At 37.5% G+C, this 72,089-nt stretch overlaps 1 protein-coding gene and 1 long non-coding RNA gene across 6 annotated transcripts; both read right to left on the bottom strand.

Moving 5' to 3' along the window:
• Positions 1-39,632: 39,632 nt before the first annotated feature.
• Positions 39,633-60,724, bottom strand: MGST1 (microsomal glutathione S-transferase 1). 5 transcript variants are annotated; one of them, XM_057492610.1, is made up of 4 exons: positions 59,477-59,672; positions 56,478-56,618; positions 54,560-54,654; positions 39,633-40,449 (listed from the first exon to the last, which is right to left on the bottom strand). In XM_057492610.1, exons 1-4 carry the CDS (start codon positions 59,477-59,479, stop codon positions 40,437-40,439), a joined length of 252 nt encoding a protein of 83 aa, XP_057348593.1. In that variant the 5' UTR covers positions 59,480-59,672; the 3' UTR covers positions 39,633-40,436. The 5 variants fall into 5 exon arrangements, with proteins under 5 accessions (XP_057348593.1, XP_036764708.2, XP_057348592.1 ...); XM_036908813.2 differs by lacking the exons at positions 39,633-40,449; positions 59,477-59,672 and adding exons at positions 45,545-46,150; positions 60,541-60,724; XM_057492609.1 differs by lacking the exons at positions 39,633-40,449; positions 59,477-59,672 and adding exons at positions 45,545-46,150; positions 60,315-60,510.
• Positions 40,456-42,853, bottom strand: LOC130680886 (uncharacterized). The gene is made up of 3 exons (XR_008993913.1): positions 42,607-42,853; positions 40,815-42,511; positions 40,456-40,783 (listed from the first exon to the last, which is right to left on the bottom strand). It is a non-coding gene; the product is annotated as an uncharacterized LOC130680886 (long non-coding RNA).
• Positions 60,725-72,089: the final 11,365 nt, after the last annotated feature.

Genomic DNA, 72,089 nt, shown 5'->3' with positions numbered 1-72,089 from the left:
CTGTTATGCCAAGACTAGAGCCCTTTCTGGGGAAGATCCTGACATATAATGGTCATCTGCATACATGTGCCTAGAGATGTAGGCTTCCCAGACTTCTCCAAAGCCTCAGATTCTGCAGAGGGAGCCCTTTTAAGAGCTTCCCTTCCTGCATGTGGGGAAACACTGTACTGTTCTTGGTCCCCCCAGGCAACAGGGTCACCTTCAGGATCTGCATCTCTTCTTCTGGATTTCAGGCCAAAGTTCTTATTTAAGTCACAGCAAAAGCAAGTCAAGGATACAGGGGGCCTGATAACGAGCAAGGGGACTATACTTCCAAAAAGCTGCAATAATTAGCCAGCACAGAATAGGAAGCACCTGAGGCGAGTTCTCAGACAACTGGCTTTGAGAGTTCTTGATCCAGAGGACAGGACACAGAGCAAGATAAAGGAGAGTTTATTGACTTAGAAGCATTCCCTCAGGACATGAATTTAACATTTGGCAAGGACTCCAGAGATGGACCATATATGGTGGCTTTTAGACGTTTAGAGGAAGATGATGGTTCCTGCTGAGTGAAACTACAATGCTTGACTTGCCATGACAGACTATGGGGAAGGGACAAAACGTGTCTAGGAAGTGAGCATGTTAGAATGGCTTTATTTTATGACAGCAGAAGACCAGCCAGAGGATTATGTTCACGGGAACAACGGTGCATTCCAGAGGACACCCCATTCAGCAGGGCCATCAGGAAGGCACTGGTGAGAGGGGTGCCAGAATCAGTCATGAGTTCAGTGGCCGCTCTGTCCTCCAGGCTGCAGTGGATACTAGGAAAGGCTGTCACAGAGCTTGGTTTGTAAGTGATAAGGTTTGGTAGAGCACATGAGAGCCAGAGGGTAGAAGATAAATTCTATGGAGATTCGGGGATCGCCAGTTCAGCAGTTTCTGGTGCCCAAAATATGGGATATCCCAGGACCACCCAACAAAGTAATGGCTATTTGCTATATCTTACATCCTCTGCCACAAAGAAGAAGCCACAATATCTGCTCGGCCTGTTTGGGTTCTGGGGTTCACATTTGGGTTCACATTCCATACCTAAGAATACTCTCCAGCCCACGTAGTAAGTGGCATAGTGAGCGGATGTCTGCAAATGGAGCCTGGAGCAGAAAAGGGCTCTACAGCAAGTCAAAGCGGCAGCACAGTAAACACTGCAGTTTGAGACTTAAAATCCAGCAGACATAATGACTGTGGAGGTTTCAGCAGTGTAAAAATATGCCGTATGGATTTTATGACAACTTCCAGTGGGAAAATCACAATTCAAGCCACTAGAGAAGGCATGCCATCTGCAGCAGAAAGCAAAACAAAACAATATTCTCTTAGAAAAAATAGCTTCTGGTATGCTACTGTACTCAGAGTTCAGCCATGAATCCATCTGAAACTTCCCATGAGTTAGATTCTGTCATATAATCAGGAGGTCCAAGCAGCATTCCATCATAAGTTAGAATTATATATCCTATGTAGGACCAGAGGGCATAAGTAGGCTGTGTGAACTTGCCCAGTTCCACCTTTCAGTTACCATGATTGCATCAGCATCTCTCCCTCAGTTTATACCTATAGCCACATGAAAGATTCGTGAGCTGAAAGGGGAAAGAAATGCTCAATAGATAGATTGACTTGGTTAATGAATGGATTGGCTTGATATGTGGATACAAGCTGAAGATGATGATGCTTGCATTACAGTTACACTTAGAGGTGGCTTTGAAAAATATTGGTGAGACAGTCTTTTGGAATGGTCAAAATCCAGTGCACTGATACCAAATGCTGGCAAGGATATGGAAAAACAGAAACTCTCATTCTTTGTTGGTGGAAATGAAAAAAGTGATACAGATTCTTAAACAATTTGGCAATTTCTTGCAAAACTAATCATACTCTTACCATACATCCTAGCGTGCTTCTTGGTTTTTACGTAAAGGAGCTGAAAGCTAATGTCCACACAAAAACCTGCCTGGGGATGTTTATAACAGTTTGATTCATGATTGTCACAATTCGAAAGCAATCAAGATACCCTTCAGTAGGTGAATGGATAAACTATGGTTTAAACTATCCAAATACTGGAATATTAATCAGTGCTAAAAATAAACAAGCTCTCAAGCCATGAAAAGACAGGGAGGAAGTTTAAATGCATTTTACTAAGTGAAAGAAGTCATTCTGAAAAAAACTACACACTGTATGACTTGTGTTATATAACATTCTGGAAAAGGTAAAACTGCAGAGACAACAAAAGATCAGTGGCTTCCAGGACTTGGGGGATAAAGAAAGCTGAGTACAGAGGATTTTTAGGGCAGTGAAACTATTCTGTATGACACTACAATGGTGGATATATATCATTATACATTTGTCTAAACCCATACAATGTACAACACCAAGTGAACCTCAATGTAAACTGTAGACTTTGGGTGATGATGATGTGTCCACACAGGTTCATCAATTGGAACAAATGTAGCACTCTGGTGTGGAATATTGATAGAGTGGGAGGATGTGCATGTGTAGGGCTAGAAGGCTGTAATTTCTACTCAATTTCTCTCTGAACCTAAAATTGCTCTAAAAAATAAAGGATAAAAATGTTAGTTGCCCAAACCTCCAAAAAAATCAGTAACATTTCAAGAATTGAAAAACCAAATATATCTAATTAACATATATAAACTATTATATGCCCTTATATATATAGTATTATATCATATATATGTTACATTAAAAAAAATACAAATGAAAAAAAAACAAAACAAAAAATGCACATATTTACCAAAATGGAACACATTCTGTCCTTAAAAGAGGCCTTTATAAATTCCTAAGGATTTAAATTATATTCTGATCATTGAAGTACTAAATTAGAACTGAATAACAGATGACTAGAAAATCCATAAATATTTAGAAATTAAGCCACACACTCCTAAACAAGCCTTGATTCAGAGAATAAATCACAAAGGAAGTTAGAAAATATTTTGAGCTAAATGATAATAAAACTACAACAAGTCAAAATTTATGGGCTACAGCTAAAGTAAGCTTAGCAAGAATTTCATGGTTTCATATAAATGTATTAGAAAAGAAGTATGATCTAGAAGCAATAATTTAAGTTTCTACATCAAAAATTGAGAAAAAAACAGCAAACTAAATTCCAAGAAAGTAGAAGGAAGAAAATAATTAAGGTAAGAGCAGAAACAGACATACAATAGAGACAGTCAACAAAGCCAAAAGTCAGTACTTTGAAAAGATTAATTAAATTCATAAATTCCTAGTGAGATAATCAAAAAAAACAGTGGGGGGTGGAGAGAGAAAAACATAAATTATCATTATCCAAAGTGAAAAAAGGGAACATAACTATATATTATAAAGACCCTTAAAAGGTAATAAAGTGATATTTAAAGAAACTTACAATCACTAAATTTTTAAAAATCAGTGAAATGGAAAATATCCTTGAAAAACACAGGTCACCAAAACAAACACGAAAAGAAAGAGAGAATCTAAATAGTCATCACTTAAAGTACTTTCATCCCAATTAAAATTTGTTGATTTATTATTTTTCCAGTCAAACTCAGAACAGTTTTTTTGTGGGGAGGGAGGGTGGGAATTGGTAAGCTGATTATAAAATTTATGTGAAGAAGTGGGGACCTATAATATTCAAGATGATCTTAATAAAGTTGAAAGTTAGAAGACTTACACTACCAGATTTCAAGATATAGTAATTAAGACAAATCTACTAATAATATAGAATAGACACTCCAAAAGTAAACCTACACATTCATGGTAGGTTTATTATGACATTTATTTATGACAAAAGTCCCAGTGCAAGCTAGTGAGAGTAAAGAGGATCTTTTCAGTAAATGTTTCTGGAGCAATTGTGTATCTCCATGGAATATGAAAACCTTCAAGCTTTATGCACATCATATAGAAAAATTAATTTGAGTTGGAACAGACCTAAATCTCAAAGTAAAATAATCAAATTTCTGGAAGAACACAGAACAGTCTCTTCATGAACTTGGATGAAGTAAAGATTACTTAAAAGGACATAGACAGAGTATATATAGAAAAAAAAAATGATAAATTGGACTCAATTAAGAACTTCTTTTCATCCAAAGAAAGACAAACCACATCTGAGAAAATATCTTTGCAATCTGACACAGGAATTGTTTCCAGATATATAGAGAACCCCAACAAATCAACAGGAAAAAGACAACCCAATAAAAAATATGCAAAAGAACTGAAAAAGCAGTACAAAAGATGATATCCAAATGGCCAATAAATATATAAAAATTTATTCAACATTATTGCTTATTAAGGAAATGTAAATTCAATTTACAAAAAGATACCATTATAAAACCACTAAAATGGCTAATATCAGTGGCTGACAGTATCAATTGTTGGCAAAGATATGAGACAACTGGGACCCTCATATTGAGCTTCTGAGTGTATAAATTAGCCCTGCCATTTTTAGGAAATAATAATATGTTGAAAAGGTAATCGTGTACTTACGCTATGATCCACCAATCCAATGCCTATGTATCTGCTCAAGAAAAATAGTATGAATGTTCACAAAAAAAGAGGTACAAAAATATTAATAGTAATGTTATTCAAAAGAATTAAAACCTATAAATAGTCTCCGTATGCTCATAAAGAAGTGAATGGATAAATAAATCATGACATATTTATGCAACAAAATTCTATGCCACAATACAAAAGAATGAACATATAATAGCATGGATGAATATCAAAAACATTATGCCAAATAAAAGAAGTCAGACACAAAAAATAAATACTGTCTAATTCTATTTATAGGGTCTGTATGTAGTTCAGAACCAATAAAATTAATTTATTGAATAAAAATTAGAGTAGAAATTAACCCTGATGGGAGGAAGACGATGCTGACTAGGAAGGTGCCATGAAGGAATCTTCTAGGAAGATGGAATTGTTCTCTGCTTCCAGCTAAGTGGTAGTTACAGGGAGGTATACAAAGGCAAACAGTACTGAGCTCTATACTTAGGATTTATATGTATTACTATCATATACACACATACATGATTTCTCTATAAAAAATAAAAAGTATATTCATACACAATCATATATTTATCACTTATAATGTGGTTGCCATTTTATTTGCAATTAGGATTTACATAGATGGATTAACAGCCTGGCCCAAGTCTGGTGGTGATTCTGGGAAAACAGTTATTTAAACAAACAAGTTAAAATTTCACAACATAAATTCATTTTCAAGATAATTATTATGTTGCTGTGGAAATATCTACGATGAGAACAGGTAAGTCTTTGGTAGCTGATGGAAATGTCTCCACTCAAGAACCAGTTTTGAGCTTGGCATTTTATTTCATTTTATTTTATTTTATTTTGCTTGGCATTTTAAATGAAATTGAATGCAGAGGAGAGAAAATAGGGTAGGTCGAGTTTGATATTCCAGACAGATGAAATAATATGTAAAAAAGTGAGATTCAGAACATATAGGTCGGGTTCATAATTGTTGTAATAAATGAAATGGATTATAGCCAGACTACAAAGGGCTAAATAACATCAATGTTAGGAATCAGTTAGAAAAATGTGGGTATGTCAGAATCACCTTGAAGTTTTCTTTAAAACACGTAAGTTACTCCAGAGATTCTTATGAATCTCCTGTACTTTCCATCCCTCCACCTTGAGAAAGTCTGTCGTAGGGGCCACGTAACTGATAGGAGTATATCAAGTACCACCCATGTTTGGAGACAAAAAGAAAGACTGAGAATCATTATATTAGGGCAGGACTATGGTGAGCCATGCAAGGAAGGATGGGGGTCTTATCGAGGAGAGAGGCAGAATTTTCAAGCTATTCTGAGTTAAACATAATACGTGTTACAGTTTGATTGGAGGTGCAGGATAAAGTTACTCTTCCAATCATGGAGAATATTATCCCTGTTTTTTTCCTTCTGGGTTCCTACCTTATTACCAAATAGGAATAGATACTTCCTGAAACACCCAGTTCTTAATAAAACCATTTTACAGGAATTACAAATGTAATGAGACTCTTTCTCAAAGTGTGTAATCTTAATATTCACCATGTCCCTCTTTGTATCAGATAAACGCAGCTCTGAAATAGTTCCCTGGTTTTGTGGTAGGGTTTCAGGCAATCACAACAGAACACAGATAGTTTTCTATCTGGCTTTTTTAATGTCTTACTTTTTCCATACAATTTATGGTACCCTGAGAAGTTGGAGATTCCTCACCTTTCATCTATAAAAACATCCTGTGTTGTCAGACTCTTTGAGCAGTACATTTCACAGGCTTTCATGTTCCATCTGTCCATTAAAAATCTGCACCATGAATAAATACTACCCCCCAGTAGTTAGTTAAAATAGTATCCTGCCACCTTTTACCTCTTTTGCTCACAAAGTAATCTAAACCTAGCACATTAAGGGAGAGATCAAAGTGACGTTGCTGTCGTATGTACAGGAGGTGAAGCTGGCTCATTTGTGAGGAACCACTCTCTAGGGCAGAGATAAGGCACACAAACAGTTTGTTGTGGCCTTTTACCTGCAAAATCGAGTTCGTACTGAAATGCATGTGATGCACAAGAGAGATAAATAGGAAGAGGTTTAGAAACCAACATAAAAAGGGAAAAGAGGCAGAAACTAGACAAGATTTAAACATTTTCTAGATACTGAAATGTCACAAGTTTGATAGTGAATAATTATGACAGAATTTTTTTCTTTGTTTGTGTTACCATGGGGAATAGGCCCTATTATCTTTGTCCGTAAGAAAACATAGGACACACAGACAAAGCATAACATAAATCTCCATTCATCTGTTTACCCTTAAAATTACCCTGCTAGAAGCTTCTGAAAACTCTTTTCTAAATTTGAACCTGATTTATCTCCCAAGCTAGGAACTTCATCACCAGAGAGTCCCACATCAAACATTGTTCTTCCAAGGGAGAGAACTCTCCCACTGTCAAGGTAATTTTAACCCAGTGGTTGAGGATCACATTTTCCATTCTAGAGCACATTTTGCTTTTCTTTTTGTGCTCCTTTTATTTTACAGAAAAATTACATGAATGCCAGCTGGAATGTGGGATGCAGATGACCGACCACTTCGGTGAGATTCTGTGAGTTAAAGGACAGGTCCGACTAAAGTAGGCGAGGCACTTTTCTTGCCATATTTCTTTTGAGGATGTCTCTGGGTTTGTGCAATTGATTTTTACAAACTGTGGAGCATTGCACTGTATTTAATATCATATTGTTTTCCAGGAGCAGGCAAAAGCTGTTCAAAAATGTTTTCTGCACCACACAGGTAAGTCTAAGTATGCCATATAGTTTGAGAACAAATCTGAGACCTGTGAGGCCAACTTGGGTCCTATAGAAAAGGCAGTCCAGAATACTTTAAAATATTTGATCTAGGTTTTTCACTTTTTATGTGACAAACCAGCAACAAGTCACCTTCCTATAAAACTTGCAGCAGAATATATCTGAGAAGAGTTCATTTCTGTTTATTCTGTGTTTTACTGTCTCTCATTTCTGCACTCCAAAGAGATTCGTGCCTTGCCTCAGAGCATGTTTGCAAAAGAATGGAAAGGTGTCTTCCTCTCTTCTGAAAATGCCTGAACTTTTGGAAGTGATAGTGCCAAGTGACAGGAACAGGGAGAAAAAAAGAGTGGCTTGCCTTTCAGGGTGGCCAGAAATAAGAGGAAGCTTTTTTCTCAGGCTGAGAAGTCTGAGGTTTCCAGAGTATCAAGAATTTGGAAGCCAACTTCTGTCAGCCAGCCACGGAGATGGTGAGACTGCAGAGTTGGAATTTATTCTGGGAAAAATTTCTAGAAGTCACTGAATTATGGGCACAGTTTCTCCTTGTTTTGCCAAAGATTCAAGTGTCATCAGATTTGAAGGATCAAAAAGAGCCAAACTTCCAGCCTGCCATTCAGGTTCTACCACAATATGCTTCAGACCACCATCCACCACCATCAAACAGAGAATCCGCATTCCAGACACTCTGGCCTACAGATTTTTCCCAGAGCATAGCCTTTTGTTGCTCAGAATCACCCTACTTTGATTCACAACATGTCCTCTTTCTGGGATATGCTCCATCCCTATCTTCACTGTGTAATCTTACTCCTCCTCCCAGGATTTATCTAAGTTCCTCTTCCTCCAGGAAGACTTCCTGGAGTACTCCAGCTTTCAGTAACTTCCCTTTTCTTAAATTGAATCATTTATACCCTTGCTCCCCATTTAAGATTAATTGTAACAGCTTTCATTTTAATGTGTTTATGGAAATTTAGGTGTTTAAGTGGCCCAAATTCACACAATTTTCCGTTAGATTTTCAGCTGTTTGAAAACAGCGATTATATCATACCATTCTTTTCATGACCCACAGGGCTTTCAGAAATATTTGTGTGGTGGCTATAAGCATAGATGCTAAAACCACACTTGCTGGGATTAAGTCCTGACTCAACCACTATCTGCATGATCTTGGGCAAGTTATTTAACTTTTGGGCCTCAGTTTTCTCTTTTGTACCACACAGGCAAAATGATAGCAATTATTTCAATGGAGTTGTGAAAAGTAAATGGGTTAATGCATTTAAACAGTTAAAGCAGAACATTGTAAATATTAGCTGTAAGACCAATTATAATTATTGCAGTTCTTTGTTCACATTTTCCCTGGAATACCTTCTGTTACTGTTTTCTTCTACATTTAATTAGAAAATATTCCTTTAGTTTCTTTTGATTGCAAAGCACCATTCTATACAACATGGAAATAGAAAAAAATTTTCAACATATATCCTTCTCTTAATGAACTTGGGATGTGGAAAGTACCTAGCCTTTAAGGCAAACTTACTCCATCTCCTTGATCAGGTCTCTCAGGAAGCTTCCTCTGAATGTGGCACATCACGTGCCGTAGCTCACCTAGACTATAAAATGCTTGAGGACGGGGTCTGCCTTATTGCCCATTTGATCACTCATGCTATCTACCAGAACGGTTTTCACACTGTAACTAAATGCTTACTGATTGACTTGGCTGTATTGATCATTTTCTTTATTTTTTTTCTGTCAAATCTCAAGCAAATACTATTTCTTCTGGAAATATCTTGTTGCTAGGAGAGGCTGAGTTTCTACATTGTTCACCTTTGAAAGAAAACTAATTAGAAGTTCTGATAACTTTAGTGGGGCCAAGAAATTATAAAGTCAAGTTTTCCTAATAATTATAAATTTACCCATGCTATTTCAATGCACATTCATTTCTTCTCTCTCATTACTCATATTTGTACATTTAATTGGGGCAAGAAATAAAATAAGAATAAAATTAAGATAAATGACAAGACTGTGCTGTGAAAAATTATTATGTTAACAGTATCTCCACATCCAAGAATAGTGCCTGGCACATCGGCCTATTGTAGGTGCTCAATAAATATGAGGTTGAATTTTTTTTAAAAACGAACTTCTTGGCAAAGAGATGTACTTGTTTTGTTAAGATATATTTAAAAGGGGATCTCAGATACATTTAAAAATAAACAATGAAAGAGTTATTACAAGCCTGCCAGGTTAAGCTAACAAAATATTGTCAGTTCTCCTCTAACTTTCATTGCTTATGTTCTTCCAATTTCATAAGAAAATTGTTTTCTAAACCAAACTAATATCAAATGTGATCTCTGCTTATGAGAAAACCATGCAGTGGAAGCTATCAAAGTAGGGTTAAATTTACATCCTGTCAAATCATTTTACTCTAAGAGTTCTTGGAAGTCAAGCATGCTGGCTAATCCCCCAAAGAGGACTGAATGCAGCAAAAACAATTCAGAACTCCCACTCTTCCATACTAAAAGAAAAAAGAAAAGAAAAAGAGTAGAAGGAGAGCATAGGGGAGAAGGAAAAAACAGTGAAAAAGAATGGCTGTTTAATTAAGGTGACAATGATCTTTGAATCATCTAAGGACTTAAGAAGTCATGGAAGAATTCCCTAATAATTCACTAAGCATCCAGCATACAGACACAAGCCAAATCTAGTCAAAGCATGTTAAAAATTCCACAGAATTAAACACACACACACAACTGAAATAAAATAAATGAGAATTACTCGCAACTATAATGAGACATAGCAAGTGATCACAAGAACTAGCGATTTCCATTGTTTAATCTTGTGTTTTAAAACTAGAAAGTATTTTATAATGCTTCACAGCTCAACTGTATGACTTCCTACCACCATTCATAAAATGTGTTTCATTCTCATTTGCACTTCATGATTTCTACATTAAAGACTTGTGTGCAGTGATCATTTCATTCATCCATTCATTATTCATTCATTTATCTGTTTATTCAATAAGCATTTGTGATGTGCCAACATAAGGAATAATCTTATTGGGTCCAGATTGGGTAGAAATAAATACATGCTCATATATAATACTTACAAGGTATAGTTTCTTAATGGATCAGTGTAATAGACAATATAATAGAGACTGGGAAAAGATATGGATACAGTAGAGGTTAATTTTGGAAAAAAGAAATCTTTTTCTTAGGGTAAAAAAGATTGGTGAGGATACAAATAATCTAGGAATTGTGAATAGGTTTTTCCTGACAGGATGGAAAATTAACAGGAGCTAGTGGCTTTCTTTACCAAAATCAACCCTTCAGGTATCAAAAGTAGGAGCACAAATAGAAGAAACCAACATTAAAACTAACTGAAAGCTTTGGGGACATTGAAACATGAAGGAGGGAAAAACTGTGACATTAAATATTAAAAGAAGAAAAAAACTGTAACTACATGTGGTGATGAATGTTAACTAGACTTATGGTGGTGATCATTTTGCAATATATACAAATTTTTAATCATTCTGTTGTACATCTGAAAGTAATATAATGGTGTATGTCAATACATCTCAGTGAACAAGAATGTCGAAAGAAAAATGATAAGAACAAAACATCAACTGCAAAATGAGTTTCAAACCTCCAACCATAACACGAGAATGATTATAGGAGCCATAGAAAGATCCAATAGATGTATGAGCTCATGAAGAAAAACAAATATAAAAAAATTTATTTAAATGTGAAATTAAAATAAGACTGAAAATGAGATACACAAAAGGTATCATGCTAAAGTGGAAAAACTTAACCCTGAAGAGCCAATTACCAAGTCATATTCTCATGTGTTGGCCTTTAAAGAAAAAAGGGTGAGCTGAGTACATAAAAATGCCAAGTAACTTAGAAGGGAAACAGAATCACACTGTCATCAGACTTTTTGATAGCATGTGCATAACACCCCGAAACTGTGGACAAGCATATTTTAGATAATGAAGAAAATTAAAATGTTAGCCAAGGACTTGATATCCAGCCAAAGTGACCTTCAAATATAAAGGCCACACAACTGTTACAAATATTTAGGAATTCAGGAAATATTTTTCTATGAGCTCTTCCTGAGGAATCTCCTACAGAACAAATTTCAGATAAATCACTAGCCTGATGATCAATAATACATACATACATACATATGTGTGTATGTGTGTGTTTAAATGCGTGTTAATTTAAATGAAAATTTAAACTTAAATGCTTATATGGGAAATGGCATTATATGCTAACTATCTGCTATGACTGTATCAGTATAAGACAATTATTTTTAAAGGATGGAATGTCAATGATGAGAGATTGGAAGTCAAAGAAAAAGAGGAATCAATTCACTGTTTCAGTAGTAAGGAAGGAGTAACAGTACCCCAAAAAAAGAGGAAAAAAGGAAAAAAAGAGGAAATTGCAGGTATTATATAAAGACACTAATACAAAGGTAAGTATTAAAACAAAAAATACAAACTTCCTTAAATGCTAATAGATAAACAAACAAGAAAAAGGGATACCAGGAACAGATGTCTTTACTGAAAAAATATTTAAGTAAAACACACATATATGTAAATATGTACATATTTATAGTTAAACTGAATGACAGAACTGTCAATCAACAATAAAAGTGCTTAACCTACATTATCAGAAATAACATTTCAGAGCTGGTAACAGAATAAGTCCAAGACTACTCTCTATATGAAAGTCTTCACTAATTAAAAAAAGATCCAAAAAGTTTAAAGATAAAGGATGGCTAAAGATATTCTGGGCAAATATAGTTAAAAATAAAGCAAAGAATGTTCACATAGGTATCTGACAAGGTAAGATACAGTGCAAAAACAATGAGGGGAAGTAAGAAAAACCCTTTACTTTGCTAAGAACAATACGCAGGAAGATAGAATAATTATTCATATTTACGCATCTAGTAACACAGCAGTAATTTACTACCTGGAAACTGTAGCATCAGAAACACTCCCTACATTTGTGTTTTACTTCATCTTTACCAGCAGGTAGTGTAGGATTTATTATTCAGCTGAAGAATGGCTGGACAAGGTGCTCAAAGCCATACAGTAAGATAGCAGAGCAAGCACTCCAAGACCTTGTGGTTCTCGTCTAGCATTCTTTCAGTTACACCACATGATGCTTGTGCTTGTTTATTCATGTCCTCACTCATCTAACCAATATTAAATGAGTGCTCAGTCTATGACTTCTTGACAATATTCAGCTCAATTACATTACATGAATATGTTGGATGCTAAATTTGCCGAACACACAAGCTTGGTCCTATTGTAGTCATATAAGTGTCCACAACAGAATTACTTTCATTCATCCATTGAATAAAAATTCATTGAATTCTTGTTATGTGCCAAACATCATGCTGATGACTGCAGTAAAGTAGATAACTTAGAACCTGGCAGTGGAGACTTTAAACAATTAATTGTATACAGCATGCTATTAAGAAGTTCATATTACTGTACATGTTTTTAGAAGGTCAACATATCCTTGAGTCTTCCCAAGTGGGAAGAGCCACATTGACTTCGATCTAGGAGATGAGCAGGAAATTACCTAAACGGAATTAGGACAGAGGGAGACAGATGAACTAACCTGTCTTTGACCTGGCTATGTTTATATCAATATATAGAAGAATCATCAATAGACATTTAAATAATTATTAAACTTTGCTATAAGAGGGAAAAACACAATTAAAAGAACATAGAGGGAAGAATTGTCTAATGACAGCTGGGGCAATTTAAAAAAGAACTCTCTTTTGAAATTTGGCCAGAAGAATACATAGAATTCTTGACATAGAAAAGTAGAATGAATGAGCATTCCAATAAAAATTAAAAGGTGTTACAAAGCCGTATGCAGGGAAGCACAGTGCCTGTTTGGGAAATAACTAGTATAGCTGAAGCATAAAGACAGTGGTACCAATCATGTGTAGTAAGAGATACAGGGTAAAAAGCAAACATATGATAGAATCTTGATAGCTTAACACTTAACTAATCACTGACTACAGATCACAGCCATGACTACATGCTATGAAATGTGAATTTTGGCATAATGACAACGAGGCATCAAAGTTCTTTTGATCAGAGACTAAAGTGTCCTGATCTCTTTAGAAAGGCAAATCTGTTGGTAGTGTGGAGTGTTACCAGCCAAGAGAAAAGGCTAGAATCAAGGAGCCCATGAGGAGTTTATTGCAATAATCAAGCCAAATGTATTATGGGACCAGAACGTGTTATGAATGAATGAATGGAAGTGGGTTTTCAAAAATAAGATGGATATGAATTCACTTATTGGACTGAGGGGAAAGGATTTGAAAATATGTGCATACTTTCACACTTGAGTGACTAAAAACAGGGAATCAAGAATGAGCTTGGGGAAAATAAGGAATTAGACTCTGAGTATATGCAGAAGGAAATGCCCCATGAGTGGTTAGACATGAGGACCAGTGTGTTCTCAGGCAACTGCCTTTCCTCTTGACTGTGCTTTATATCTAGCTGTCATCAGATACTTAGAAGTGACTTTACTGGTGTGATATTCTCTAGTTTAAAAATTAATGATAATTTTAGACCAAAGGAATACTCCATTTAATAATCAACAGTGCTGATACAAAAATAAATAATTATAACAAATGAAATCAAAAGGTTAATTCATGTGTAAATATCGAATAATAAACCACACAAAATGCAGCAAACAAAAAACATGCAGAGACAAATCGAGGTTTCTAAAATGTATCCTCTCTTCTTAGTATTTTTACCTGTAGGACCTTGTGGTTTTCTTATTAGCATGAGCTGAATCCAACCACCTAATAATGCTTACGTAGGTAAAATACAAAGCAAATCAAAACTAAACTAAACTAAAAGACCATAATGGCCATAGACAGGCGAATATTCATTCTAATCCTGAGTTTCTCCTACCTGAATCAAAATTAATTCATGGTTATGATAAGAAAAGACCAACAGAAAGACAAATATGAAAGTGGTGTGTTAAACAGATTTTATTCCTTCCTACAAATTTACTATCTAACTCCAAACACGTTTGTTTTGTTCCTTTGCTTGGCATACACACAGGTAAAGAAAAGCAAAGCAGCAGCTTTACTTTTGGGAACTGTGACTCATGTAGGTGCGATCTGTATGAGTAGGGTAATAAAATCAAGAATACATCCACCTTCCAACTCTGGGGGCTGATGGTAGTTTTAATGATGGTGGGAAAAATGACAAGGTGACAGTTTAAAAGGTGAGAAGTTCAATTTGTGCCAGATTTAGCTTTGATGGGTGGCAGTATATCTATATGCCTATGTCACTCAGGCAGGAGCAGATGTAAAACCGGAGCATAGCTGATAAATTATGCCTTAGGATGAGGATTTGAAAACCTTCCTTATACACATGGTGGGAGCAAGTAAGTAGAGAAAGTAACTAGCAGAGCACAGATTTCAGTCCTGAGCCTTAGAAGAAGAAACAATTAAGTAGAAGAGAAGATTAAAAATCACAACTCAAATGCAAAGGTATGAAAAGGTGTCCAGGAAAGAGGAGAGTTAGATGTTATCAAAGGCAACTTACACATTTATGAGATTTTAGACCATTAGATTTTGCAGAGAAGTTCAGAGATTTTTGCAAGGTGATACATGAAGGGTTTTACTCCATTCTCATATACTTTTGGATAGGAAGTGCTATTTCTTTCAAAAATTCTCTCAGGAAGGCTTAGGTCAAGGTGAAGTTGATTCTGTGCCTGCACTGTTAAACTTAGAGACTGTGGCATGTTCCTGTACATAAACAGTATATCCTTCACAAGGAAGGGCCTAAACACATTTGATGATTGCTTACATTTAATGCAGTGCTTATTTAAGATCTACACTTCTTCCTGCTCTTGCAGAAGACAAGATGAATATGGTTCTTGCTCTCTGCTGGCTCCCAATCTAGTTGCAAAGAGAAATATACATAACCTTAACACAAAGCCGGGTAGGTTGACCTATTGTATGCAAATAGAGAATTGTTATTTGGTTAGATTATGGAAGGAAATATGTTGGATGGATTAAGGAGACTTTCAGGGTGAATGGAAGGCCAGAGAACCAGACTGGAGCACTAGCAGCCACCAGGACCTGCAGAAAGCTAAGTTGCAGGAACCACTGCAGAGGAGTTATAGCCGGAAACATCTGGTGAGACCATGCCCGACTGGGTGGAGTGACCATTTTCTGTCTTGGGAGGGAGCACAGGATTGGTCTACCACAGAATAAGCACCCTTGAATAGAGGAGTGAAACAGAGAAGCCATCATCCCAATAACAGAACTCAGGGGACCATTAAGAAAGGGGCAGTTGGTGAGCAGCAAAATAACAAGTCCCTAGGCAATTAGAATCATGATGAATGTACAAACAAAATGCTATTAGAGGGAAGAAGATGGATAAAATAATTCTAGGGATAAATATGTACAACATGGAATTTCTGTACATAGGCTCTAGACATAAAATATGATCAAAATACCTGAGAATTATTCTGTTTCACATTAAAGTAAAAAATGTTTGCTGTGGCATATCCTTATGCCCAATCCCATAGATGGAGAAAGGAAATACCCAAATGCTTATAGGGCTCTTAAACACCAAGTCTGAGTTGACATTAATACTCAAAGACATGAGGCAGATTTGTGTCCCCACATGAAACAAGTAAGTTAATGGAAGAAATACATTAAACAATAGTTTTCAATATATTAGACATTAGGCAGTGAAAGACAGTGATCCCTCAGAGGATGAGAAGAGCGAAGTGATTGCTTCAGGTTACTGTCTGGAGAGCTTACAAGATGTGGCTCCAAAGGGGGGAGCTTGAGCAGAGCTCAGCAGACCTTCTTAGCTGAGAAAACAAGGTGAGAGTGTGGGGAAAACAAGGCAGCTGCAGTCTGCCGTGCAGAGTGATGTAGGTCAGCGTGCACAGGGAGGAAGTTCCAGAGACCTGCAGAGGCTCTCCCAGAGCCTTCGCTGAGCGCTGAGTCCACGCATGTGAGAGAACTACCTGAGACCTAGGGAAGACCCACCCGAAAGGATTAGAGGAAACAGTATCTCGAGCTTACACACGGGAGAGGGGTTAGTTCCCTCTAGCAGCTGGAGAACACTCAGGAAGCATTGGGCAGGGGACTCAGAAGAATTTTGTCTCATTAACTAGCCCCAGGCTAAACTTTATTCCTGGGATTACAAACAAATCTTGAAAGCAAGAACCAAAAGGATGAGGCTTCTTCTAGGAACTTAAGTAGGATATCGTATGACTGCATCCCCAGAAATCCAAAGGAAGAGGTGCATTTGGGATCAGGCACATGCACGTCCAGAGGCAAAAGCGAAAGTAGGTTAGAAGCAAGGAGACAAGACCTTCATGTTGGCTACCACTGTGGGGTCAGGTGTGTTCCCTTATGACTTGATAATGCTGAAGGAAAAGGTTCGCTTGGGCATGTACTGGCCAGACTGAAAATGGACTATACTTTGGGGTGGCCCTGAATAACAACAGTGAAGCAGAGTAGGCTGGCATACCTAATGATCTATATTGTAGAAAAAGAAATGGTCCAAAATGAAAAATACATATGGTTCCATATATAAAGTGGAGAATGCATTGGCCAGTTGTTCAGAGGCCTGGGAGAGTGAACCTGTCCCACAGATGAAGGACTCAATAGCCATTGAGACAGAATGACCACCCTCAGCCAATGGCCACTCAAGTATCAACACACTGTGTAAGAGAGTAAAACCCAAGTAGTGAAAATGGTGGAATGAAGGCTATTCATGAGCCCAGCATGGACACTCAATGTTGATCTAGCCATTGCTCCTGCTGCCAAATGTCCATCCAGCCAGGCATAGAAAATTAAAGTGATGGTAAGAAATGAATGCTGACTCCAGATATGGTACCATCCTTCAAGGAGACCAAAGCAGCCTCCTGGTGTCAAGTTGATCACATGGGACCCTTCTAAGCTAGACAGGATACATATTCCAAGTAAGGGTTTGCTTTATTTATTAGGCTAGGGCTTAGAGTGTGTTTGGTCCAACAGCATGAAATTCCATTTAACAATTCTCTGGACCAAGAAACCCTCTTTACAGAAAAAGAGGCATGGTAGTGAGTATATGACCATGGATCAAATACCATACCAGCCAGAAACTGTTGATATGATAGAGCAATGGAAGAGCCTTTGGAGGCACAAATGAGATAACAGGACATGATTTTATATGTGGATAGGAAAATATTCTTCACATGCATTAGGTAGCCTAAATGTACAGCCCCTATATTGTGCTGTGCCCTCAAAAAATGTAATGTAATGCATGGATCTAGAAACCATGAATTAGAAGTGGTCCTACTTAGGGAATTTGTGCTTCTTGTTCTTGAACCTCTGTGTATCATAAGTTTAGTGGTCTAAATCCTCAAATGAGAATGCTTTCACCAGAGAAAAAAACAAGATTCTCATTAAATTTCAAACTATAGCTATTATCTGGTCACATCAGAATCCTCAGGCCAAGAGACTAGCAGAGAGAGAAAGGAGTAGCCATATTGTTATAAGCAATGGACCCTGATCAATAAGGAGTGATGAGGCTACTCTCAAACAATGTGGGCATATGTTTGGCACTCAGATAATCCACCAGAGTGTTTCTTGTTATTCTTTTGTCCAATTTTATTGATAAATGTACATTTGCAGCACCTGTAGTTATAGTGACCAGGTACTCAGACTCCTCAGGACTGAAGCCTGGATCATTTCATCAGGTCAAGAAATCTAGACCAAAAGAGATGGAAGCCAGGAGTGGAGGAAAGGGGTAGTAGAGAGAATAGAAGGAGACAATAAGCATCTATTATAGTCTGGAGACAAGTTGTAGAGATAAGCCAGTAATTCATCCCACTAATCTTCCTCGGGCAAGCTTTCCCCCAAAAGGAAACCAATAAAAATCCTAAAGGAATTGGTCCCAGAACTGATCATGCAAAACAAATGGATCTAAAAAGCTCAGTGGGTGGACTGTAACGGATGCCGAGGCACTCATTCTCTCATCTTCTGGGAGAAGGTCCTCAGATGAGTCTTTGGTCACTGCCCGCAGCAGAAGAGGGCAGTCCCACCCCAGCTCAGCTTCCCTTCCCCTGGACAACCCAAATCCAATCACCATTTGATGCTTAGGCACACAGGTCCAACTCTGTAGAATCATCCCAGTTACAGAGATGCCTTCCAGATGCAAGAAGGCTTTGTTGGGATTCATCACAATCCAACCCCTCCTCCTGCCATTCTCCTTTACTCACTCCTTCATAAGTGTTGATCCGGAGAGTACTGCTCAATAACCATCCTGCATGGAAACCTCCTGCTCAAATCCTATTTCCCAGCAAACTTGACTTAAGATGGTTTTCTAATTAGACTTTAAAAGATGTAAAAAAAAAAAAAAAAGACAGATATATTCTGGAAAATTTCACTAGGAGAGTTAAGTTCAGTGCCTTCTAATGACAAGTGATATAAATTTTTCTTAGATTATGAATGTGCTCAAATTTGGCCAATCATGATACAAATGGCTTCCTCAATCAGATGACCTGAATCTTCACTCAGGGTATTTTGCCCCCAGAGGGTAGTGGGCATCTTGATGAGGTGATCTGAAATACTGAAATGCTCATAAGGGTGATTATTTTAAAAGACCCATATTTTTAAATCGCTCATGAAAGAGATAAGAAAAATTATTATTTTGCATAATTTTTAAAGCTAAAGCATAATGACAAATTTTAAAGAAAATAAAATTAAAATAGAAATGAACTGTTAACATAAACATTTCCTTCTAAATCACCCTTAGTCCTTACACTGGAAACAAACTACTTTCAGCATTAATATACTTTGGTTTTTCACTAAAATCTCTCTAGACAGCATTCATCAGCTGCCAATATGTCTCCATCACAGACCCAAGTAGTCTGTTCACTCTGATTAGGTTGTTGGAGCTAATTTAAAGTATAGCCTTTGTTATGTCTAAAGCAGCCTAATCAGCTCTATGAAGATTCTCTGACACCCTGGCATCCAATTCGTTTCCATGTCATTGAAGCAGAAAGACAAAGATTATGGCCATCAAAGTATATCTTCAGGCAGAGTGCTCTGCAAACCAGTGCTTAGTTAAAATTGTCATGTTTTAAAATCACTGCTAGGATATTCAGATGTTTGATAGAAATTCAGGGAAGCTCAGAAGTATCTCAGTTCTTTTATCTTGACTAGGTCTCATTTCCCTAACTAGTGGGTAAGCTCCTTGAAGGAACAGATCATATTCTTCTCAGTATTCCTCATAGATAGAATGCTTTTATACAAATGTATGTAACAAGGTAATTTTTTAGAAAGGTCTCTGTTCCTTTGAGTTTTTTTTTCTGATGCAGTCTCACCAGAGCCCTTATTTGGGACTAACATACTGGGTTAATTTCTTTATATGAATCATCTTATTTATTACCCACAAGCTTAGGAGTGAGGCCTTATTATTATCACCATTGAGACAACCAAGTCACAAAAAGGTTAAATAATTGTCTACATATACGTAGTTGATGGGAAACATGGTATTTAAACATAGACTCTGCCTCCAGAGCCCATAATTTTATCTTCCTACTTCTCAATGGAGGCAGAACCTCCCAGAAGATTCTCTCTGAGTATTGGGGTGTGCTCCTCAACACAGCAGAGTAAGTGAAGGGCCTGAGCTTGGTTCCTGGCACCATGTGTTGAAAAGTGGTTTTTCCATTGGAGAATTAAGAGGATTATAAAACCTAGCCCTTCTGCTGATGTATTTGTTAATTGAACACAAGTCTAAATAGCAGCCTTTCCTGATTTCCCTGTTCCTGACTGTAACTTCAGGTGTTTTTTCTCTCATTTAAACCTTGCTCTAATCCTTGGAAGTGGCATGGTATTGATGGAGGGCAGTGAAAGGAGATGAACATCATGATTAATTTTCCTAAAAATGCTGACATGTAAATAGCATAGTAAAAACAGGAGGGATGCCACCTTAAGCCAAGACTCCATTCTCAAAGCAGAGAGTTGAGGAGTGAGATGCCTAACATATTCTTCAGTAATCAAACAATAATCCATCATATCCTAAGGCAGGGCAAGCAGTCCGAACTGCTTTGTTCCCAGTGCTTGAGGGGAGCCACTATCTTGGAGAGGAACATTATCAATAAATTCCTTCTGATAAGTTTATCTTGCAGAATTATCTGGAAGACTGACTGTGGATAAGGACAGAGAGTCCTTCACTGGAGATAAACATCATGAGACCACATGACAAGGTGACAGCCCCTTAGTCCTTTGCCCCATTCCTGGAACACTTTAAAAGAATCCTAAGCCTGTGAGGGCACCTCCTCTCTGAGGTTGCCCATAGTCCCATTGAGTGTGCACCCCTAAATAAAGCCTTCTCAGTGCTCAACTTACTGCGTCTTGTCTCTGTGCTCTTCCAGTGGTAAGCATCATTGTTGCATCTTTGCTATTTCATTTTATTTTCAAGTCTTCACTCTCTCTGTTCTACTTCACCTTCCTTTCCCTCTGCTGCCTGCAAGGCAGCTGCCATTCCCTGCTGCTCTCACTTTAATACATTCTTCCCTTACCTACACTCTCCAACCTGCTCGAGAATTCCTTCTCGTTCAGAGTCAAGAACTCTCCCCCATCCAGGTTGAGGTTTCACCTGGTGGGCAAGGAGAGCCCTCCCCAGACGCAGCTGCCCGGCAGCAGTATGATGCAAAGAACTTGAACCTGGGAATTAAACCAGCCTTGTTCCATTTCTGACTCTACCGTTTACTAGCTGTATCCTTGGGCATAGAATTTAAAATATATAAATTTAGTTTTCAGTAAAATGAAGACAATAATCCCCAGCATAGACGGTTGTTGTGATGGTTAAATGACATGACATGTATAAAACTCAGGGGCCATGGATAATGCTCAGTCACTGTGAGTCCCTTTGCCCTGCTCTGACTGCTGAATTTTCCTGATGAAGGGATATAAGTGCAATCAGCCACTAGGTCCTAAAAGTTGCTCCCTACAGCAAGGAGCAAGGAAGAGTTGCTCAAGCTGGAAATTGAAGATTTTTTATCTCCCATATATAAAATTGCTTTAATGGAATAGTTAAGAAAGGACCTCAGTTACATTTGAATACTTGTCTTGATACTTTAAATACTTACTTTAGTGCTTTCATATTTTAAAATCAACACCTTTGCTTTTTAGTACTTGTATTTGGGGGATAGTCTTAAGTGGAGAATTTGATCCCTATTGTAGGGACCTCAGGGCCCACTGCAGCAGATTCTGTAGGTTTGTTTTTAATAGTCCCCAAACCTAGGTCTTTATTAATTTATGAAGAGTTGGAGGTACTGATTTGCTTACATCACTGTTGAGCATTCTGTTTTGGGTACTGGTCAGACTTTAATCTTCAGAAGCAATGTGACCTTGTAGAAAAAGCACTAAACCAGGAATCGTGGCACCTGGATTCTCAACTCGGTTCAGCAACTCTTTATCAAAAAGACCCTGGACAAATAACTCTCCGAGTTCCTCCAGCAAGGAACCATTTCTCATTCATTCTTATACTCAGAGCCCAGCAGAGTATCTACACCAAAGTAAAAACTACAAAAATACTTTTGTTAAATCCAGAAATACTTTAGTCAATAGGACAATCAATCGATACAGGCATTACAGGCTGAAGAACTTGGTGCATTGTCAGCTGGCTACCTTGTGGTTATGCTTTTGATCTGCACATATTGTAGCAGATGAGATGAGGAATGCTAATTCTGAAAATATCTAACTTCAGTTTTTCTGATTTTCAAGTTTTCAACTACTTCGCTCTAGTCTTTGGTAATTTTCTCTCAGAGGTTTCTCGTCACCCAAATCTCTCCAGACTATAATAATTCTTCCTACAGCTGCACCCACACCCTCATCCATTTCATTTATTTTTCTATGAGAGAGAGTTCTCTAGGTTTCCACTTCTGAACAACAGCACTTTTCATCTAGTTCCATAGTTAGTTCTACATTTTTGTATTTCTTTTCTAGGCTGAGTTTGACCTTTATTCATTTCCAACTTTTGTGGACTATCTTCATTTACATCATTAGAACCACAAGCTTATAACAGAACATTTATAAACAATAGTTTTAAGCAGTATATGTAACAGTTTTTAAAATAGAGGTGTAAATTGGCTTTATAATCAATGAAATCTGCAACTGCAGAGTTCTTGCTTTTCCAGATGGTTTCATTTTATATCTTGTTCTCAGATTGAAAATTTAAATATTTAAATGAAAATGAACAGGCTCAACTGACCCTATGTTAAAGGCATCTATTCAGTTACTATATACAAACACACATGGACTATTTATCATGTATTATTATTCTTGTTAAAATGAATTTAAAAATTACTTCTGGAATACAACTACAAAGATTTATAAAAGAAACTGTAAAGAATTTTATCTGTGAATTTTCATTATGAACGCTTGATGGTAATAAGCAAGCCATTCCCACCCCTGAGAATTTCAGCTTCCCTAGGTATAGTTCACACATGGCCAAGGAAATCTGGTCAGTAAGTAAGGGGATGTCCTCAATCTGGATAATTCACAATATGCCCTCCCTCGTTATGGAAATTAATAAACTGGCATTGTGAAATAACAGTATAAGCTACAAATGTTAGTAAGCTAATTTCTTGCATTTGTAGTCCATCTGGAAAAATGGAAAGAAATATGTGGAGGGTAGAATATCTGTAATCTTATTGTATATGAAGGGTAGCAAAGATGCCACCCCAAAATGTGGCATATTCATTATTTGGAGCTTTTGGAAAATTGCAAATGCAGGAACAGACTTTCTCTGACTCCCCTTACATGCCTAAAGATAGGTCCAGAAAAGAACTGAATTGTCCTAAGTCCCCTCCCACAGAGTTTCATCAACTGGGGAAAACTTATTCATCACAGGAGAGACTAGAAGTGGACACCACACTTGGACAAACTTTGACACAAATGAACACACCTTCCATCTATTATTCTAAGGGCCCATTCATCCTTCCTAATAATCATTTACGCTCTCCAAAGAGGCCTACATCCTACTTCCCCATAGTAAGATGGTATTTAATCCTGAATTCTAAGCCATCTCAGAGTTACACATTTTCCCCCAGGTATCTCCTATATATATATATGGAGTATACGTGTTGATAGACTCCTGTTTTTCTATTGTTAATTGGTCTTTTATTATAGGGGCTCCATATGGGAACTCAGAAGTGCAGAAGGAAAATTATTTTTCCTCCCCTACATGAAATTCCAGAAAATGTATATATACCAACTATAACATGAAACTTTGCCTTTTAATGTTCAATTACTTATATAAATGTCTTAACCTACCATAAAGGCTAAATCATATAGTAATTACCAGAAAAATTTTTTAAATAACTATCTTGAGACTTACAGAAATCAGTTCATATTGAGGAAGACATGAATCTTTCACTTCTGGTCAATAGTTTGACCCTGATAAATAGTTTAACAATTGATTGTGAGTCTCTGACCTGTGGAGCCTGCATTTTTTAGTATAAAAAGTCATAAATCCAGGTACAAAAAAAGTGAAAGATAGTAGCTAGAATAATTGGCATCCCAAAGTGATAGAGAGGGTACAAAAGCTTAGGAGACTAATGGCCTTTTCGTGCACTAATATTGTTTCTCCTGATAGAGTTACAGCCCATGTTCTCCTTGCAAATTATTGCCAAGATAACCGGGATGTTATTTTTGATTTATTTATTATTTGGATAAGAGAAGTACAACACCCAGTAATTTCCAGAGACTTTGAAATCTAAACAGAGAAGAGAGAAGAAATATAACAGCAAACAATACAAGATAGAGTAATAAATAGAACATTTGAATCATAGTTTGCAACTACAAAGAATTCTCAGTATTTCATTTAATAAAGACATATCCTTAAACTTTAAGTTGCATGCTTTAGGCTTTATTGATGGAGGAGTTTGGAGAAGGGAAGTACAGTTTGAGTGGCACTAGTTTAGAAACTCTTCATTCAGGGCTGATTTTTAAGTGGGCCCTGAAAAATGGCAAGAGGATGATGTTGACCTAGAATGTTTGCAGCCTCTGAAATGGCTTAACACTGGCAGAGACATCTTTCAAAACATTTATTTAGGCACCAAAGTTACAGTGTCTGCAATTGGAAGGACTTTTGTTTCCCCTCCATTGGTCCACTGGTTGTGCAGAGAGAACATCTTCTGTGAAATGAGAGATAAAATATGCACATGTTATCTGAGTATTAAATTTGAGTCTGGATAGAATACCAGAACCACTTTTGGTGACTTTAAAAAAAAAATCAAGAGAATTTCTTAGGCCTCCTGAAACAAAATGTACAAAGGGGTGAAGAATTTACATATTTTTACAAGCCCGATGTAAATCTGGTGGATCGGATTGGAGAATTACTAGATCTTAAGCTAAAATGTATCATTATACTATTTGTTAAGAAGGTTTTGTTAAAACTGACGGCAAACGATGCCGCGCTGGACAACGGTTCTAACAGGGCTTGTTGGACATGGTAGAAGAAGAATCAGAAACTCACCCCCGGTGTCTCCTCTTCGCCAAGCTCCCCGCCGTCCTTTCCAAGGCTCCTTGAACCCTTCCTAGTCCCTCGGGAGCGCCCCAGTGTCAAGCCGAATCCCAGCATTCACCGGATAGAGAGGCTGGAGAGTAAAGTATGTCAAACTGTGTTAAAGAGGGCCATCGGGAAAGCGATACGGGTTCTGGGAGGCAAGACACAAATCATCCGAGTAATAGAGTAATAAACAAGACCGGAATGACAAAATGGAAACATGTGAAAAGAATCATCCTCTTTTAACTACTTTTGCTCCAAACAAATTACTACTATACAATTAGCCTGAATTTAAAACTCATTCAAAAGTCTCCTTCTCTGATATCTTGACTGGGTGGTGGCTGCATGGGTGGACACATAGATCAAAATTCATCAAGCTGTACACTGAGATATGTGAACTTTATTGCATGTTCCTCAATAGAAAAACTAAACATAAGTAAAATAACCAGTACAACCATTAAAATAAGGTACAATAAATTAATGCTTAAAGTTGTTTTTTTTTTAATTTACATTGAAACATGTGGCTCTCTTCCCACTTCTCTACCATCTCCCTAACACCAAAGCTACCAACTGTAATCCTCACAAATTTGATTCTTGGAAGGCAGTCCAGCACAGAGAAGACAAGTAGTGACTCTATAGCATCATACTATGCTGATGGACAGTGACTGTAATGGGGTATTAGGGGGATAATGGGGGAAATCTAGTAATCACAATGTTGCTCATGTAATTGCATATTAATGATACCAAAAAAAAAAAAAAAAGATGCAGGCCCAAGGAATAAAGTCTGCAAAAGCAAAAAAAAAATTTGAATCTCGGCATTCTTTAATATTTCAAATGTTGGTATAAAAGAATTTCAAGTATCCTGGAAGCTGGAATGAAGAGTATTTGGCCAAAAAGAGGCTTGAGAGGCACAACAAAAATTGCACCAAGTAGGCAATACATTATATTGCTTAAATAAGACCCTACAGGCATGACTCTTACCAGGCAAATACCGTAACACTTAACTACTGATCCTACATACACTTTACAGAAAACAAAAATGTTGCAAAGAGTGAACCCTAATACTGTGTTACAAGAAGGAAATACTATACACATTGATTCATTCATTCATGTGACAATTGCTGAGAGTCTTCCTTGTGCCAGGAATTATACGCTGGAGATTGTGCCAAGATTAAATAACACTATTAATTGCATAGTCTGTAAGTGGAAATAAATGTAAACAAATATTGGCAACATCCTATGACAAGTGCTAGAATAATAAGATATAGTGGTTTACCCAAAAGGAGAGGGTAATCAACACTTCCTTGGGAATGTGTAGAAAGAATTAAGAGTAGATAAGATATTCAAAATATATCTAGAAGAGTAAGTAAAGTGTGTTTACATGACCTGGGGAGGGAATAAAAGAGGATTCTAGCCTAATGGATGTTTCACCACCATCCTTCTCATCTAGATATTAATGCTGGAACATTACTCTCTCATCAAGTGCTGCAAAACCACTTAACTTGCTGTTCCCAGGGTTCATAAAATTACCAAGCCATTAGAAATTGGGTGATCTGTTCATAATGGGGTTGCTTTGTATGAGAGTCAGCAAAATCTTGGAAAATGGACAGATGTCTTTTCTGCTGAAGAACCAATAAACAACATGCAGGCATCTATGGATGCAAAACTCCCCCTTGACAGCTACAGGAGCAATAGCTAACAAGGAGCCTCAGCACAAGAGATGTGGTCACCAAAACGGCAACAGAGCCTCAGCAGACATCAGCTTAGCTCCTTCGCGACAAACTGGGTTTGAAAAACGACAGTGATAGTGGTTCACTTGATGTTAATTTGCTGGCCTCATCTACTGTCCTTTCCTTCTAAGTGGACCTCTTTGAGTAACCACATGATTCATCCTCAAATTAATGACTGCTACCACCACCACCAAGGATGGATAGACTGAGGAGTTTGATACTCTATTTCCAGCTTACTGTTATGGTACATAGTCTATGTTCTACTTCCTTCAAAGTACTTTACTTGAATCGTAAGAGTCTTTGGTTCTCTCCGTAGACCGCTGACTCTTCAAATAAAAAATACTGTTTTCAAAATTAGTGCTTTTGTTGATGGGTCTAAAAGCCTATTCTAGAATTCAAAAGTGAAATGTTGGCTGTTTCTTTCTCCAAATGCTTGTAGTCTACAATTCTAATTCTCTTCAGAGCAGTGAAAGCCTCTGACCAGTTTCTAACTGGGCAGAGATTAGAATGAAATTAACACTTCTAAATAGTATCTCACTACATTTGTCCATGTACAAAGGGAACCAGGGAGATCTGGGTGGAGCCCTTAGACTATCCACTGTATTTGGTGTGCTTAAAACAACCTCTTAGGTAGGTGTTATCCCCCTCATATCATAAATGTACTTTTTAAGATTTAGGTTTACCCATGGTCACAGTTAGTGAGTTGGATTAAATCCAAGTCCTCTGACTTCACGTCTGGTGCATTTCAAGTTTGCTCTACACATGAAACTAACTAGGAATAATGTGGCTCCATTTTCCGCATTGCCTGTGTATGACTCCTTAACACAAAAATTCAGATTTATCACAGGCCAAATAATAATAATGGCTAACATTTATTAATAGGTTACTATTTATCAGTTACTATGCTATGCACTTTATGTGAGTTAATTCTTGTTATCCTTACAACAACCTTATGAAGTTGTTGTTATTATTAATTCCATTTGAAACCTGAGTCAAGTGGGGCTTATAGAGCTTAACTCTCCCCAAACCACAAAGGTAGTAAGTGTTGGAGTCTGAACATGAAGTTAGGCCTGATTCCAAAGTCCATGCTTTTAATGATTTTCCTATACTACCTTTATAGCTAAAGAGAGTAAAATTCTAACATACATCATCAAGAAATAAACATCACTAGAAAAGGCATTTTTCTTTTCTAGTTCTGTTCTCTGCCACAAGTATTGGAAAACAACTTTGTTATAACAGCATTCATACTAGGAATTACATTATCTGAAGCACCGCTATTTGTACATACTTTTATGATGTCACATTAGCTCTTACTAAACCTAATTTCCCAAGATAAGTCATCCTAAAGCATCATGAATTATCAATGAAAACTAACTTTATGGAAAAATGTGGACTTTTGACAGGTAGCCTTTTCCTGTCGCAATAGTCTGTTACATTTAATCAAAAAATATCCAAGTTAATGTCCACTATATATTTTAAATCTTCCGTTGGATGTCTCACTAAACAGGATTTCATCATTATACTATATGAGATATATTCAGTATTTGATGTAAAATACTTTATTTATTCAGTGAGTATTTTTGCATACCTACAGTGATGCAGGCTGCAGTGTTGCATTAGATATTGAGGACTAGACATCATGGTGAGCCAAACAGGTACAGTCCTGCCCTCATGAAACTTGAGCCTCGAATGAAGATAGCCAATAAATAAAAATAAACAAATATAAAGTTACAACTTTGATAAGTGCCCCAAAGAGAAAGTATGTGATGCCTTGAGGGTCTCTAACAGAAGGATTTAATAGGGGAGAAGGGTCTGAGAAAGCTTTCCTAAGGAAGTCACAGTTGAACAGAGTCCAAGCTAAGTAAGTGGGGGTGGGGCAGAAGGAAGAGCATCACAGTCCGAGGGAAAAGCACAGGGAATCTATGCTGGGGAGAGAATGGAGTACAAGGCCTACAGGAAACTGGAAATTGGACAGCTTGACTGGTACCAAAGAAGAGAGAGAGAGAAAGGATGGTTCTGGGGTGGTTTGAGAGAAAACAGAACCGAGCCAAATAGGGCTGGTCTTCATCCTGTGGATAAGGAGAAGCTGATAAAGGGTTTAGGGAGTTGGGGACACTCGTAAAATGGTTAGAGGATGACTGAATACCAAACATGCTTTAGAAGCAGTAGATAAGGTATTTTTCTAGAAAATGGTAGAGACTTAATCACCCAGGCGCCATTTCCTTCTTACCAGGGAAGGAGAAGCCTAAGGGTCTTCCTTTCCTCTCCCTTCCCCAGAGAGGATTTCTTTATATTTTAAAATGACAATTCCTCTCTCTCTCACTTTCTCTCTCTCTCTCTCTCTCTCTCTCTCTCTCTCTCTCTCTCTCTCTAATGGGGAGAAGGGGTAGATGCGTCAGCCACCCTATATAAGCTCCAGTTTTCTCATTTTCAGAGATCTTCTCCTGGGTACCCTACAGCATGCACAGGTGTACACTGAGCCCGCATCACCTCAGCCTATTGGGAATTTGGCCACTGGTAACACATACTAAGACATTCTGTAAGTAATAAATGGTCTGTTTTCTGATCCAGAGATTTTGCCAGAATATACATAGGAGTATATGTACATATATACATCACCTAAACTCCAGGCCTCAAATAAATCCTACAAATACATTTCTAATAAAAGAAGTTCACAAAAAAGCAGTTCACAAAGAAATATGTGAACTAGGCATCATAAACATGAACTCTGAAAGAAAAATCATATCCACAAAGACTTCAGATATTTAAATTACAGTCACAGAACATAAAATACTAATGCCTTGGTGATTTTAAAAATTAGAGATAAACACAAAAGCGTATGTTCAGAGAACAGAAAGCTTTCAAGAATGACCAAGTAAATTTGCATACAAAAAAAACTGAACTTCCAAAAATAAGAAATACAGTAACCAAAATTTAAAAGTGAATCTAAGGATTTTAGAATGGATAAGACTCAATTAAAAAGAAAATTTATGACTTAGAGAGAGGTCAAAAGAAATCCAGAATGCAGGACAAACTTACAAAAAAACTAGAAAATATGAAAAATAGATGAGAAAAACAGGAAAGTGAGATACCTAGCATATTAAATCAGAGCTCCAGAAGTAGTGAGAAGAGAGAATTACATATATAAGTATATATGGATAAAATTTTATATCTGTAATTTAATATATTTATAATGAATTTGATTATTTAATAATAGATCAGCTAAGAATTTTCCATAACTGATGAAAGATACTAAAACACAAATACAAGAATCTCAACAAATCCAAAGCAGAATAAAAAATTCATAGTAAGACTGCCAATTGTCAAAATAGAGGAGACTTTGGAAGGAAATGGAAACTTGAAGAGACAGATCGGAATATTTTTATGCTAGGCTTGATGAAGAGTGGGCAGTCACGTAGGAATGTGATAGGTAAAGGAGTAAATGTGGTAAAGTGAAGGAATTTAGCAAGGACTATTTGGATTCAGGAGAGAAGGGCTAGGAGAGGCCAGAGTAACCTTCCTGTTGCTGCTGTTCTCAAACTTCTTCACCTTAAAATACTCATGCCATTGTCTTGCCAATGGGTTTCAGCTCCAGGCAAGTTCACTATGGATTCAGTGAGTCTGAGGAATGACAATGGAACATTCTTGGGGTGAAGGGTTTGTTCCCCGGCTTGTTCCCCGCTGATAGGTCGAGCCCTAGAATTACGTCTGTAATCCAGCAGTCTGCAGGTCTGCAATCCACCTCTGTCTCTGCCTTCGCCCAGAGCACTGGGCAGAGCTCTTTATATAGTGACTCAGTCAACAATAGCTCATGGCCTACAGGTGCGGAAGCAGTAGCCTAGCAGCAGGCCAGGAACATCATAAAGTAGTTTAGGTTCAGGTGAGGATCTTGGCCATGGGAACTTCCATTTTCCCCAAGAAAAATACGTAGAAAAAAGTTATAGAGATGTGCCTGACAATTTAAAATGCTGTTATTTTTATGTATAGTTTAGTATGTTAGCTTTTAAAAAGGATATTTTTTCACTATTTTCTTATCTTGATAAACGTTTATTTTCATATCTGATTTTATATTTTTATGTTTTCCTTTTTTTCCTGAGATAACCACAAATTGCAAAAGCTGCAGGCTCCGTTAAAAAACCTGGATCTGCCCTTGCCTCCGTTAAATTTCCCAAGGGAGACTCTACAGATGTCAGCCCTCGTCGAGTCACAGTCCTGGGAGGACATCGTCGGGGGCCTCTCCTTTGGGGCCCTTGCCACACAAATATGAACATACAGAAATGAGCCTTCACCCTGACAATTTCAATCCCTGACTGATAAAGCTGCGGATATTGCCCTTCAACTTCCTCCTCACAGGAACATTTTTCTCTTTCTTTTTCACTTGTGACTTGAAACCCACTTTCATAATCACTTCCACTTTGCAACACCTGACCCAGTGCTTCTGGCCCCCACACTAATTTTCCTTCTTCAAAAGGAGAATTACTCATGACTTACTCCCAGCCATTCCTCAAAACCTTCACCCCAAAAACCACACCCTGCTCACCAAACATGTCTTTATACTCCAAACCCCAAAGAAACAGCTAATGAAACCCTTATTCCACATCCCCCTGCCTCTTGAATCCTGCCTCTCTGCTGGTTACTGCTGTGAGGAACTCATGTCCCATTGCTGTCCCTCCCAGAGCAAGCAAGTGCAGAGAAATCCCATTTCTCGACTGGCTCTCCTGAGAAAGAGAAGCAAAACTCCTTCCACCAAACCTTGGAACTTGGCTTTCAAGGGTTAGTAACACAGAAAGCAATGTTGTTTGCAGCTGGACTTGGCCTGACCCATGGAATCATAAAAATGAAAAAAATATTGCTTAATTACGTTATTCAATTACTGCCTGGCTTAAGTGGGTTTTTTTGTTTGTTCATTTGTTTTTGAGCAAACAGGAAACTTAACCACCATTCTCAACATTGCTTTTAAGGCAAATTGTGCTCTAGGTTTACAAATACCTGGCTTAATAAATGATTGTTGAGCCGCAAACTGTTGACACTTTGAGTAAATGAACTATCACTTTTCAGTTTGTGAGGCTAAAACTCTTCTGCTATTTCTGTAACTGGAGCTGGTTGCTCGGTAAGCCAACACAGGATCTATCACCTAGGTGTCACTGTGGCTAATTATTAAAATGAATCCAAGTACATGGTATTTACCATCCCTATGCCACCGTTATTTCTCTTTTTTGAAAGTGCCAAGTGGAACTTTACGAGATGCATTTAATTTCTGTAAGAAGATTGAGAAGCTGCAAGAATTCTCATCCCCTCTTCCATTGCTGCTCCTTGCAGGGGTCACCCCTTGTGTTCTGTTTCAAGTAGCCTACATCTGAGATCCAGGCCTGACAGAGCAGGAACCCTGGAGGCACAGAGCCTCCGTGTCTTCTAACGCTGCCTTGAGCCACTGCACTTCCTTATGGTCCTTTCGTTTTGATATAAGGATGTAGAACTAAGCTTTAAGATAATGCTGAGACCTATGCCACTCAAGGTGTGGTCTTCAGACCAGTGCTGGTGTACAAAACTATTGCCGGTCAATGATAAAGTAAATACAGAAATTCAGAATGTGCATTAAAAATATTCATAATCAGCTGGTATTGCTGTATCATGTCACATCTGAGCACACAGTCCCTGGACTTATTTTGTTAAACAAGGAATTCCCAGGCTGGGTGTTATTAAACTCCCTTAGTTATATGTGATGTAAGCTGCAAATGGGGCATGCACAGTAAGACCGCATACTGGTCTGCATCGGAGGCAGGGAAAGCTTAATGAATGCAAGTTGGTAAGAGCTCATGACCTCTGTAGAGCTGGCTCTGATTTCTGCGCAGTCTGAGTACCTGTCGGTTTTGCCGTGCCCTCAGACTTCAAATCAGTGTAGCAGGGCTAAGGTGGGTCGGGTGCCAGCTGGGGTCCTATGCCACTGTAAACTGCCTCCTCGGAGTCTGCGGAGCCCGTGCCTTCCATCCAGCAGAGCAGAAATAACTTGCCACGTGTGCAGCACTGATGTCCAAAAGAAAAGCCACACAGGGACATCTAGTGGCAATGGGAAATCACCAAACTGCTCCAGAGGAGTCAAGGAATTTCCAAACCACAAGCTGCTTGGGAGCTTGAGATTCATTTATGGACCTTTACCTCACACCCTAGCAAGTTAGTCACTGCATTTGAAGGCCAGCCAAGGTCAGAGTGATCTGTAGCACGTGAAATGGCAGTGGACCCCCTGGCCACTTGGTAGGCCACCAAACAAGGCACCGTATAGCCAAGTGCAGCAAAGAGGGACGGCAATAGACGGGCTCATCAGGCCAGTGTGCCGAGGAGAGAATGCAGATAGGAGACCCTCATTTCATGGGCAACTGCTTCAGTGTTCTCTTTCTGCCTGGCTATAAAATAGACCTGACCCTTGAGAAGTAGAAAATATGCAAAGCTCCCAAATAAACTGAATACATTAAAAACAGTCCTCCAAACTTGCTGATCTGCAAATTAGCATCAGCAGAACCCTTAATGAGAGTTACTTGTGAGTTTCACAGCAAGATGACAAAGCCAGATCAAAGCCACCCACCCAGACTGATAAAACACAGCCCTTGGAAGAGGCAGGCTTCTCCTAGCCTTGGATGGTGGGACTGAAGCTAAAATAGATACAGTTGCATTAGATTTTCATTGCCAAAAACTGACTCTTTTCACAGGCAGACAGATGCACAAATAAATTAAATTAGGTCTAAATTTGCTAGTAAAAATCATGATGGTTTTTATTATGAGGAAAATATTGGAAATCTATAACCACTGACTTTTGCCTCTTCCACACATAGCAAGGTCAAATTTTACTTACTACAGTTCATGGCCCCTCAGGTAGTGTTTAAAAACTATCTAATTGATGTAATCTTGAAGTCCTTCCTTCCACCCACCTACCTCACCCATCTAACGACAAGAAAACTCTTTGAGTTGCCCATTTCTGCTCACTAAAGCTCTTCTGATTACAGTTATCCATTGCAGTCAGACTCATATTGCAGCCTAAACTACTTACCAGAACAATTTCTCACTTCAAGGTCTTCCTTCCCCAGATGAACTTGGGGCACAAGAAGAGCTGTGTATAGGGAGGTGAGCTCCAGTCCTTTGATGTAGTTCTGTCCTGGCTTCTGCTTCTTGGTGGTTTCTCCAGCTCTCTGTCCTGTCCAGATCCACTCTAACTAGTCCACACTGGTGACATCCAAAGTTTGTTCTCTCAGTGCATTTAGCTCCTGGTATTAACTCCACCTTCTCGTCCAACCCCCACTCCTTCTTAGGTCTCTAGCTCTACCATCCACCTACCATCCACCTGCACCCTCAGCCTCTACTGTAGCCCCCCCTCAAGGCCATCTCACTCTAAGGATCTCTGTGACAGGTCTGCCAGCTCTCAGCCATCCCACCAGGAACTTACCAGAACTCCCGGAAACAGTCTGTGAAAGTGAGACAAGAGGGGCTTAGGCACCTAATTCTGGACCTCCCCCTTCCAAGTCACATGACACGGAGATGCCATTCTTCTGCATCTCATATTGCACTGAGCGACCTGTGACATGCTCTCCTCCCAGAATCCACTATGGGAAGCAGGGTGTATTAGCTTCCTAGGGCCACTGAGGCAAATTAGCACAAACTCAGTGGCTTCAGACAAGAGAAATGTATTCTTTTCCAGGAGGCCAGAAATCAAGTTGCTGACAGGTGGGTTCCCACTGGAGGCTCTGAGGGAGAATCTGCTCTGTGAGTATCTCCTACCGTCCACGGGCTCCAGCAACCTGGGACGCTCCTTGGCCTGGGTCTGCATTACTCCGTCTTCTCGTTACCTTCCTCTCTATCTCTGGAGCTATTTCCCCTTCTCTCCTATGGATTTACCATTGGCATTAGAGGCCATTCTAATGCAGAATGATGCTGTCTCCAACTCTTAAATTTAATTACATCTGCAAGATGATTTGTACACTGAAGGTCACATTATAGGTTCTGGGGGTTTGGACTTGTACCTATCTTTTTATGGGAAGGGCACTATTAAACCAACTATATGGGGCACACCCTCTCTGAGGCCTCTATCTTCTCACAAAGGCCGGCGGTGTGTAGGACCCCTCTGGGCATCCCCATAGCATTCCAACCCTAGATCTGAACTCCCTCCTTTTTGCACCAGAAGCATTGCTGCTTCTTGCCCCTCTTCAGAAAGGAATTCACCTGTGCCACACCGGCTCTTGATGCTACTTCTGGGGCTCTTGGTTCTAAAAGGTACCTATTTTCCTCTTCTCTAGGATGATAAAGTCTCAGCGCAGGCACTACCGGCAAAAAACTGTGTGGTTCAAGAGAGATATTATGTTATTTGTGAAGACATTTTAAAAATACTGTCTCCATTGTATATTTACAGACCCCTAAGAGTCACTTATATTAAGATATTGGTCCCACATGACATCTTAACAAAAACTTTAAAGGAGAAAGCCAAGCTTGGAACATAATATTTTACTATGAATAAGCATGCTAATAATAAGCACTCATTAATACATCTCAGCTTATATAAGTATTTTTAAATACTGTTTCTACAAAGTATTTTTAAAATATTAGTTCAACAGGCAGCATCTAATTCATTTAGGATTTAATAAACTGTAGTTCTAGATCTAGAAGAATTTGCTCACCTTTACCTTTCATGTTTTAACATTTTATTTTAGAGCATTTCAAACAAATAAAAATAGAACAATCTAATATTCGTCATGTTCTCTACTCAGAGCAGTATAATAATTCTCCAATTCTCACTCAGCTTCGACAGCTCACAACTCATGACCAACCTTGCTTTTTTATACACATACTCTCTTGACTCTCTCTAGACCATCCCTGAATTTTGAAGCTATCTCAGACATCACACCCTCTGTAAATATTTCAGAGATGTTTCTAAAAGAGACTCTTTTCTGCATATTGAATACCATTATCACACATGAAAATGTGAAAACAAATCTTCATAGCAAAGAGTTAATCATGTTCACATTTCCCCAGTTACTTACATTTTCCACTTTGGTTTTAGAATTAGAATCCAAATGCCAGCCATACGTGAGAGATGATAAATCTCTCAAATTTCTTTTAATCAGTAGATTCTCACTTTGTGTCTCTTTTTCTATTTCTTTCACTCTTTCTCTTCAGATTTTGTAACAGAAATGGGTTGTCTGTCCTATAAAGTTTTCCTCCATCTGTATTTTGCTGACTTCATCCTTGTGGTGATTTTTGTCCTTTATATTCCCTATAAATTTGTATTCAAAATTAGGGATTTGAGGAGCCCCATGCCGGCTGTTTTGTCCAGGCACCTTCACGGGTGGTGCTGTATGCTATCCTCATGATTGAATAATCCCAGTTGTCTTCTTTTTGCAAGGTTAGCAGCCATGAATAATCATTGCTTAAATCCAATAATTCATAAGTTGTTGAAAAAATAATTTCCTCAATTATTAGGTGCTAGGTTTCTACAAGGATATGTTCCCCCCTTAGCAGCAATTGGCTATGCTGAGGTACAGTTTGTACAAGAGAAGCAAGATAAATGTTTGGTTCTTTTTTTGTTAATGATTTTCAAAAAGAATAAGAACCCTAACATCTCCAAAGAAGACAATATATATAAAATATGTGTATATATACATATATGTATGTGTGTGTTTGTATATATATGTATTTTATGAGCTCATGAATTTAAAGATCTTTGATGTCTTACAATTTACTGCAATTACTATACTTAACGATACTCAAATTATCCTTTGACATGGAAGTCTATTCATCTAGGTTCCTGAATTCTTTTGAGATGACCCTAGTAGTCTTGAATAGCATCCTTATTTCCTAACAGGACAACATATATATTTCTGTTTCCGGCATTCGGCTTCTGGTTCTTGTCAGTGGCTACAGATAGAAAATACGGCTATCTTTTTTTTTTTGTTTTGGATAAAACACATCAAAGTTCAAACTAATACTTCCTATTCAAATTCGAGTACAGGGTTTTTACTTCACCTAACTGGTTTCATATCTCTGTCTCTTTTCTGTCAAGCTCCAAATCTGGGTTTTCAATGGCACAAATACAGTTCCTCATTTGTTTTATCCCACACCACCTACACAAGGGTCTCAAAATTATATTGACACTTCTACTGATTATATGATTATAGGAAGAGGTTTTTTTTTTTTTAAGTACTTTTGTCTCACTCAATGTACCGTCAAACTGTAATGCCCGAACTTAAAATCACTTGGGATAGTTCCTCTGTGGGAGGTTATGCCATCAGCAGGATACACTTTTAGGTTTCTTTTTCCTTTTCCTTTCAATGTTTAGGAATTGCTCTTTGTGTTTAATTTTATTATACTATTATGCAAAATATTTGCACTTTCAAAGTCACATCCTCATAACAAGGTAAATAAGAAAAACAAAGAAGAGTCTCTCCCCCTTCCCTTTCCCCTCTGTTCCCTCCTGCCCTTACTGTTAAGTATTTTTTTTAACGTTATGCTTTGTCACTTCTCTGATTTGTAAAATCTAAGAAAGCAAATGCACTCATGCACATCCATGCACACATTTTTATATCATGAAGATTATTCCACAGTAACAGAGTTTTTTTTTCATTCTTTTGTATGGCTGCATAATAATCCATGATGTGAATACATCATAGTCTATTCAACCTATTCCTTATGGGAGAATATTTGAATTAACTGCAGTATTTTGCCATTATAAATGGTGCTTCAAAGAACAGCATTGTTCCTGAGTACTTTCATTTTTCTCTGAATGGTGTATCTTTTAGATCGATTCCTAAAAATGGGAAACTAATTTTTCTAGTTCATATTTTGAAATATATTTAAAAACTCTAACTCAGAATTCTAAACATAATCGCTATTGCTTTTGTTTTGAGGAAAGGGTTTCGGATGAGTTTTGAATTAGTGGCGTTAAAATTTGTTTGTGTGGCTGAGCAATGAGAAATCATGATTTTCCTAGTGGAATGATATACTATTTCTCCATAAAATAGTAATAAATTTAAATCCATCAAAGAAACTAGGAGCAATTTTAAAAGCAATAACCATGACTATATTATATGTATGCAATATAAAATCACCACCATGAGCCTAAATGTCCCAGGAAAAAAACAAAGATGTTTGAATTCGACCTCATCAGCTGTTTCTGAGTTTTACATTCAGTTTCATTTGGCCATAGCTTAGGCTGCTCTGTATTAGTGTAAACTACTTGGCATTGGGTATGAAGCGATTAAACATTAATGATTTTAACTACCATTTCTGAGAAGTGAGTGATTTAATAGTGTTATAGTGGAAGTGTCATGATTTCTATATATCTACTCCAAGCAGAAAGAGATTTCTTTTCCAGTCAAAAGGCCTTTAAAACTTCAAAGCCCATCATGGTGACATCAAGAGTACTGACCTCAGGGAGAAAACTCTGATTTGCAGGAAGAGCACATAGAAACTCAAAACACATTGGAAAGAAACTGTAGTGGTCAATTAACACTATCTCAACACCTTAACATTTGAGCATGTGTTTAAAAGATTACCAAATATTTGAGCATATGTCATACTATAGAGAACACAGTAATTTGTAACAAAAATAGATAATTTGGGTTAAATGATAGAGGACTAATGTTTAAACAAAGTTTTCCTCATCACTTTGATTAAATTCTGGCACCAGTTATTTAATGAAAAAGAGCTACAGAAATTTCTGTATTCATTTATGTCCTTTATATTCAATTCTATAGATCAGGAATTGACAAACATTTTCTGTAAAAGACCAGATACATTTACACTTAGTGAGCTATAGGCAAAATCAAGTATGTTTTGTAGTTACTTACATAAGAAGAGAAAAAGCAAATTTCCACATTTTTATTGGTGAAATTCAAAGGATAACAATAATAGTCAGCCAAATTTGGTTTTTGGGATTCAGACCTACTAGTGAAAAGAACAGAATTTTATTCAAAGGATAACATTTTGCTTAACTGGGTTCCAAGGTTAGTGTTCCTAATCAACAAAATTATCGCTAATGTTCACAAGTAACAACCATTTTTAGCCCATGGGCCAAACAAAAACAGGTGGTGGGCCAGATATGGCCCACAGACCATCATGCACTCACCTCTGGCATGGATATTTCCCAGTATAGTATGGATTCAGTCAGTTCAGCAAATTCTTTTTCTTTACAAGCCCTAAATTAAATAATCCCCGGGAGAATGCAAACCCTCTGAGGCAGGAGGCTTCATCTGTCCTACTCACTGATGGATATGTAGCAAGAACCTAACAGTGCCTGACACTCAGGAGGCCTTCAGGAAATACCTCTTCCATGAAGCAATGAAAAAGACATTTTCTGCTATTTTATGTATAGATATTTGGCCTGGAAGGAACCTAACCAACTCTTAGAGTCAAGATTCTGGAAATCCAGAATGAACAACACCAAGGAACCCTACTTCCCCTACTTCTCATCCCATTTGTCCCACAGTCATTACTAACTGTGACTCAAGTAACAGTATGTTCAATGTCTACAGAATATTCAACAGAAGGAAACCTCAAAATGGTGATAAATTACTAATTTTTTTCTGAAAATTAGCAAATGATCATTTGGTTTTGGTGACATCATGTCAGTGATTCAGAGAAAAATTAATTTAATTATTATTCTAAGACATTAAGCCACAAAATGCTATTTAACTCACAAATTTAGTTTTGACCTCATTAATAGAGTCTACAAGCAGTCTACTCTAATTATTCCCACATCTTGCTGTTCACATTTTATCAGTGGAACAAGAGGAGACCCACACCTGCTTCCAGAACAAATAGAATTTTTTAGAATTGTAGGATTTTTCAAATATTTTTCTAATTTAGTCTTTTTATTTTAAATGTGAAAAAATGGAGAGAGCAAGAATAGGTGATTTGCTTATGTGTCTCATGCAAATTAGTGGCAAAACTATGGTCAGAACCAATTCTTGGTTCTGAGCTCTATATGGTCATGAAAGATGAGTTATAAAGAAAAAGTAAATTACATTCCAGTAGTTATCAAATTTATAGATTAGTAGCTCAGACAAGGATTTAGCATAACTTTTATTTTCATGATTAGTACAACCCATAGAAAGACAATATACAATTATTTCAGCAAATACTAATACAATAATTTCATATTTGAGCAAGTAATATTGTCTGTTCTACATTCAATACACCAATAGTCAGAAATTAATTTTGGTGAAACACTTCGTTGGGAGCAGAGTGCAGATTATAATTTCAAGAGAACAGGCTGGGCACAGTTTGGGAACCAACTTGATGACAGAGGCAATAAGGGTATCCAAATATTTGTTCCCTGTCCCATCTGTCTCCCAATGTGGCACATTGCAAATGAGAGAGATAAGACCAAGTTCACATACCCAGTGTTGCATTTTTTATGTAGTTATAACCACTGCTATTCATACTGAGTACATAGCAGATTACTACTAACCTGATAAAATGATGACACATTGGAATGAATGCTGTTGTAATTGCATAATGTTGTAGGGTTTATAAGATCCTTTACATGTATCTAACTGAACCTCATAACATCATAAAGTGGGCAGGTGCAGTAGACTGATTGCATAAATGGCCCAAATTTCTCGACTTTCCATGTATCCATGCTCCTGTGCCATGTGACTTTGTGTGTTTTCTCACAAAGAGGTTGAGGCTATTTTATCACTTTACTTCTTCAGTCATACATACATCTTTCTTCGGCCAATAGCATGCTGGCATCTGTGAGTCATGCAGAATTCTGAAAAGGCACTTACACATTTCCATTTCCTCTCTTGCTCTTTGCCATGGACATGATAACACACTCCGGCTACCACACTGGAGCAAGAGTCAGCAAACTTTTCTGTAAAAGAGCAGGTAGTAACTATTTTTGGTGTGTGGGCCACATGGTCTCTATTGCAACTACTCAACTCCGAAGTGTGACATGAGAATAGCCATAGAAAATATGAAAGTAAATAAGCACAACTGTGTTCCAGTAAAACAAACACTATTTATAAAACAGCCCATGGTCTGGATTTGGTCCATGAGCCATAGTTTGCAGAGCCTTGTCCTAGAGCATGAGATACAATGGGATAGAGTTGAGTTGCTCCAGTAATCTTGGTTGAGATCATTTGGAATCATCCAAGCTCCAGCCAATCCCCAAACACATGAGACAGCCAGACATTAGTCTGGCAAAACTGCCTGGCCAACCTGTAGCTTACAGCAGACACTTGAGCAAACCCAGACAATATCAGCTCAACCCTCCAGAACCCACTGCAACGCCACTGAGTCATGCATGATTACTACAAAGAATTATTGTGGTGAAAGATTATTCATACAACAGGTAAAGTACTAATTAAGCCATATTAGAATTAAAGATGGGGCTTGAGGAGGTTAAATATCTGAGGCAGATAGAGTGTCAAAGCTAAGCCTCAGGTAGAGTTTACAAATCCTGTGTTCTATGCACAATACAAAACTGCTTCAATTCTTTGCTTTTCTCTTTATTTTAGGTGGTTTTGTGTACACAGAGAAATACAGATATGTATAATTTAGGCTAAAAGACAAAGAATTTTAGACAGCTTCTAACTTTCCACTGCTTCTCCTCTTAGCTTTCAGTTATTAAGAATCATGTCACTCTGGCTTAAAGTTTGCATTATTTTCTTTAAATTGCTAAGGCAGATCTCCTTGTGGTGTATACTGTCCTGGTTCATATTTTTGAAAATTCCAGTAAAAGGAAATAACTTAAATGGCCTACTCTTGCACACATCTCCTATCTCTCCATTTTACTGCTCCCATTTTATACAGGGCTGTCATGGCTTTCTGAATTACATGTGACTTAGGGCCTGCGCCTGCTGATGGAGGAGGCTCATAGGTCCTATAGCTCATCCACAATCTTGTACTTGAGCTGTCAAGTATGAAAGATTGGTGCCAAATTCCATCCAACACGGCCCTTTCCCAGTAGTCTGCCTTCAACAACTCCTCCTTGTCGAATCCACCAGTTTACATAGGATATATAGTGAATAAAGTACTCTGAAGGATATGAATGTAGAGGGGCTGCTTCCAGCAATAGCAGGAACACACATCAGCTTCCCACAGGGCAGACATTTCAAGCTAGCAGGGGGGAGATGATCATAGGATGTCTGTGCTGCTGTTTCTAAATAGACTGTAGAGACTCCCAAGGCAAATTGCCTCCCTTCTCACCAACCACCTCCAAGAATAATCCGTGTGATGTAGCTGTGTAACTCAATAAAACCTTCTATTTTATGTCTCAGTATTTATAAAGTAGAAGCCTCAGGTGAATGGTTTATGAAACCCATTCAGGATCCCCTAGATGTGAGTCTCTATGCACAAAAGTTTAATGCTTTGGGCACCAGAAGCTCCAAGACCCTTCCTTTCACTGCCTGGAGAAATGTCTGGCATTAGGATCACTGGATGTCAGAGTGGACGGTGGCTGTTAGGTGGTGCCTGGGCATTCCTTGAGGTCCCCCAGTGACTAGGAGCCAGAGGTTGTGCAATTTCCTTGCTAGTCCGTGTCAGAGCTGAATGCAGCATAGACAAGCCAAGTTTCTAGTTTCCAGGTTAATAAGACCCAAGGGTAGACTCTTTGTGTTCAATGTGGTGAAAGGAAGGATGCTTCTGTCAGGAGAGAGATCACACAGCAAAAGAAGATGAGAAAATGAGAAATACAAAGATAAGCACTGACTGTGCCTCTCTGAGCACCTGGATTGGGGGGAGCGGGGCTCACGCCATCGCACTTGGTCTTGCTAGACCCACTTCCAAGGCTGTTCCAAGTGGGGAGATGAATGTGAGGTGCTGTGGCCAATGGATTAGGAGCATTTTTGATCCTATCCATGAGAGCATCTCTATCTTGAAAATATGTCAGATTATTTTAGTCTTAAACTATTTAACATTTGACTGATCTAGCGCTCTTTGGTCTAAACCCCTGCTCACCATGCATGCTTCGGTCACACAAGCCTCCCGACAATGTGTGGAGCACGGGGTGATGGAGCAACGTAGGTACCTCTGGCAGTGCTGCCTCAGACAAAATCAGCAGAGGTTTTCTGATTACCACTTAGCTTCCACGGCAGCTTGACCACAAGGGCAGAATGGACGCATCCCTGGGATTCAGACCACCAGACCATGGCACAGTTACAAGACTGATGTTGATGAATTCCCTGCCATTCTGGTTTACACTCCAAGTCTCATTTGTATTTGGTTTCTTATGAGTCTACCTCTGAGGCCCTAATGACACCCACACCCTAAGAGAGTAAGTCATCCATTTGGATTTGATTAGGTAAGGCTTCTCAACCTTTCACAAACCAGAGGCCTTTGGCATACATGAAATTCTCATGTCCCACCACCATCCTTCAACATGCCAAGCCAAATAAGTCTGCCTCCACCTTTAGACAGATGTCATATTACTTCATGTAATATGTGAAAAATAATAGGGCTCATGTCCCAATATAGATTCAACATACAATCCTTTTCCAGTAGGGATTTTGAGAAAATCTGCTCCACCCTCCAGCCCCATCTGAGAGTCACTGTACTCTCCACCCGCCAAAACCCCCCATCACTGTCCAAGATGATGCCTTTGTAAGAATTACAGATAAATGTCTTCTGATTTCTGCAGAAGGAACTTGACTTACTTATGATAGAGTTGGTTTAAGGTAGGTGAGGAGAGAGCAAAGCATGAGTGAAGGGAGACGGTGAGTTGGAAGAAGTCACATGATACCTAACCGCTAAGAATCCATAATGGGTAGTACTGTGATGGTGCTGGTACTGACTGTGTGAGTGTTTATGTGTATGTCTATGTACGTGAATGGGAATACCTATAGAAAACTAAAACACAATCCTGGCTTTCAAAGAGCTCTAACTGAGTGACAGAACATGAACGTAGCCATCAGACCTTCCCTAGGTGACAGTGTGAATGGACGCCACTGTGCCTCTCACAGGTGAGTCACTGACCACATACACAAGATCCAGCCGGTGGATCTGTGGTCGGCTGGGGTTCCTTGGTTCAGGAGAAAGTAGAAAAGTAAATATTTTTCCCCTTTATCTTCCCTCTTCTATTAAAACAGTTTCACTAATAAATCTCTCAACATCTGCAGCTTTTCCTGTGTGTGAAAATATAGTTCAATGCCACTTAAAATCATCTTTCCAGCTGTTGTTCAAACTTGGAAATTGAAACAGGTAATCTCTAAACTTCTTCATTTTTCTTTAAGTGTGTTCTACACATCTACATAGTTGTTATATCTCTGAGGATATAAAATTTAATATCTTTTTTATCCTGACAATTGTCTAGTGATAGGTATCAAATATTAGTAGCTGAATGGGTAGTCATTACAATAACCACAGCCCACTCTGCTGTTCTCTGAGAAACATTTCCAGGGAGGCAGACAGTAATGATGGCTAACCAAATAGCTCACATGAAGCTAGGAAAAATTCAACTGACTGAGTCTTCAGGATTGAGAGATGACTGAAATAATTTACACATGGAGAATACTTTGTTGTTTAGAAAGTACCTTCTTCATAAGCTTCACATATGTTACAGATCAAACAGGGTAAATAGGTTGCCCAAATCTGGACAGGAGGAAGTGCAGGGTGTGTGTGTGTGTGTGTGTGTCTGTGTGTGTGTGTGTGTGTGTGTGTGTGTGTATCCAATCCTTCAATTTCAAGGTCTTTTCCATTACACCACAAAGCTTTTAACATTAGGAAAAGATGCAAAGAGAAGCATATACAGAATTCTCCATTGTCAATGTCAAGTAGGTTTTGTTTATGGATTTAAGTGTTGCTTGGAATATGAAACCTAAAATACTACTTAATGAGTTTTCCCATGTGTGGTAAATCTAAATGAACAATCTGAGAGCCGCTAAAAGCACTATTTAAGAAATATGTATTTAAAATTAAAACTAATAAAGAAGTAGAAAGAAAAATTAATGATATAAATTGGATGGTAAGTACAAGAAAAATATTTTTTTTAAATCCATCCTTTATTGTAAAGGTTTAAGTCAATAATCCCATTTAAGACAAAAACAAATCTAATTTGTGTGGATTTATACAAGCATTTATGTGTTTGTATACTTATATATATTTTATGAATTTTTATGTTTATATATTTGTATTTTTACATAGAAACGAAGCTGAGTATCACTGGACGTTAAAGCCATTGGGTAAAAGTTGATAGGAGAAAAGGATCTGCAGTCTCAATTTATCACCCACATATGATTACAAAGATAAAAAGATAGTTTTACAATGTACAACTCTGGTTGATACTACCTACTAAATTAATCAAATTTAACATCACCAATAATGGATAAAGTGACATCATCTGCCCTTTGATACGTTGTCAGGGGACAAACACATAACCAACAAAGTTTAATCTGAATCTAAGAATGAGAGAACCATATACAAACCAAAACCACACTAAGGGCCATTTTTAAAACCAGCAGCCTATACTCCTGAAAAAATGCCAGTGTCATAAAGGATAAAAAAAAAAAAAAAAAAGAAAAGAAAATGAATGAACTCTTCCATTTTATTGAAAATATAACAATAGCTTCTGAGGTCCTTGTTTGACTCCTGGATTGAAAATAAAGCAATTTTAAAGGATAATAAATTATTAGGAAAATTGGGGAGATTTAAATATGAACTATAAATAGTAAATACTGTTATTGTATTAATGTTGGATCTCGAGTGTGATAATGGTATTGTGGTTATTTGGAGATTGTCTTGCTCATAGGAGATGCATGTTCAAGTATTTTGGAGTGAAGTATCGTGATATCTGCCTCTTCCAAAATGTTCATAAAATACACCGAGTGATAGAGCTAAAGGAAATATGACGAAAGGCTAATGACTGGTAAATCCAGGTGAAAGACATATAAAAGTTTGTTATAATACTTCTCCACTTTTCCATAGGATTTCAGCTTTTGAAAATACAAGTTGGAAAATAAAAACAAATGAAATTATTCTTTAAATCCTTTATTTCATATCCTCACTTCAGTAATACTGAAATATAAGTTTATCATACATGCCTCCACTCTTTTTCTAGATTTAGAACATAAAATGTTCAATGAATGTTACACATTATAACCCAAGTTTCCAGCAAGATACTGTAAGAATAAGACAAGAATTGTGTTAAATTTCTAGGACAAATTTAAAACAAAAATAAAGAATATTGGTGATGTTAACATCCAGACTAGATTTTCCCCATTGTACTGTCTATGCTCCCCTCCCACTTAAAAAAATCTAAAAAAGTATTCATAGTAAATTGGAAGTATAGAATTCTTAGAAAATAACTGGGTGGTGCGTTGTATAATTCTTCTCACAGGTACAATTTGCTCTTGAGCAACCTGTAAGCCATTGAAAGAGTAACTCCACATCCAGTGTAAAAAGCCAAAACACGGTTTGGCTGGGGAAGGGGTATCAAATACGCAATGGTGTGGTAAATCCGTGCGCCTAGAAAGAGTCTGAAATGCAGGAGGGCTGTGGAAAGGTCTGGACCACTCAAGGAATATAGAAGGCCAATACCAAGGAACGGCACAATATTCTCAAGGTCATTCAGGTGGGCTCTGTGGAAAAAGATGACTAGTAAAACATTGATTTCAAAATCAGCAGAAACATATTTATTTTTCCCTCTCTTCTAAAACCAAATATAAGCATTAATGGATCTTAAAAATGCAAAGTAAGATTCACTTCATTTCTCTCAAATCTCAAAAATCCTTACCCACTTGGCTGTTATTTAGCATATCTCAGTATTTTGGTTTCTTTTTATTTTTAGTGCATCTCAACATGTAACAGATATTTTGCACTTTCAAGAATACCAAGCTGCATCCATATTAATAAAACCAACTTCATTTTTGTAGATATGAGATATTTTTTTCTTTGGAGGCTCACAGTATAGCACTTTAAGTTGCTTCTTATTAAAAACTCTTCTTCCCAAAGAAAGAAAATCCTTTTGGTTATGATCTTATGATCTTTTCTATGATGCCTCCCTCACTTCCAGTCTAAAAAATGGTTACTGAGACAATCCTTGCCCATTCCTCCAAACCATTAGGTTACCAAGAATTAATTTACCAATTTAATCTAAAGAATCTCATGCTCTCCATATTCAAATAACAGAATATATTACTAGACTTTCACATATAGGTAAAACTTTATCCTAAGCCTATCCTCAAATTAAAAAAGGAATTAGCTAAGTGAGGGAACAAAGTATACACAAAAATGATAGACAACAGAGAGAAAGATACATTTCCTAAATTTCCTCTTTATTTAACAGCTAGAAGAAAACAAAAAGCATGGTTTGGCCACATGTTTTCTGCCAGTTCACAGCTGCTTGAATTTCTCTGGCTGGGACTGTGAATACAAGGCACATCTATTATTGACCTGCTATTTTCTCAAAGTGCTTTATTTTAAAATCTGATGTTTCTGCTTAAGTCTCCAGAATTAAAAATTGCTTTAGAATCTAGACTCAAAATCGGGGTTCTCATAAAGCTCAAAAGCTATGGAATACATATTTCAAAATGAAAAATATTTGCTTTATGTTACTCTCTTTGCTTTTAGCAAAAAATGTAATTGTTCCGTGCTGCCTGCTCTAGATCACCCTTAACCTGCCCTCCTTTCTTTTCTTGTGTTTTCTGTAGATTATCTCTTAAGATTTCCTGACAAAAGACAACATGAAGAAATGGAGAAGGTGACAGTCACCTAGTGAGTAACAGTTTTGCAAGATTTAAGTAAGGAACTGCCTCATCCTGAATAAAAGCAGACAGAAAGGCATGAGTGTTCCTGCCCCATTTCTTTTGTGGAACAACCCAAGGGCTACTGAGTGTAAGGTGGGCAAGAAAGGGCAGGAATATTAGTTTCTACCAAAGAAAGACCAGCTTCACCAATCACATCAAGAGTATTTATTCTGAATTCTCCTGCTGGACCACAGATACAGCTTCATCTCCTGTCTTAAACATTAGTTTTCCCCTACACAACATTCTAAAAGGACAGGTGTTTTAAAATTGGGGAGCAGTCTTTAAACGGGAGACCTGTGGAAAGCAATGCCCACTAAGCCTATCTTAAGTGAAGGGCAAATTGAACGCATTTCTAAAACAGAGAAGAAAGGCATGGAGAGTAAGAGGTGACAAGCTTCAGTGGGGGTAGAGGGAAGGAAGTTCAGGGGCAGAGCATCCTCTGAACTTATTGGGACCTCCATTTTTTCTGGCTTCTCCCTCTCTGTCTTATTTCTCTTCTTCAATTCGCTATCCCAGTCCTCAAAATATTCTCATAGAAATCACTCCTTACTGTCCTAGTAAAGGCCTGTTTTCAACATACCCACATACTTGCTGCTAATTTATGCCACGTTAGATGCTTCCTGTCCCTTTCTGGCCCTGACCTAGGCAGGTACTTACCCAGCTCTCCCCATGAGCACCTGCTATACTTCAGTATCGCCCTTCCCTACAGCCTTTCTCTGTTCAAACGTAAAAGATACAAGAACAGCCTTTCTCTGTTCAAACGTAAAAGATCTCAAGAACACGTAAGAGTACTGACCAGCATTCAACCTGAAATGTGCCTGCACCTCCATTTGTTTGTCTATTTTTATCTACTTGTTTTTAGTTGATTTGTTGAGAGAGTTGTTGATCCCTCAGTAAATGCTTGTTTGTGCACTGGGACCAGAAGAGAAGTGATCTAGCTCAATGCCCAGCCCATGCTTCAGTCCCTGGACAGAATCCCCAGAGAGTGTCCAGTGGACAGCCTCAGTGAAGGGCATTCTCTCCCTCTGAAGGTAGTATATTCGAAATGTCTCTCCTTTCCCTAAATACAAAACCCAAGCTTTCCTTCTTTTTCTTTAGAGTGGTTGTCTTTATTCCCCAGCTGCCTTGATTACCTTCAACTTTCTTTTTTATCTTGTTGTATTGAAGGTTGTATATGGTCCTGAGTTCTTTCTAAAACTTAAGATGAGATAGGATCAAATTAATTAATATGTAAAATGTTTGTTAATCATCACTGATTTCTGTCTTCCCAGAACACAAATAACTTACTTGAGGCTGCTTATCTTGACCTTTGGACATAAATTCTTTTATGAAAAAGTCAAGGTTAAAAATGGAAAGGACTGTTCTGGAAACTCTTTCTCTGTAAAGTATCTCTAAAAGTGAGTTGCTATTGGAAAAATTTTTATGGGACCCATAAGGTCTCAAAAAATACAACCGGAGGCTGGACACCTTGTGTCTGATCGCCAGGGGGAGCTGTGCACACAGTCACGGCACTTCCCAAGGACACTGACTCCTTTCAGAATGAAGGTCAAATGTTCTTACTGAAATGTATTTGTTGATCATGGCCTGACTAGAAGATCAGCTTAGATAATGGCTTTCTCCCCTAGAAATACAACCCTATGGGATTGGGAGTTAGGGGTGGGAAGATGAGAAGCATGGAAGAAAAGGGCGGGAAGGGAGAGTGGGGAGTAATCTAAAAAAATATCGGAATAAAATATCTTCTGTGAAGCCTTTACACACGAGACTTAAATCTTCTTTTCAAACTTGCTAATTCCACTGAGGGTCTAACTATTATTACTTTCAAGTCCTGGGTAATGGTATGTGTATAGGCTCACGATTAGCATCGTGCATGTGATTAACTGCTCTACAGCGGATGCAGTGAAAGGTAAAGACAAAGTTTTAAACTGCTTTTATAATGACTCTAATGGTTTTGGTGACTTCACAAAGCTTTTCTCACTTTTCTAATTTTTATTCTTTTTTTACCATAATACTCATTTTAGTCTGATACTGCTTGAAATTTTCATCTTGATTCTTTGCTTGGACAATATTTTAGATCCGTATTCTTGACATAATTCATTTTTAAGACTTCATATAATAAAGTGAAGCACAAATTAAACTTAGATTCTATCTAATAAGACTTCCTTTTAGAAGAGAAACATTGTTTGTTAATAACCTGGGGTTAAACTTTTTTGCAAAAGCAAAAAATCTGGATTTAATTTCAGTACTGGAAAAGCAGCAGAGTACATGGGGGAGAGGTGTAATGCTGGGTATTACTTAGGTGAAGATGGCACAGGACAACTTCCCCAGGGAGAGGATGCTGAAGAACACGTATGAGTACTGACCAGCATTCAACTTGAAATGTGCCTGCACCTCCATTTAGTTGTCTATTTTTATCTACTTGTTTTTAGTTGATTTGTTGAGAGAGTTAAGGAAAGGGCCAAGTTTTCATCCACCTAACAAAATGCAGAATATGGAAACATGCACAAGTGTAGGGACCCAGATAGAGAGTTAATCTTGAGACTGTATAACATAAGAAAATCTACAGAAATCTTGAGAGGGGCTTCAGACCTTCACAGGGTATAAAAAAAAGTGATAATGCAAATATAATCTAGATCCTAAAGAGATTAGAGACTCCAGCTGATACGTGAATTAGAGAAGTAAAATTATTTTCTTTTAGTCTTCATTTTACTATCTATTCATACCTATCAAATTGAAGAAGTATAGTCAAATATACCCATGATGTTTCCAAGCTTAATCACCAAACTAAATACCTGCATGTTTATGTATGGCTATGAAAACTCTTTGCTGGTTCTTTAATTACATATACTTTTACTTATTCTTTGAAATGTGCCTAGATTTGTACCACAGTTTGGATGAGCATTAGAAAATACTAGATGAGAAGATGGTATACAACTTTCATGTTTCACATGTTAGATAAAGGTAACTAATGAAATGTTAATGGAATCTCAATATGAAAAATTTTGCAAGGGAAGTATGTCAAACCAAGATAGTGACATAGGAGGGCCCTGAACTCCCCTCCTCTCAAAGATACACCAACTACATAATACACACAGAGAAATTACCTCTGAAAGAAATCCAGAAACTAGCTGAGCAACTCCTATTCATTGAGCAAATGAGAAAATACCCATATTTAAATAGGTAGGCAAGACTGAGACACAATCTTGCCATAAATCCCATTCCCAGCACAGTGCCATATACTCAGGAGGGTGCACCCAACGTCAAGCTTTTCCCTGAGGAGCAAAGGGTTTGGACCCTACATTTACTATCCCTACATCTAAGACTCCCACTCAAGGGATAGATCTCCAAAGTCAATGAGGATAGCATTCCCAAGACCCACAAGACTGTAGCAAACCAAAGAGGAGTTGTTAATGGATGCAATAGAGGCTTGCTGTGGCTATCTCCTCAGGGTTCAGCATAGAGGGAGCAGACAAAATTGCCTATCTCCTAGTCTTTTCCTGAAAGGTATGCATTTGCATACTTTGAAAGCTGCAACCTGAGCATCAGACTTCTACCTTAGCACACATCTAGAAACTGGCTGAGAAGCTCGGAGATTTGGGAAACTGGCACACAACTTCCCTACTATGTCCCTGTAGCCCATTCAAAGTTGGCTGTATCTCCCTGAAAGGAGCTTGTATGTATATACATTTGAGTCCCAACTTTTCACTGCCACCCAAGGGATGAGTACCTGGATCACCTGGCCACGATATCAAACAGTGCTACCAAGTGCCACAGGAATACAGCGAAGAAGCAGTTCTCAAGTGCAAGCCCTCACTGCAGCCAACCCCAGTGGACAGGGAGCAGGCAAAAGCATCCATCTTCCAGTCTTTCTCTAAAAGGAGCCCTTCTGCTTCCTTTAAAAGCTACTACCTGAGGGTTACACTTCTAGTTCAGAATGCATCTAGGGGTTGGCTGTGATATCAGAGATTAGGGAATCTGGCAGACATGTTACTCACCCACTTGTTCTAACTCACACCAAGTTGCCAGTATATCTCTGCAGTAAGCTTGTACACACTTCTGGTGCCCCAACTTTTGCAACTTGCTACCCAAGACACAGGTTCCCAGATTATCTGGCTCTGACGGCCAATGGGGTTCACATTCACAAGTCCCACAGAACAGTAGCAAAAAAAGAAGAGGTTCTTACTGGGCACAGGAAAACCCCACTCCCTGCAACTATATACCTGGGCCTAGTACAGAGGGAACAGGCAAAGCACCCAAATCCCAGTATCCCCTTAGAAAGAGATTAAATCAGTAACCAAAAACAAAGAAATCCAAAACCAGATGGCTCCACTGGTGAATTCTACCAAATATCTAGGAAGAATTAATGCCAATCTTTTTTAAACTCTTGCAAAAAATAGAAAAGGGGGGATCACTTCCAAATTCATTTCACAAAAGTCAACATTACCCTGATGCCAAAGTCAGACTAGGACACTAAAAGAAAAGAAAACTACAGGCTTATATCCCTGGTGAACACAGATGCAAAAATACTGACAAAATATTAGCAAACTATATTAAAAAGTTTAATGAAAGGATTAAAAGGATAATACACCATTATCAAATGAGATTTATTCTAGGGATTCAAGGGTGGTTCGACATTTGCAAATCAATGTGATACAGCACATTTACAAAATGAAAGATTAAAATTTTATGATCATCTCAAAAGATGTACAAAAAGCATTTAACAAAATTCAAAATCCTCTCATGATAAAAACTCTCAACAAATGGGATATAGAAGGAATATACATCAACATAATAAGGGCCATATATGGCAAGTCCATAGCTAACATCACACTCAACAGTAAAAAGCTAAAAGTTTTTCATCTAAGATCAGGAACAATACAAGGATACCCACTCTCACCATTTTTATTCAACACGTACTGGAAGTTCCAGCCACAGGATTAATCAAGAAAAATAAATAAAAGTCATCCAAATTGGGAAAGATGAATTAAAGTAGTCTCTATTTGCAGATGTCATATTATGTCAGAAACTCTAATTCTACCAAAAAATTTTTACAATGAATTCAAAATAGTTTCAAAATACAAAATCAATCTATAAAAGTCAATTGCATTTTTACACACTAACAATAAACTATTAGAAATAGAAATTAAAAAACTATTCCATTTACAATGGCATCAAATACACTTAAGAATAAATTAATCAAGGAAATAAAAGATCTATACACTGAAAACTGTAAGACACTGATGAAAGAAACACAAATAAATGGAAAGATATTCTGCACTTAAAGATTAGAAGAACTAATATTGTTAAAATATCCGTATTACCCAAAGCAATCTACAGGGTCAATGTACTCCCTCTTAAAACCTCAATAACAGTTTTTTTTTAGGAAATAGAAAAGACAATACTAAAAGTTATATCAAACCACAAAAGACCCTGAATATCCAAAGCAATCTTGAGAAATAAGAACAAAGCAGGAGGTATCACACTTCCTGATTTCAAATTATAAAGCAGACACATAGATCAATGGAACAGAATAGAAAACCCAGAAATAAACCCATACTTTTACAGTCAATTAATTTTTGACAGAACAGCTAAGAATATACAATGGGGAAGTATAGTTTTTGGGAAAACTGGATTTCCACATGCCAAAAAAGGAAACTGGACCCTATCACAATAAAAATCAACTTAAAATTGATTAAAGACTTGAATGTAAGACCTAAAACCATAAAATTCCTAGAAGACAAGTTAGAAGGTGAGCTCCTTGACTTTAGTCTTGGCAATGAGTTTTCAGATTTGATAATAAAAGCAAAAACAACAAAAGCCAAAATAAACAAGTGGGACTCCAGCAAACCAAAAAGCTAGTTGGCAAAGAAACCATCAACAAAATGGAAAGGCAACCTACAAAATGGTAGAAAATATTTGCAAACCACATATCTGATAATGGGTTAATAGCCAAAATACACAAGGAATACATACAACTACATAGCATAATAATAATAATAATAATGATGATAATAATAATAAATTAAATGGTTATCCCAAAGAGACAGCTGTACTTCCATGTTCACTGCGGCATTATTCACAATAGTGAAGTTATGGAAACAACTTAAGTGTCGACCAATGTATGGATGAATGGACTTAAAAGTAAAACACACACACACACACATTGGAACATTATGCAGCCTTAAAAAAGAGGAAATCCTGCCATTTGCTACCCATGGATGAAACTGAGGACATTATGCTAAGTATGATAAGCCAGACAGAGAAGGACAAATATTGTATGGTATCACTTATGTGTGGAATCTAAAAAAAGAGAAAAAAATCAAACTTACAGAAACAGGTGCCATAGAAAAGTAGGGGCCAGGGGGCGGGGGGGGCGGGGAAAATAAGGAAAGGCTGGCAAAAAGGTATAAACTTTCAGTTATAAGGTAAATAAGGTCTGGAAATCTAAAGCATAATATGGTGACTATAATTGATAGCGATTTATTGTATCATTGAAATCTGCTAAGAAGAGTAGAAAAATGTTCTCACCAAAAATGAGGGAGGGGTAAATATGTGAGGTAATAGATGTGTTAATTAACTCAATGGTGGAATCTTTTCACAATATACAAGTGTTATCAGTCACGATGGTATACACTTTCAATGTCTTATAATTGTATTTGTCAACAATACTTCAGTATAGGTGAAAAAAATGTTTGCAATTTCTGTGACTTTCTGACAAGGATTAACAAATAAGCTTCCAGAACTAGAATTCAGTGTGCTTTCAAAATAAGTATATTAATCGTACTATTAGAAAACTGTGCAGATGGTATCTTCTTTCTATTGCTTTTCATTGCTCATTGAATTCTCAGTACATTACACATAATATCTACAAAAGACAGAGAAAGAAGGAAGAGGGATTTTCCACATTCACATTTTGAATCTTATGCAAAAATACCTAGTTCCTCAACTCCAAGAATCTACCATCCTTATTTTACCTGCCATTACTTTTGCTATATCCCTATATGGAATAAAGACATATCCCTATACATGAACCCCAACAAAATACATATAAAAAATATAGCAAAATTGGCACTATATATGATTGCAGTAATGTTTGGAGTTTTCTAGATCCCTAATTCTCTATAATTATGTGGATTAGGTGAGATAACTGACTTTTCTTCTTCGAGACAAAAGTATCCTAACTGAACTCTTGACCAAAGTTCTTTGATCAAGCAAATAATTTCAGGAGACAGTGCTTTTGTCTACCTTCGTGCACGTTCCACTCTGTTGTCTGTCCGAAGGTACTTCTTGGCCTCTTCTCCTTTGCCAAAGCTTATACAGTCTTCTGGGTTAGCAAAAGCCTGTTCCAAATACCAAAAAACAAACTTACTTCAAATACCAAATAAAATGGCTTCTATGAGCTATAAATCAATTTTCTAAGGATGTTAGAGAATAGGCACAGAGCATGAAAGACTGAGGGGCAGATATGTATTTTGTACGTTGTTAATATATGTTAAGATGCTTTTTCTCAACTAGTTAAAACTTGGGGTTGAATAATACAGTGAAATATAAGAAGTTGAATTGTATTCCTATAAATACCAAATACGCATTCTAGGACACAAGTTCACGTATTCCTTCCTGCAATTACTATGCTGTTTGAAATGATTTCCCCATCCCTTGAAGCTTCAAATATGCATTTTAAAAATATTTAAGTATGTTCCACTGTTTAATCATTTATAATAAAGAAAAACATGAACTGCAAAATTAGCCTTAATTTAAGCTTAGAAATCTCATAACTATTACAATATTTTTTTCTTACTGGGACATGAGCACTTATTTCAGATAAAGATGTTAAAGAGAAGTGATGGGAAGGGATGTAATTCAGTATCAGCTCTTGAGGTCAGGTAGGTCTCTCTCGTCCCTAAATAAGTGACTGGCTCCCACTAGATGTTCAATAAATATAGTTCAAATAAGTAAATGCATATATTACAATGGAAAGTACATGAGATTTGAGTTTAAACCAATGTGAACTGGAATCTCACCTCACCCTTTCTTGGTGTGTAACCTTGGATAAGCTGTTTAACCTCTCTTACTTTCAGCTTCTCATCTGTAAAATGGGAGACTAATGCTCATCTCACATGAACACGCTACTGATTCTGTAAAATGATTCCATGACCTGGCAGCTAACACTGGCACTCCACAAATTCAAATCCTTTTCTCCTTTTCTTATAAGACAGGGTATATTTCTGTATTCTTGGTGCCACTGTATTTCTAGAGGACAGTGTGGTCCTGATGGTACATAGCCACTTCACTGCGTGATGCTCTGACACGTTGCCCCATTAAGAGACTTAAACATTTTAGTGTATGTCCCCATTAAAATGCGAAGGAATTAACTTCAGGACCGTAACAAAGAAATACCTTGGGGAGGACTGTGTCCTCTAGATAAAAGCAAAGTTCTGGAGCACAAAACCTCAGGACAGGGACTAAGAGGGAAACAGGTGGTTTCCAGAAAGAAGAGGTTGAATCAGCACAGGGGGGACACCGAAGAAATTCATTTAACTTTGTCCAGGTAGCTCTGCTCTACCCGCCTCACTGTGTCATCAGTCCTGCTTGAGCATATATGCTTCAGAAACTTGCTACCACTGTCCCAAGCTTCCGGTTTAAAGCAAAAAAATCATTCTTATAATGCGGGGTAGAAATATTATCCCCTTGAGGAAGTCAGAACTACACAAAATTCAAATGCTTTGTCCGAGGTGTAGAAGACTACTGATAATAACAATAACTTTAATTCTGTCCCAAAGGCACATCCTTGACCTGCAATACAGATGCAAACACCAGTTAGCTGTCTGAAAAAAATGACTATTTTCTCAACTCCAGCAGGCAAAATTAACTTTAAAAATCACAAAAAGTTTCCTTGAAAACTCTGATACTCCAGAAATCTCATATGCTAAGTAGCATGACAAAAGGCAAAAGCCATATTAAAAAAAAAAAAAAATTCACTAGTTTCTGGTGAAAGCACTTGTTCCAGAAATACATGAGATTTCTCTCTACCAAATCACTGCATACTTCATTTGCAGCACTAAATAATGTGCCATCAGGCTTTATGAAAAAAAAAAAGTAAATTAAGAAAATTACATTCCAGAATTTTAACTCTTAAAAGAAAAATTGCCTCCAAATGACTTACCTTTCTGGTAATTCTATAGAACCCGGTTACAAAACTCAAAAACATCATTTTTGAAAGAACAATAGTTGCATAGGAAGCAAAGGCCAAGAATACTTCATTTTGCATGAGCTCCATGTGGTCAACCATTTTTTCAATTTTGGTCTGGAATCATAAAAAGATTTTAGACAAGATAGGAAGGAGTAGACATAAATACCACAAAATAATATAAAGGTCCCTTGGTGTGCTGATATTGCAGCATTAACCATACAGTTCTTAAAAATACCTTGCATTATTTGCAGGAGAAATAATCATTTTGTTTTTTTTGAATTTCAAGATAAACAGTATTATGTTTTTTCTAGTACTATAACATTAAATTTGAAGACCAAATAAGTAAAGGGTGACAGTGAAAATGTAGATGGTATTACAAGCAAAAATAAATAGACAAAGTGATACACAGATAGACTAAAATCATATTTTTGCATTAACATAAACCGCCAGTTGGACTCTATGCACATAGTAGTACCATGAAATTCACATGCATGTACATATATATTAAATTTTATAAGAGCTTACTATGTATCCAACTGTGCCACGCGTACTTTAGGCACATTGTTGTAGGTAATCCTAACTACCATATATATTGTAATCCTCTGGATCATATCCATGTTGCAGATGAAGAAATGGGAATCAGAGATATTAAACAGCCAAGCAAGATGACAAACCCAGGTCTCTGACCTTAACAACAGTACACTAACCCCACTGCACTGTCTCCTTCGAGAGTCCGCAAACTGCTTAATTCTGATTCAGCTAACACTGACTGAATGCCTCCTCTGTGGCTGGCATTACTGGCACCCCTTCCATCTATTGTCTCCTGTCCTCTCCTCTTCCAATTATGCTATGAGGTAGGTATTATTATTCCCATTTTCAGATAAAGAAAGCAAAGCCCCTTTTTTACAGGATAGGCTAAAAAATATACTCTTTGGGTTTAAGCAAATAGAAACTATATGTTCCAGTTAGAAAAAAACAAAGCAAAATGCATCCAACAAATTACTCCACCTCCACAAGTCAGTAGTCTTGAAAACACAGAATATTAGATAAGTTCTCAGTGCCAGATAATATTTTTAGCACCGTTTGATGTTTCTGCTCCTGTCCCAGTATTGGGAGTGAAAGTCATAAATAAAATGTACTATCTTTAAAGCTCATGGAAAGTAATTAGCTTAATAAAGGATCCCTAAGTCCTGCGCCTCTGGACAGAGATCTGAAGAAACACAGCAGGAATGTTAATTTAAAAAAAAATTAATTAAGACAAGTTTATCAAATAGGAAGTGTTGCTATTTCACAATAATTTTAAATGAAAACAGTTCTGTAGGTCTCTACGATGTCTCCAAAATGAAATTTATTTAGCAATGGAATAAAAGTCCAGAGATGAGTTTTCTCTTGGTGAAAACTGTTACTGAAAGAGCGAGGAAAAAAATGGAAGCCTTCCAGGACTATTGGTGGGAAAGAATAGAAAGATGTCAGCAGTTGGAGGAAACAGGCAATGGGAGGATTTTTCTTGAAATGTGAACAACACATTCAATGTACACTTCCCAAAAAGAGAGTTTCTTGATCACCAAGAATGTGGCTTAACTCAAGTGTGTGGCTTTGGGAGGCCTCTGATATCACACCCTACTGGTCTTTCAACTACCTCTCACCTTCCACTGCCAGCACACCCAAGTGTTAGTAAGGCTAAGACATTAAGAAATGGAAATCATTTATAGCACAGAATAAGGTGATTCTGATCGAGACTTTGTTTTTCAAAACGGATTAGTCGATAAGCCTCCTTGAGCCTGCATCATGGCAGGGCACTGCAGTAAAGACAAAACTACTTAAAGCTTTTTACCAAGAAAGATCTCCAGAAGTGAGAAAAACAGTATGGTAGTCATAATGATTAGGAGGGTAAAATGTTAGGTGGCTTGCATATTCTAGAAATGAGGGGAAAATAATCTAAGAAAACTAAGTACAGCAAAATGTGAAACTTGGTTATTGCATTATAGGAAATAAATCATCACAAGGGTGAAAATTATCTGCACAGCGTATTTTCCTTTTTATTGTTCATCATCGAGTGACATGATAGACAGCACCTTTCTCGTGACAGAGCAGGGCTCTGTCCTCTAATGTGGAGGTGGCTGCCTTTGAGGGGACAAAGAGCAGGGTGTTAGTCTCCAGAACTAGGCTGGAGTCTGAGTGGATCTTGCTCGACTGTCACTTACTAGCTGATTTAACTTCTCTGAAATCTACTTATCTAACCTATAATGCAGTTAATAATGCTTCCCACCTTGCAGGATTCTTGTGAGCATTAAATGAGTAAAGTGGGAAGAGCTCAGAAAACCACTGGGACCTGGTAAGTGCTCTATAAGTATTTGGTAAATAAATAAATTCCTTCTTTGGTGCTGTTCTTGGCACTGAGGATACCATTTTAATTTTCAGAAAGCTTTCACGTGATCTTCATCTGGAAAACTCTAAGGTAGTCAGAGCAAGTGTGATATTTGTCTCTGCTTTTAACATACAGGGAAACTGAGGTCCAGAGAGGTAGAGTGAGTAATATGACCCAAATTCAGTGGAGGGTCCGAGACTGGAACCCCATTCTCCCAAGTGTCTAACTCATGGGCTATCCACCATCCGCCTGAGAACCCCTCCCTGCTCTGGTCTCCTGGGGCCTTGCTCTGTCAATCCCCTTCCTCTCCTGTTCCTCCCATCTCCATCGTATCTATGACGGTTGGGTTTTCATCTCTCAACTGAGGAATATTCCTTTTATCTTTACAGGCCATTGGCCAAAAAGAACAAAGTTCTCTTCCCTTATTCACAGTGACCTCTTGACACCAATATTGCAAAACACACAAAATCTGGCACACATCCACAGGACCATGACTCTGCCATTTTTTAACTTCTGATACCAAAAGAATGCTACCCATGGGGAAAAAAATGGATAGATAATTCAACGGTCTTGTTGCTGTTTATCAGTTCTAGAATTTCCTGACCATGTTGAGGTGATTCCAGATGGGTCCTCCTATGCTTCGGAGCCCCTGTGGCGGCAGTAAAATGCTGTGGCTCCCAGGATAGTAGGTGCCCAGGGACTGCAAAACGTGTCTAGCTTGGTATTCACAGCAGGCTAGGGCCCTGAGAAGGCTTGACGGGCTTCCAGGCTTGAGCTGGGGACATTTCCAGGCTTGAGGGCCTGGGGAAATTCCCTTGGGCCATGCAGCCCCATTGGAGAGAAAGCAGGCAAAGAGAAAAGGAGAAAATAAAAGTGGTGCTCAGACTACCAAAAGGCCTTGGGACTATTTGTAAAGGAACAGAAGATAGAAGACTGGCATGTATGGGTCCCTCCAGCACCCCAGCCCAGCATTAGCAATAATCTCTGAGGTCTTAACTCCCAAATGAGGGTTCCCTTCTCCTCTACTCTTTCCACACGGCACCCTCCTCTGGACTGGGGGGCTGGAAACCTCCCAGAGCGCCTGCTCCTTAGCTTTCCAGTCAACTGGCTAGAATGCCATTACAACGTCACAGGATTTAAATCATGTCCTCCTGCACTTTATTATCATCATTATTATTAATTATTTTAAACTTGCTGATGTTCGCCTTACCTATCAAAGTGACCCTGGAGGAGCAAAACCCATCTTTCCCGAGCTACGAGGCCAGTTTGTCCATGAAATCAGAACCGCGGCAGGATTTTACAACGAGCTGCTTAAGCTGCAGCAACTTGCTACATTACTACATCTTGCATCTACTCCCTGTTCGCCAAAACTTCAAGGGGGCCCTTTCAAACGCAGGTGCTACTTTGGCTTGAGAATAAAAAGTAAGTGTTTCACCACTTACACATGAGAAGACTTAATCTCTCAGGTTTCACTCCTGGAGTCGGACGAGAACCGGACAACTTTCCTACCAGGACACCAGCTTGCAAAGCTCAGGTTGAGCAGCTAAATGGTGCAAAGAAGCCGCAGGATGGCGGCGGCCTCTAACTGCACAGGCCGAGGGGCTCTCTCCGCCCCGCGCGCCACCCTCTCCATCCCCTTGGCTTCCACGAACGCTCCCCGGCACGTACTGCGAATCCGAGCGGGCGGAAGGCTGCGAATCCGAGCGGGCGCCGGGCGCAGCGGGGACTGTCGGCGGGCGGGCGGGACACGGCCTGCGCTGCCCGTGGCCAATTTCCGAATGATCTTCTAGAGCGTTTAAAGAGCGCCTCTCGGCCTGGCCTCGCTCCTCCCCTTAATCTTCTGATCGTCCCCTCGTGGAGGCACCGCCGCCTACCGTTTCCCTCCGAACCCTGCACAGGGGGGCCGGCGGCTCCCCTCGGTGGGCGGGGCGGGACCTTGGCAACTGCCCAGGACGCTGTGAACGCCGTCCCGGCCGTCGGGAAGTGGGCCGGCGAGGAAAGGCAGTTAGTTCGCTTTTATTTAGCTGGAAACCCTTTACAAAGATCGTCATGTTGAATTTTGAAAGCATTAAAGCTTTATAGTACCTTTAAATCTCTAGAAAAAAAGACTGATTTGAAGTCATTGATAAAATTCTCTGCCTTGAACTTCACTTTCCCTGCACCTGTGCTGGACAAAATAGAACGTTTGGTAATGAACGTTTGGTGTTCCGCATCTGTGATTCCCGGACAGGTGGTTTTCTCACACTGTCTCCTCAGGTTCAAAGTCCAAAGTGGAGTTAAAGGAGATTATATTGAATTCGTTCATTACACAATCAGCTCAGTAAATTATTCACAGGGACATACAGAGGAGTGTTTTAGGAAGGTGTAGTTATTTTAACATCGATACCTAGATTAGGGATATTTCCAAGCGTCCTAGATTCCACAGCAGTGTTTATAGATCTGGCTTCACGGCTTTACCTAAAAATGTTTAAGGATTTATGTTTGCAATCTATGTTACTTCTCTCCTGGTAATACTTCTCACACATTTACCACCTGCTATGGGTAGTAAACTTCCTTTTCTGTGTGTGTGTGTCCTAATTTTACCTCCTCTAGGCTTTAAGGGGTGCCCCCCAAGACTGGCTGCCTAGGATTTGATGGACAAGTCCATATTCTACTGAAAAAGAAAGTAAGACTTGCCAATTTGCGCTAGGAAGCAGAAATTAATCACAGGCCTGAGAACAACTTCTACATAAGCATATTACCAGGAGTATTGGAAAATCTAGCATCAAGACTCAGTGCTTCATTTTCATGTCTGTATCTTTTGAAAACCATATTTATTCACCTATCTTGGTAAAGTACACTGGAATCTGGCTGTTAACACTAACTGGAATAGGACAGAATTTGAGATGACTCTATTCTGCGTTGTCACCATGGGGGTTTAGCACATAAGATCTAAGTCTTATGGATAACATTACAGAAAAAATGTACAGAAAGATATTATTTAATAATCTGATCTACAGAATTCCAGTTGAGCGGTTCTAACATGTTTTTGAAAAGAAAGGATCACTTGACTCCTCTAATGCTCTAATTATAAAATGTACTTAAAGCTGACTGTATTGTCAGATATTTTAATTTAATCAATGAATAAATGTGGAGTTCTGCTGTCAATCAGCCATGAGTGATTACTACCTGTCCCGTATTTGACACTGACTTTGGCACAACATCAGCACTTGACTAATAAAATTAATTCAAATGACATTTATGAAGTGGATGCAAGGTGCTTGGCCTGATGCTAAAATCTGAAACTGAGATAAAAAAAAATCAAATTATTGTGCTCCAGTTTACAGTCTAGTAAAAACAAAGGCCAAAAAAGTAAGAATATGCCACTAAATTTAAAGAAAAAAATATTTCAACTTAAAAATGAGAATGATAATTGGGATATGTTCGAGGACAGTAACAGGAAAAAGGTTGGGAAAGAATTTCCACTTCCTATTCATCTTTGTCATAAGCTTTTTGATGAGTGAGAAAAAAGAAGAGTTGTTATTCCACTAGTTTTCAAAGTGTTCAGACTTTGAACCTGTCTCCTCATAGCCATTTTAAACCTATTTTGAATCATTTGGGGAAACTCATCCAAGCTTTGGGACAACTTTAATAAATACTAAATACAGATTTAAAAGTCACTGACTTGGGGTGGGGAGAGCAAAGGTCCATCAGCTAAGAGTTGCTGACACAACAGAGAAAAAGGAGATCAAATCAAAAAGTTCAGGTAGAATAAAGCGTTAGAAGTCTCATAGTTGTTGCTTTTTAAAAAGCAGAGGAAGGGTAACTATCAGGAAGGGTTGCCATTACCAGAAGACTTGGCTTCTGTACCTGGGAAGGAATCAGGTGTCATCACTCCTAATTATCTTAGACCTTTGTTTTTCCCTAAATCCACAGAATAGGTGCCCTGCACTCTGAAACTAAGGGTGCATACCCTTCTTGGAGATTTGAGTAAACGTACATGAGAACATGTCTTAAAATTAAGGAAAGCAAAAAGTGAAATAAAAATTAGCCACTTTCTAAACACACAAATATTATTTTAGAATTATACTTTTGAAAGGTATACTAGGTGGTTTATTTCTCCCAACAACCCTGTAAGGAAGTTCTTACTTTTCCTATTTTATAGAGAGACACTATGAAACCCCAAGCAGTTTGGAAGTTGTACTAACTTCTGAAATAATCTCTAATTATTCCAAATAATCTCCTAATACCCACAGGAGGTAAAAGTAGCCACCATGACAGGGACAGGACTAAAAGAATGATAAAATTCATGAAGCTAATCGAGAGAATATGGTAAGGGTGAAGGTAGACAAGTAAGTCAAAAGAACAGAATAGAAAGAAAAAAAAAAAAGAACAGAATAGAAGAGTCCAGAAAGAGAATCACACTTAATTAAAGAGGCCAACTGGTTTTCAACAAAGATACCCAAACAATTCAATGGAAAAAGGTTAGTTTTCAACAAATGAAGCTGAAACAATGGGACAGACCTAGCTCTGACCATTCACAATAAGAACTTCACCCCCTAGCTCACACCATTCACAAAAATAAATTTAAGAAGGCTCACGGACCTAAAGGGTAACACTATAAAAAGAGAAGAAAACAAAAAAATATTTTCCTGACTTTGGGGTAGGTAGATTTCTTAGACTGGACACAAAAAGTCTTATCTATAAGAGAAAAAATTGATAAGTTGGATTTATCAAAATTAAAATCTTCTCATCAAAAGACATCATTAAGAAAATGAATAGGCAAGCCACAGAGAGAAAATATTCTCAATACATTTATGAGACACAGAACTTGTATGCAAAATATTGAAAAACTATGAGACAAAAATATACAATTAAAAATAGAAAAATATGCAAAAGATACGAACAGATACTTCACAAAAGAAGATGTATGTATGTTAAGAAGTGTATGGAAGGTGTTCAATGTCATTTGTCTTCAGACATATGCAAATTAAAACCACAACGAGTTACTGCTTCCCAAACATTAGAAAATAATTAAAAAGACAGACAAAATCAAATATTGATAAAGGTGTGAAGCAAATGTAATTTTCAACATTGCCTGTGCAAGTAAAAAATGGAACACACACACTAGGAAAACTGTCTCATAATTTCTTATAAAAATAAGCATAGACCTAGGCTATAATCAGAGGATTCCACACTGAGGTATGACCCAAGAGAAATGAGGACATATAGGCTCAAGGATTGCTTAAGGATTTCTTCACAGCCTTATTTATAATTGCCAAAAACTGGAAAAATCTAAATATCCATCAGCAGAAGAATGGAAAAACAAAGTCTGGTATATGCATATAAAAAGAGTAATAACATCACAGTAAAAAATAATGAACTACTGATACAATAACATGATTGAATCTCTATAGTACATTAAAAATACGATGTTGAAAGAAATCTGTCCTCCTGCACTTCACTTATATGAAATTCAAAAAAAAGTAAAATTAATCTCTGAACATAAAAATGAGAAAAGTGGTTGTTTCTTGTGGGATGGGGTGGTGATTAGTTGCAAATAAGTATATAAAAACTTTTTGCAGTGAATGAAAATGTTCAGGATATTAGTTACGTGAGAGCAGACATTTGTCAGAAGTCATTGGACTTAAAAATCTGTACACAGATTATACCTCAATAACAAATCCATTTTTTAAAACAAATGAACTCTAAAAAAGGGGGCAGTGACCTGAGTCTAGAGTAATTACATATTCATCTTTATCAGTTTTATCTTAATATTAGATTGAAAGTGTTGAAGAAAAATGTAGGTAAATATAAAGGAGTCTGTGAAAACCTGGTTTATTTCAGAGTTTCTCTCTCTTTTAAGGAAATGATAGATATTGTTGTTTGTTTTTCTCAGAAGAAGGATATTCTTAAGAGCAACTGTCTGCCAAGTGTTAAGAAGGACATCATCCTTTTCGTTCAAGCAGCCAAGCAGCAATATCTAATCTTGCCAAGATTCTCTGGCAAATGTTTCAGGCAACATGGAGACATAATTCTTCATTTGTGGGATTAATGTTGTCTTTCCCAGCATACACCACTACACTGAATCATGGACCTACCATAAGTCCAGGGAAGGCATCCTGGCATTCCCATGGCAAAAATCTAACTACATATTTATATTAATTTAATCAATTCTTTCAGTATAGGTGATATATTGGAGGCTTTAAAACACTAAATTCATAAAAGAAAACCTGAAAACATTTCAAATTTAGAAAGCAAGCACTATGCACCATTTGCTAATATTTCCAAAACTGCTTCTGTTTCTTTGACATCATATAAGGTTATGACCACAATTGCCAGAACTAATAAAAGTTACCATGGTTTCTATCATGAAGCCTCTTTTAGAAATTAGTAGAGACTTCCTGTGCTGAGAGAAATCACTTGGCAAATCTTCTAGGACCTAGTTTTTCCTGCCAAACCTGTTTAAAATTCTTCTTTTTTTCAGTTTTGATTTAGTAACCTTAGATCTCTGCATTATGTTGTGTTTTGCACGAAGCTATTGACTTCAGCTAAGGAACCATGAACAATAATTATTTTTGCATGACTAAGCTCTGGTACACCATTGTCAGACAGGCACTTTACAGTACCAGTAGTTTCAAAATTTAGAACAGAACTGTCAAACCAGCAAATACGTGCAGCAGAGACTTCTATTCTCAAGCTACAGGGATGAGTTCTATGATGTGCAATAACAGAGTGAATCTTTGTGCTCTTGCGAAAGCTCCCGACTTGACAGTCCTGGAAATGAAAGCCTGTTTCTTTCTGTCACAGATATATCAATGGTAGCACCAATGTAAGTTTTCAAACAAGGCTGAGGTATGGCATTAGTGCTGGAAAAGGGAGACTTAGGCACTGAGATTGTTAAATGTTCTTAAGGATTGTATTTATGGTGAGCAGAGAACAACTTACCCCAAACTGAGAACATCTGATTTGGCTCATCTTGGTGCGACATCTTTCCAACCATTCCAGAAAATTTTTATCTATCAGCTTATATCAACTAAAATTTTTATCCTAGAAATAAGAGAAACAAATGATTCACAACATTTTACAAAGCTTATGAATGGAGGACATTTCAGCAAACATTAATAGATAGGGACATACATTTTATATAAATTAAATGTATTTCACCCTTTCAGCACAGCCAGGAATGGACACATACTGCCAAAAACTTTCTATTTACAAAGATGACCTTTTATTCCTTTAACTTTTTATAAAAGTTTAATTTTTTTCCCCAAGTGTCTGTTTTTCTACTGATAATTTGACTCTTAAAACAACACTTCAGGATATGTATTATCTTCCTCACCTAGTTTAGGAAACTGAAGAACCAAGCTTGCATGACCTTGAAGTGTCATAAGGCAATTACAAAATAAAGGGGAGGCTGAAAGCATGGCTAAGACGCCTCACAGATGCCTCCGTCTTTAAATATTTCCTCTTTTAATATTTAATTGACTATCAAAATATTTTAAATATTTCTTTTTATTGGTCTAGGCAAGTATTCAGGTTCTCCAAAATGAATTTTAATAATATATTTATTATTGCTTATTTATAAATCAGAATTCCAATTTAGTAAGTAAAAATGGGAGTTCTGCCTTTACACTGATCAGACTACTCATATCCACTCTAAAGAGTACCCCTGTCCTAGGTGGAGAACCAAATGAGAAATAAAAAATTGTCCAGAACAAAGGAAATACTTCATCCAGTCTGTAGCAGAACATAGAGAATGATGCCAGGTCGCCTTCGGAGGATACCTTCCAAGTGACCACAGAACTATTACCACAATTTTTTAAGTGGATTCTCCAGTTTTAGCCTCCCTCCCCACCAGTATAGCCCACCCATCACTGCTAGTGTGGGCTCTCTGCAGCGCAGCTCTGACCAAGCCACTCCTCTGCTAGAAACATGTAGTTGACTTTCCTGCCTGGGGTCCATTTAGTTCCTCAGTGGGGGGGAAATGGTTTGGTATATGGTGCTGGTGTAGGAGCTACATCAGATTAGGCCAAATTAGAGTAGCAAGGTGGATGTGAGTTGGGACAGGGTCAGACAGCTCATTCAGATAGAGGTCATCATCATTTCAAAATGGAAAGAGTGAGTTTGAGGGTCTGACATTTGGGGTTAAGGTCATGGCACATTGTATTGAGAGTGTTGAGGGGTGTAAGTTGGTATGAGTCAAGTAGGATACAATGTGGAAGAGATGATCAGGAACAGTTTAACCAGTACAAATAATATGAATAGTTATAGAACAATTAGGGAAACAGTTGGAGACCTGAGCACCATAGATTTCCAGGTCCAGTAAAATAAGTACCTGAAAAGATCAGGCCAATTTCAGAAAATATACCGGGTTGTGGAGTAGCAAAAAGAAATATACATCATTTGTAGTTAAAAAGACAAAGAACACATTTAAATGATAATTACCAATAGAATTTGTAAACCCGATCATAGGAGTGCCTTGAGCCCTGATGGGAACCAACTGAAAAGATCAGAGAATATCATAATTATTTTTAATCCCCATTTTTCCATGCTTTATATGCCTATCTTAAACAAATCTGTCCATACAAATTAAGAAATTCTGACTTGATGTTTAGTAAAATGTAGTTTGGCTTACAGTCAAAGGTATTTAGAAAAGTAAATCCAGTCTATGTGTTACAATGCCTCAGTTAACGTGAAATGTATATCAAAGTGCCGATTTGGGGCAGCCTGCCCTTGGCCCTTAGAGTCCCCGCCTTTGAAATTTCCCTGGAAATTTCATATATTAAAAGTTCCATTGGTATATTATTTTATCTCATTGAACTAGTCTCGGTCCTTGCACTGGGTCAGTTTAGTGAAACTCATTTTAGGAGGCAGTGATGTAGGTGTACTCCCAAAGTTAGGCCTATGGTTTAGGAATCAGGTACTAAGTAAGAGGTATCTCAATGAAAGGTTTTGAAAAAACAGACAATAGTTAATGATTGGAGCAAATTCTGAACCAGTTCTGAGAGCTGAGGGTAGCTAGTAGAAAAGATTTCTAGATGTCAGGCTTGAAGCATCTTTGGATACAGGGCGGACAGTGGCAATTTGATGGGTTTCCCTGGTTTGTGGTTTAAGTGTCTCTGACCATCTTTTTGGGTGGTCCGTAGGAAAGAGGCATGAAGACTGTGTACATATAAGCTGCTGTGATTCTCTAGAGTCTTCATCAAGCTGTTCAGATCCATTGAGAAGGGCTTCAGAAAAAAAGGGGCAGTTTTAGTTTTCAAATGATTCCAACTCAGAATGTTACAAGAAAAATGGAAAAGGTCAGGTTAGAAAGTTAGAGCCAAGACATAGGAAGAGACTGGAAGAATTTAGGATCTAGTTCAGTTAACAGATAGAAAAATAAAATATCAAAGATAATTACAATATTACCCTCTGATATCCATAAAGGTGTATTACTGAAACATAATTGTTCTCTCTCTACTAATCCCCCTTTTATTAAAGATGATCACAGTAAGACTAAGTTGTTTGCAGATCATCTCAATTCAATAAACTTGGCCTGATTATTTATATAAGTATAGTAAGAATAGTAATTAACCACATAAGCTCTTTTAAATCTGCTTTATTGGAATTTTATATATATATGTGTGTGTGTGTGTGTGTGTGTGTGTGTGTGTGTGTGTGTGTGTATATATATAGAATTTCAGATTCAACTTTTAAAGTCTCTTTAGGTTAAAAAGTCAAGCCAAGGTTTGTCAACTGTCTCCCATTACTTGGAGAACAGATTTTTTCGTCGATCGTATACAAATAATTATATTGTCATTAAAAACGTAACAATGTTAATTGAGCATTTGCACATTCTGGAGGGATCAGGTAGGGAAAGAAAGATAAATGTGCTAATCCTGTTTAAAAAGGTGTAATTTACCAAATTGTTGTCAGTCATTGCTTAAGAGGGAAAATTGTTCTTAAATCTGGAAAAACATTTCTAAAAATCAGCAATAAAACAGAAAGTCATCAGATTATAACCATCCTTTTCAGTTCATTCAATTTCATATTATTAATTCTTGTTCTGCTTGAATCCTGTCTTTCCATTAGTCCCAGAAATTCTTAGGCAATTCAGTTTTACGATCTTAAAGTTATCAAAAACCTGTATTTGTCAGAAGTCCTACCCATGATTCTCCTTGAAGATGAAGCACTTTTGCAAGGACATTTTGTAAAAGAATGGGAATAAAACATTAACTTTATAAATGACAAAAGACTTAACAATGGCAATGGTTAAAGATCTGATGAGAGTTCATTACAATGTTGTTGACAAGGAAATTTGGTTATTTCTATAACACATAACATTTCAATAACTATAATTACAGTTAATGATAACATGTCAGGACATAACAGATTTGTATAAGTTTCATATAATTTTAGAACATTTACTTTAACATATACCTATACAGATAAAATTAAAGGGTTAGCATAATTTGTTTGCTAATGCATCCCATGTAATTTAACATATCAAATAATAAGCCTAATTAGCTTAATAAAATCTTCAGGATATTACAGGGACTTTTCTGGAAAAATTCCCAAAGCTTCTCCCAGGTCAAGGAGACTTTATTTAGACTTTGATTTGGGGGAAATTTGCCAAAAATGTCAAAAAGGTTTAAAAGTAATTGGTCAAATAGGATTATAGGTTACTCTGAAATAATATTTATTTAACCAAAGTGACAAAGACTTTGGTAGGTAATCATAGGCGGTTACCTAGTGTTTAGCAAAACACAGCTCTTAGAGAAAACACAGGGACTTTTCATAATATTTAAAAAAGGAAACTTTATAATTTCTTATTAAGAGTAGACCAATAATATAAGAAATTACTTGTCTTTTTAACAGAGAAAATTAAATTTTAATTTTGTATCAGCACATTTTTGATATTAAAATTCTTCCTCTTTATTTTAACTTAAATTCATTCCGATCTTGACTGCACATAAAATTTCTTAAGATTCCTTTTTCACAAACTTTCTGCTACTTACTGTATCTATTTAGGTTTTGTCCTTTTTCCTTCCTTTCTCTGGAACCATCATTTTACTTTAGGGACAAAATTTCTTTCTTTCTTCCCTTTAATAAAAATGTGTCTCCATTCCTCATACTTTCTTTCCCCTATAACACACATCCTACTTTCCTTAACCCTTAAAAATCCTACTCAATTTTCTTAATTACCACAATATCCTTTTCTTCATTTTTATCATTTTCCCAGAGATTCCACCTCTTAAAGTCCTAATCAGGCTTTGTCACAGTGCCCAGATCTTAATCCCTTGCATTTTGTGTCCTCCTATCTTTGCAAAATGACCTGATAAGGTCTTCAATTTATTATCCTGCTTTCCCATCTTGTCTGCCAGCCCTGGAGCTAACAAAGTGATGGGCAACTTCATGTCCTCCTCTAAGCTCAGTTCCTCTTCCAGTTTTTTAATTATTTGTAATCGTTGCTGTCCAGTGAAAACCATGCAATAGGCAATTGTATATTACCTACCATATATTAGCATACTGTAGTAGATTAGCAAATTTATAAATACATTTCAAAAACATTTAGAAGTATATTCATCCTTGTAATAGATTGTTCTCAATGTGGCATAAAACATGTTTATTAATAGACTCAAATATCCCTTATCTTTCTGTAAAAATTAAAAAGCAAAAATGAATGAACCTATGTTTAATATTTGATTATTTGATATTTTATCTGATTTGGAACTGATATATTCAATGAATTTAACAACTTATTATTTAATCTAAATTAACAAACTTTAAGGTTTTAGGTTATCAGAAAGATTTGGAGAACTATTTAAAAAGTTTATCTATAAATCTTTTTATCTTATTAACATTTATTTGATTTACTTGTTCTTGTTTAGGTTATGTTTAGGTTACCAATAAAAACCCCATGAGACACCAAAGTCAGTCATTTTTCTCCAGCTATAATTTTTTTTTATATTTTGTAACAGAGATAACATCAACTTCTTTGACTTTAAGTAAACATAGGTAGAATAAAAGTTCTAATTTTAATGCTGGTAACTTTAAAGGCATGTCTTTTTAAATTAAATGAATAACCTTAGATTAGCTTTAATACTTAATATTTTTCCAGATCACATGAACCTGAAATGTATTTGGACGAAATTTTTATTTTTTTAAATAATTTTTATGAATAGTAAGTTTATATAAGCACTTAATTTTCTTTAAGCTAATTAAATACAGCTCTTTTACAAATTAATTTTAGTAATTTTGTCCAGATGTAGAAAAATATATTTATAACATGGACACATAGAGATGAAAACAAGGATTTTATAGCTTTTATTTTTACTAATATTTGTGGAGAGGACATTATAGGCTCCATTTCTAAATACTTCCCTCTTTTTTTCTCCCTCTCTCTCAGTTTTTAACTTCTGATGAAGAAATTTCTCCCTAAAGTTTGTATTTCAAAGAATGGCTTTGAGGTGCTAGAGAAGATGGGTGCGTAATATTTATATTTAAGTGCCCAAGTATCCAAGTTTTCATCAAGGTGGAGTTTGGGGAGCATATTTGTCTGTTATCAGAAATGCTAGTCTGGGCAGAAAAGCCCTCTTAGCAGTTTGTGTTTTCACAGAGTGCTTCTTTCCCTTTTATTTTTTCTTTCCAGTGTTAGGAGATGGTAGGCTGTGTTTATACTTCAGATGTAATAAGATTTACAGCTTCAAGAGAAAGCATGCAACTTTCGTTTTGTTTTTTAGAGTAACTGTTATTTAAATTTTCTTCCTTTCCTTAAGTATAGGACAGTTCTGTTTTATAATCCTGATCTTTTATAATATCTACAAGCACTTTGAGAGGAATAAGCAAGGTTTGAGGAGTGGTAAAGTAGCTATATTCTGGTTTTGCAGTGTTTTGCCAGTGGGTTTCAGCCTCAGGCAAGGTCACTATGGATTTAATGTGACCAAAGAAATGACAGTAGAACGTTCTTGGGGTGAAAGGGTTATACCCAACTTTATTCCCATGGTGGCAGGTCAATCACTCGAATCCTGTTCACTCAGAGTGAGTCTGCATGTAGCAAGCTGGTCTCTACCTCTGGGCCTCTCTGCCTGCACAGTCATCCCGCACAGCCGTCCTCTAGGCCTCTGTCCTCAGCGCTGCCACCACTGCAGCCTCTGCTCTGCTCTCCTGCAGCCTTGCAGCTGTGCCACCGTATCGCCCAGAGCACTGGGCAGGGCTCTTTATATAGAGTCAGTAGCAACGTATTGCCCTCA

This window comes from Manis pentadactyla, chromosome 14 (assembly GCF_030020395.1).
Source record: "Manis pentadactyla isolate mManPen7 chromosome 14, mManPen7.hap1, whole genome shotgun sequence".
In the NCBI taxonomy this organism is placed as follows: Eukaryota; Metazoa; Chordata; class Mammalia; order Pholidota; family Manidae; genus Manis; species Manis pentadactyla.
The sequence above is the reverse complement of the archived record's forward strand: the minus strand, read 5'-3'. Positions and strand labels throughout refer to the sequence as shown.

Coding starts and splice junctions, on each gene's coding strand:
- MGST1 (XM_057492608.1), bottom strand. Junction 54,655..56,477: donor TCTATAGAATTACCAGAAAG/GTAAGTCATTTG, acceptor TATTTGGAACAG/GCTTTTGCTAACCCAGAAGA. Junction 46,151..54,559: donor AGAGTGGAACGTGCACGAAG/GTAGACAAAAGC, acceptor CTTTTTCCACAG/AGCCCACCTGAATGACCTTG.